Source organism: Zootoca vivipara, chromosome 4, assembly GCF_963506605.1.
Source record: "Zootoca vivipara chromosome 4, rZooViv1.1, whole genome shotgun sequence".
Lineage (NCBI taxonomy): Eukaryota > Metazoa > Chordata > Lepidosauria > Squamata > Lacertidae > Zootoca > Zootoca vivipara.
Window position 1 is genome coordinate 5,293,586 of NC_083279.1, and position 72,089 is coordinate 5,365,674.

Consider the following 72,089-nt stretch of genomic DNA (forward strand, 5'->3'; position numbering starts at 1 on the left):
AATGTTAATTAGCACAAGCAAGTCAGAGGATTGTCGTTTTCAACAATAGCATCTGCATGGAATGAATTCAGGAAGTGCCACACATAAAAGAAGAACCAGTAAATGTTATAGCTCAATAATTAATGCTTTCGGTTTCTGTATCTTTTTTTCTGGGGTGCTTTATCTGCATTTATTCTAATTAAAGTTTTTCTGAGTGCTGCAAATAATTGGGTGTTGTTATTTTTAAAAGAAAGAAAGAAAGAAAGAAAGAAAGAAAGAAAGCTCTACCTAGTATAATTATAACAAAGCCTTTCTTCAGGAAGTTCTTCATTGTAAAGGTGATCTTCAAAGCTTTGGAGATGAAAAATATCTAATGCTCAGATCACAGATCAGCCAAGCAGGGATCAGGACCAACCTTAACATGAAACAATGTGAATCACATTGAGCTGGGGATGTTGGGCAGTCTCACATTTCACGTATGAAACAGGCAATAATAGAGGGTACCATTAACAACAGCAACAAGAACAGTACGGTCCTATCAAGAAGCATATTGATTCACAAAGCACAAGACAGAAGACAGAGGGAAAGGGGAGGGAAATGGAGGAAAGGGTGAAAGCAGGGCAAACATGTGGTTATTATTGTTAAACACAGTTTGGCTTTGTTACCATAGGCTGAGGGGACAAAGGGTTTGAGCCAAAGGTTTCAGTAAAGCATATACCCAAGTTACCCAGGTGGTGGTCTTCCTTTCAACTTGCATCCAAGTCTTGTGTGGTCAGAGAGAAGAGGAGAATGCAAATATCTATACCCTCCAGCTTTTCAACACTGTAAAATGTGATATACGCAGTGCTTTTTCGCTAGAAAAATAGGTGCCGGTACTCAGCGTTAAGTTGTTACAGTAAGCGCCACACTTTTTAACAGCAACAAAAAGAGGTGCCAGAACTGCATACCCTGGGGTACCCCCTGGGGGGGGGAGAGAAGCACTAATATGTACTTTTAATGTTCTCTCTCTCAGGGTCACGGCCTGAGTCCCATTACATATTGCTGAAGGATCATAGCCACTTGCTGGGTATAAGGTATTAATTTACCCTATAACAGCTGTTCTACAGTGCAGAGTGCTTTAGTAAACACATCATAACCCACCTTTCCCTGATAAGTGATCCAGTTTGTGTTGATGTATTAATTTGATCTACTGATTTGTGATCTGTGTTTCTTTGTTACGTGTATGCCATTTTATTGTTGATTTAATAATGTTCACCAACATGATATTTTTCATAATCTTGGTGATACAGATTTATTTTATTTTTATTTTTTGGCAAATGAATAAAGAAACACATTTCCCCCCTTTTTAAATGGTATAATTGCTTACTCTCACAATTGAGCTGGTTGTTCTTATTGTAGAATGAGCTGCAACTATGTTTAGCGACAATTACTGTCTGGATATAATTTAGGGGGAAGAATGGATGGGAGAAAAAATAAAGGAAAACACAATCCTGTCATTTTGTGTCTATGTATCATAGAATCGTAGAGTTAGGAGGGACCCTGAGGGTCATGTAGTCCAACCCCCTGCAATCCAGGAATCTCAGCTAAAGCCTCAATCACAGGCGGCCATCCAACCTGTTTAAAAATCTCCAAGGAAGGAGAGTCCATGACCTCTCATGGGAGTCCATTACACTGTTGAGCAGCTCTTACTGTCAGAAAGCTCTCCCTAATGTTTAGTCAGAATGTCCTTCCTTGCAACTTGAAGCCATTGGTTTGGGTCTCCAGGGCAGGAGAAAACAAGCTTGGTCCATCCTCCATGTGACAGCCCTTAAGAAAGGCATCCCCAAACTTGGCCCTCCAGCTGTTTTGGGACTACAATTCCCATCATCCCTGACCACTAGTCCTGTTAGCTAGGGATGGTGGGAGTTGTAGTCCCAAAACAGGTTTGGGGATGATGCCTGCCTTAAGATATTTGAAGATGGCTATCATATCTTCTCTCAGTCTCCTCCAGGCTAAACATACCCAACTGTATGGCCCTCAATTGTTTCTCATGAGGCTTGTTTTACAGACCCAATATATCGGATACACAGTAATCTCACACATTGCCCTGAAAGCCAGTATTCATGTATGTTTTGCTCATGCACTTAGTGAGTGCACTCAAATCACTGCCTCCAACATCAATGCCTAGCCTGCCTCACCCAGTGTGCATAGACCGTTATCAGGATAGGAAAACAATTTTGTAAACTCGCCAGGGAACATGTGTTTGATGGACAGCAATTATCAATCTAATAAAAGAAGCCAGGGGAAGATAAATACCCAGGACTAGACAATGTGTGGTAAATGCCATGGAGCATTAATTTTTTGCCCCTTCTTTTATTTTTCCCAGGGAACTCTCTGGTAATTGTAGCTCTGTGAAGGAAAGTGGGGTCTCCAACAACTCTCAAATGCTTAAACTACAGTTCTCAAGATTTTTTGGGGGGAAGGCATAACTGATTAATGTGGTATGATACTGCCTTAAATATATGATGTAGACACCACTCATTCCAATAAATGACTGTCACCTCACAGATCTTCAGATAGAGGACTGTCCTCTGTGGGCCATCCTAAAAAGGCCCTTCCAGCGTAAAAGATGATGAGTGTCAATAACTTTTAACTGAAAATGTAAGACTGATACAATGCAATGCAAGGACCATCTGTCCTGGAACAAAGCTGTTATATTGTTGGGTGTTTCCATAATTGAAGGAGACTACTGAACTCTGGCTGACCTGGTATCAACCCATAGCTATTGTCAGTATAAAAAGCCCTATAACGTTCTCATGAATCTGTGTGTAAATGGCACTGTAGCACGCCACTTTGAAATAGGAACACATACTTTGCAGCATCTGGGCAACTTGATCCTCAGCTTTTCTGACCAATGTGAAGCTCAAGTGAAGATCAGTGGTGGAGAAGAAGTTAAAAGGCATTTTTGAGCACCAAACACTTCATCCTCACAGTAGCTTTTGATTGAATTAAAACATTTCTTTCATATTTAATTAGGGGAGGCTAGATAGTTTTGAGGTTCAAGTCAAATGCTCGTCTCAGTTACTTGTCTATTTTCATCTGCTGGTTAAATGTACAATAATTCATCAAGTTCTGCTAATGTGTGATAAGGGAGAGATATGTGGGGATTGGGATGTGTTGAATATCTTGGTAATTAGGTGAGGGGAATTAACTGCTGAAAAATTATCCAAGAAAATGGGAATGGGAAGGTAGTCCTGCTCATTCTCTCCCATCTACCTGTTGAAATGTCTCCAGAGTGTATTTTTGTTGGTGAGGCGGGGGTGGTGGCAATATCTCAAAAACACTTAACATTTCAATTCCAATAAAATAAGAACAGTTATGAAAATAAATCATAACCCCATGAGTGCACTCGTATGATGCTTGCGCTTGCAGACACAACTTTGTCATAGTTACACTTAAAGTTTTATTTTGTGTGTTAAAATATATTTTGTGCGCGCCTAAAAATGTAACTGTGAAGTGGACCATACAATAATAAAGATGTCTCTTTTAAAAAGCTGGGGAGTGGTTTCTGGGATATATGGGAATGGTTTTTGGGGGAGGGGGGGACATGTTTTTAGGAGTTGTTTTTAAAGAGAGGCACAAGTCCTACTTCCCGCTGTGTGCTTTGCATGCCCAAGTCCAAAATGAAAAGTGAAAACTAGGCCTCACTTGGCTGTTCCCAAGGTTAATCCTAACAGACCTCTGTACAAGCCAATCAAAATAAAGTGTGATGGCGAACAGCCCACTCGGAACCTTAGCAGATCAGCTGGTAAAGTGGCTGGGCAGAAGCACCAGCGGCCACAGTGTGGCAATTGAGGACTTGAGACAGACATTAGTAGACATGCTGCATGCCTACACTCCAAAGCAGACAATCAGCACCCTCTTTTTCTTATTGGGGTAATACCAAGGGGTGCTGAGTGGGACTCCTTCAGTGCCTGCATTTCTCCGTGGGGACTCTGATGGTTGTGCCTGACAAACATCCGGTGTAGTAACAAGCAGCCCATTTGATTTCCAAAGATTATGGTGGGCTATGAGCCTAGCAAATGAAGTCCAGCCCTTCCTTACTGTTAAGACAGGCTATCAATGAACACGGTTCTCAGTCAACGCAAATTGGTATCATGCATTTTGAAGTCATTCATTTACAAACTGGCAATTTAGTTATCTGCTGATAGCAAATGTTGGCTTCTTTGTCTGGTGTCAACTTTTGCATCTATTTGCATATGTTCCAATGTGCGGTGTCATCTCATCTGACAATTGTTCTGCCACCACTGACATTTCAATGCAAAGGTTTCAGATAGCACTCTTTGCGATACAAGCTGAAGTCCACAGAGTTCAGCAACCTGCACACAATCTCCTGCCCTTTCTGTTCAGCCTCTTCTAAGCTCTGACGTTTCCCCTTTTGAAACAATCTATCTGATATTTTTCTTCTTCCTTAGTTTACCAGGATTGCGATAACCGACAAGATATAGCAAATGTGGAACATATCGCTTCTTGTGTAGTACCAAATCTGAATGAGATCTGGGGAAGTAGTATGCACTGGAGTAATATATGAATTAATTAAAGATGTGAAATCATAAAAGGTTATGGCACCTCCAATTCATGTTGTGAAACAATGTTGCTGTCTTTGACATGAATTTCATCTCTCTCCCTCTCTCTTTCTCTCTCCCCTTCGCTTCTGCCCCCATCTCACGATCTGCTCCATAAAAATACCACCTGCCAGGTTCTAGAGTATTTACAGATCTACAATAAATACAGCCTCTTTCTTTAAATTTGCTAGCAGATGCTGAACTATTCCAAAATTAACTGATTCTTTGTGCTTACTTTAAGCAATTATAAGTGTGGCAGTTTTCTGAAGTGTTGAAAGATCTAATTTTTCATTTGCATAATTGTTTCTTCTAGTTAGACAGCAGTTTAAAATCAAATGCAGCAACAACAAAAATGTGCAGCAAATGGGAGTGCAATAAATAAATAAGAAGCTATCTAGTTGAAGTGTGACTAGTTAGAGCTATTTACAGACAACCTTGACTCAAAAGAAGTTCAAAAAGAACTGCAAAAAGGGGGGAACCAATATTTAATTTTCTCAGTTTTCACTTGGCTGCAGGTTTCAGCAAGCACCAGATGTGTGGAGAAAGTGCTATAGCAAAAAATAACCCTGCAGAATTATATATCCCCTTGTACTTAGAAACGATTCCACACTCAAACCAGCCTTTCCAGACCTCCAGATGGTTCAGACTATAAGTCCCATCCAGTCCAGCTGTTGGTCAGGGATGATGGGAGCAGTACTTGGAGGGCATCAAGTTGCAGAAGGTTGTGTTAAACAACAAGCTTTTGAAATGTCTGAATTATAGCAATTCAAACACTGGTGGACCCATAGCCATAAATAGGTTAAAACACAGATAACCTACTTTTTCAGAGCAATTGTCATATTTCAGATTTTGAGAGAGTGCTGGGAGTGCCAGTCACAAAAAGCCTGCCATGGGAGTGTGGCATAACACAATATAAAAGGGTAAAGAAGCCCCTGACCATCAGGTCCAGTCGTGTCCGACTCTGGGGTTGCGGCGCTCATCTCGCTCTATAGGCCGAGGGAGCCAGCATTTGTCCGCAGACAGCTTCTGGGTCATGTGGCCAGCATGACAAAGCTGCTTCTGGCGAACCAGAGCAGCACACAGAAACGCCGTTTACCTTCCCGCCAGAGCGGTTCCTATTTATCTACTTGCACTTTGATGTGCTTTCGAACTGCTAGGTGGGCAGAAGCTGAGACAGAGCAACGGGAGCTCACCCCATTGCAGGGATTCGAACCGCCAACCTTCTGATCAACAAGCCCTAGACTCTGTTGTTTAACCCACAGCGCCACCTGGGTCCCAACACAATATTAGAGTACTGTTATTGCTGCTTCTCCTGCTCCCAATCCCCAGACCACCTCATGTTTCCCAAGTGAAATCAGCTATGCCCTGCTGGTGCTGATTGTGGAGATACAGCTTTCAAAGGCACAAGAACCCTATTCCCCCCCAATGTCACCCCTAACCAGAAGCCTAAGTTGCCATCCTGTACCCAACTACCTGGAATAAAGCACCATGTTAAAAAAGTAAGTCTCTAGTTCTCCTGGAAAGAAAGCTATGCAGCGAAATTATGAAAGCAGTTTCTGTGAAATGAACCAATCTGAGATCAAGTACTCTCTAAGAGTCATTTTCTGCTAGTACTACACTGGGAGGATGTCAAATTATGTGTCCTTGTCTACACTGGGTTAAGCAGGTTGCCTAGATGATGGTGGTAAGCATGATGGAAAACATACTTGCCCTAAACAACAGCTGCATTGTATAGCTCTCTTCTTCCCTGTTATGATACCTTGATACCTCATACCTAATGTGCCACATTTGGCTGTGCCAAATCTTTGCTCATGGCCGCAGAAGCGTAGCAAGCCCAGGTGGTACCCGGTGCAGAATTTTCTTTGTCACCCCTCCCCCACGGCTCTGGCTCTGGCAAAAGGTGAAATACATGAATTGCAAAACAAAAAAAACTAGAGCTTACAGAACAAAACTGACTTCAGATATGAAATCAGCATTGAAAGAACATATAAGAACAATTGAAAAATCTCATGCAACAGAAAATTTAAAAAAAGTTCCCCAGTGGGGGGCACCGAGTGTCACCCCCCTCCAGGGTGGAACCCGGGGTGACCCGCCCCCATCACAGGGCTGGCCCTATCATTAGGCAGTGTGAGGTGGCTGCCTCAGGCATCAGAATTTGCATGTCTTGAAGGGGCAGCAAACAGTGAGCTATTTAATTTATTAGCACTGCATTTTTCGTGTCTCTAAGGAGGAGACCCACTTGCTGGACTTTCTGCCTCAAGTTCCAAATAATTTGGCTGGCTTTGGGTACTATGCAATTTAACGTGGGTGGTGGAGGGAGGTGAGATTGAGTGCCATTGTTCCACTTTAGGAAGTTAAAGCACAAACACTTATGACTTGTTTAAGTTCAAATGCTGCAGTTTTAAAGGTTGTTTTAAAGGTTGTTTGTTTTTAAAGAAAAACAACAAGTACGAGCAAGATTGACCACATCTTAATTAATTTAAGGCAAAAAGAGACAAGCCCCCATTTGCTCCCCTAACAGATGATGGAAGGAAGGTCACTGGACCTATTTGCCTGCAGTTTGTCAGACTTCATCCACTCTTGAGGGACTGCTGTGCCTGTGTATTTCATACACTTTGGCCAAAAATGGGAAATGTTATAACCATTTTGGGGGTTCCCACTATAATGAATAGGGCAACACAAAGCTTCATTTTCTAGTGACTTGGGAGCTGAATTACTGATTGGCGAGATCACAGAGCTACTTGGAAATAGATCATATGTATTTAAACACACACAGAGAGAGATATATAGATACAATGCAAATCTAGGGAGGGTATACACTCCTATTATATATCTGGATTATAGATTCATCACCACATTAATTCTCATAAGCTCTTTTGTCATGCCTCTATCTTTCAAAGTTTCAAGGATGCACTTTCCCAAAGTTCTCTTCAGTCTTTTGTGTCATCCTTCTTACCTATCCAAGGTCTTCTTTAACTCTGGGGACTTTTTTGCTATCTTTTCTCAGCTATCATTCCCAGGGACTGTGAGAGCCTTGATTCTCAGTCAGCAGCAGCAATTTCTGCTTACAATGAAATATAACATTCTTCTGCTCTTTTTATTAAGTGCCTGCCTGGGGCACAACTGCAGATGGCTGTTCCCCTTTGCGGTACGGCCCTAATGACTTTACAGAGTCCAGCTGCTAAAAGTGCACAGGCTGGGAAATTAACCTTTTCCCATCCTCTTGACAAGGAACATGCAGGTTGCTGAATTAAAAATGTGTTGTGGTCTGTAGAAGGCAGAGGCAGAGGAATGCTGCCTATAGTCCATTGCTCAATTTCCACTGGACAGTCCAAAGAGGTGTTGTTCTCACTAGCACCTTAGCTTTACCTGAAGGGAGAGTAGAAAGAGCAGCATCACCTCCCAGCTGGCTTGGGTGGGGGTGAGAGTCACTGCTTAATCTTGGACAGGAGACAAGGCAAACAAGCAGAATCACATGGGGCAACTCCTGGCCTAAGCATCCTTCATTGGTTTGAGACCAAGAAATGTGAATTGAGCTTATGACTGCCCCTAACATAAAGGAATAACTGTCAAATAAATAGAATATTAATTTTAAAAATGATAATACACAATATTAAAAAATATTCCCAGCAATGAAAATATGGAAGATAGATTTGATAATTTCTTATCAAATCACATTAAATCATATTCTCCCTCACCTATAATGCTAATGACTCTATTAGCCATATATAAATTAATCTATATCTCTTTTGTGTCCCTTTTACCTGTGTTCTCTCATACATCTGTTCTGTCATGAGTGTGGGTTTTTTTATTTAAAAAAATCAAATATCAATGCTGAAACAACTGCACTAAAATTGCATTTAAATGTATATTTAAATACAAAGTTATAAATGTATTGCCCCCCCCCAAAAAAAACCCTACATATTATAAAATGTGTTTTACATGGTTTTCAATATCAAAACTATGTTGGACAATTTGGGAAGAGCAAAAGCAGGTGGATAACTTAAGTTTCAATTTGCACATTAGTCTGGGAGGAACAAAGGACAGTTTCTATCATATATACAGTGTGTGTGTGTGTGTGTGTGTGTGTGTGTGTGTGTGTGCTTCTTAAGCCTCCCTTGTCTCCATACTCCCCCTTGCTAAACCACACTTCCCTGCTGCATTCTAGTTTCCAAGCCATTCTAATGCCATCCCACCATCACATTATTAGACTGACCATTCCAGGGGTGGTAGCAGTGGCAAGTGGTGGTAGCGGCAGCAGAGGGTGGTGGCAGTGTGGGGCGAGAGTATTGGGGCAACATGCGGCAGCAGGGTGTGTGGCACAGCAGTAGCAGGGGCTGCAGTGGGGGTATCCGTGGCAGTAGCGGCGGCAGGGTTGGTGCGGCGGTTGCAGCGGTGCACAAGAATGGAGGGGTGGCAAGGTGGGGGGGCTGGGCACCTGCAACAAAAATGTTGTGGGTGCCTGGGCCCTCTGGAGTTGGTGCCACTGGACCATTCTAGTATATTTGCTCTGCATTTTAAAGGCAACTTGTGAAAACAGAAATCAGCTCAAAGCATTCTCCTGAGATGCTATTTCAACTTTTCCAGATTGTATCACCTCCTTCATTTAAATCTTCTCTACATATTTTTTTCACTGTATTCTGCCAGAGCTTTGACATTTTAAACCAACCGCCTTTATGTGCTAGCATATTTTAATACTTCCCCAGAAGCAATTCTTAGCATTCCCACTAGACTCAATTGGCTGGGATATATTCAGTCACTTAAGGCAGGCTTGCAAATGCTATGTGAAGCTTTAAATAGTGTGTGGCTTTCTTAGCACCGATGTGCTCCAAGTCCCTCTGACACACTCATTGCTGTGGCCTTTGGCCTTTGTGGCCCATCCTTTCAGAATGGATGGTGTTGCTAATAGTTTGAGCCATGAAGCCTGCAGCTCAAATCTCCTATCGGTCAAGAAGTCACTAGATAGCCTTAAGCAAACCACTGCCTTGCAACCTCAGTCCCCTCCACCTGCGACAGGGGGACAATTGTATAGAACCACCTCACATTCCTGATGACTGGTCAGGCTGATTGGAGCTGATGAAAGTTGGTGTCCAGAACCATGTGGAAGACCAGAAGATCTTCATCACTCTTTTAAACCATTTCCCTCTTCATGCGGTCAGCAGGTTTTTGCTCAGACATCCATATTTAATGAATGAGAGGGAACTTAACACTTTCACCATTTCCTTGCTTCAAATGTGTGTATGAATTCTCCTTTGAGTAAGATTTGAAGTAAGGAAATCAGAAGATCATAGAGCTAGAAGGGAGTCGAGGGACCCTGAGGATCATCTAGTAGTCCAATCCCCTGCCATGCAGGAATATGCAGCTGTCCCATATGGGGATCGAACATGCAGCCTTGCCATTATCAGCTCCACACTCTAACCTAGCCTCAAGAGTGCGGATTCCATTAATCTTTGTTACATAGCTTCTGAACCAAAATCAGTCTATGAACTCTGGTAATCAAACTATTTTTTTTCCAGCATAGGAACATTAATTATACTTGTTTTATTTTTATGTGACCTTACCAGCCAATCACTGCCATTCATCAAAAGTACAGCATCTTGAAGTGTTTTGATGCTTTATCAGTTATTTACAGGTTACAGTTAAATTTTTGATACCTACAGGTCTGCCAAGTGCCACACAGTGTTTCTAATATTCACACCGTTTGACAAAAGCAAGAAAGGCATACCCTACTTATTTGATGTAAATTAACCTGGAAAAGATGACAAAGAGCTGATCTGATTCTGTCTTATAATCTGTATACCACTGACTATATACTGGTGACTATATATATATTTTAAAGCTTTTAAGAGATTATTCCTGGGTACATTGCTGAGGCTTTAAAAATGTGATTTCACACACGCTCTCTCTCTCACACACAGAGAGAAATTTAGCTTGCATTCTGCAAATGTAGATAAACATTATTGGCTGCTACTGCAAATCTTTCCAAAGCTAGTTAAAGTTTGTGGAAGGGCAACAGAACTGCAGTAAATTGTTTTGTTTGCTCTGCTCAGCTGTGTGGCCTGAACAGGTTGGTGAAGGGAGAACTGTGGGCACAAGCCTGGGTTTTCTTTTACCTTCTAGGTTGAGCTGTAGCTTAGAATATTCGGGGCTCTGGCTTACAAGGAAGAATCGTAACATACTGCAAGGCTTAATAATAGAAAATAGATAGTTTGGCAGTGGAATTTGCTGCCAAGGAGTGTGGTGGAGTCTCCTTCTTTGGAGGTCTTTAAGCAGAGGCTTGACAGGCATATGTCAAGAATGCTTTGATGGTGTTTCCTGCTTGGCAGGGGGTTGGACTGGATGGCCCTTGTGGTCTCTTCCAACTCTATGATTCTACATCAACTAAGAATGTGTTATCCCTTTGGTTGATATAGATCAGGCATCCCCAAACTGCGGCCCTCCAGATGTTTTGGCCTACAACTCCCATGATCCCTAGCTAGCAGGACCAGTGGTCAGGGAAGATGGGAATTGTAGTCCAAAACATCTGGAGGGCCGAAGTTTGGGGATGCCTGATTAGATAGATAGATAGACAGATAAGAAATTGCATTTGGGAGAGCAAGCAGGAAAAGAGACATTTTCTTTGCTACCTTACAGTTTCACATTAAGATCAAAACATACAGGTATAAATTGAATTAATGCCCTAAATTAAAAGGACGATGCTGAATTTAAAATTAAGGGTAAGTGTACTACACGGGAGGGGAAAATATTCAGGTTTTATTGATCATTTCTCAACTTTATGGTTTCATGTTATTCTTTTAATTATACAATCCAATGCATATGATAATCAAAACTTTCTAAAAAGATCTCTGCTTTATTCCTAATTGCTTTTTTTAATCTTGCGCTATAAAAATACACATTAGCTTTCATACTCAATGAGTCAGAATGAAAGATTAATGGCTCTTCTGTTCTCATGAAATATCTTTTAAAACATAATGCTTCTATTAAATATTGTATAACATTGTTAATTACCCAGTCTCAATGCACATTATGCTGAAAGAGGATTATGGACTGGTTAGGAATATTTTACACTGTTGCAGTACAGATCAGGCCTGCTGACTCAATTTTTTCATAAATGTTTCATCTTTCATTAATGCACTGCAATGATGCCACCCTTGTCTTACTATAAACAAAATAGAAGTGATATGAAGAAAGGTGATCTTAAGATGGTGCTCATTATGATCATTCATTGTATTCTTTTAATCACCCACCATCAATCAAAATACATACAATAGATGCACACTTTCTTTTTCTAGGGAAAAAAGATTTTGTAGTCTGTAGTCATGGGTCTTGGCCATAAACAGCTTATGACTCAGGAACCATGATTGTCTGTAAATCTCCCTGTTTCTGCAGTCCAGGCAAATAAGTAAGCAGCAAAGGCAGAATGTTGACAACTCCCTGATGGGCTTCCGTCCTGACTACAGGGGCTGGTACAGTTTCCTAGGTCACAATTGTGTGGATCTGAACTGTAGCATAGTGAGAAATTCTCTGAAAGCATTATTTTGGGGCAGTGCAAACTGTTATTCTCACCGGGGAACATTAGTGCAATGCCCTCTTCTGTTTTTGCTGGCCCATTTCCATGTTGCAAATATGGGAGAGTGTGGAACATCTTCAGTTTGCTTATTTCAGAAGTGGGGAAAAACATTGTACAGTATTTTTAGGTCCCCAGAAAAATAAAGGAACTTAGTCTGCCAGTAAAATGTAAAATATAAAGATTTGTGGATAATATCCAAGTTATGAATTATGTCCAGCCTAAACACAAAAGTACAGTATTCTTTGTGTTCTCTTATCTTGAGTTGTCCACACTCTTACACATATCCTTAACAACAACTCCTTGTTCATACCAGTATGAGAAAGAATATTGGGATAGTAACAGGGAGAAGTGGATGGTGACGGGTGGGAGAGAGGGAAACAATGTTTGTTGAATGAACATAGATGTGAGTCATGCTAAAGCTAAACTTGTGCTATTAGCAAACCTGAGTACTTGGGGACACGTGCTGAGAACATATCTTGCCACGTGTTAATGGGATTCAAACACAGGGCTATGGAAAGTACAAAGGTCATCTAACGCAAATTTCTCCCCATTTACCGTTGGTGTCCCACTTCCACATAATCCAGGGAACAGAAATGGAGACATGAGTGTATTACGAAGATGTGGTCAGAACATGGTCTGCTCATAGCTGCCAAGTCTCCCGTTTCCCCTGGGAAATCCCTGTTTTTCCAGCTGTTCCTAGATGAAAAAACGGATTTTTTTGTTTTCCCCCAGTTTATTCTGGCGCGGCGGCCATTTTGGAACTGGGTGGAGCATGCTCAGAAGCGACTTTTGATGCTGCTCTGCCCAGTTCCAAAATGGCGGCAGCGCTACTTCCGGCCTGCTATTTCCAGCCCGGTCCCTTATTTCTCTGACAGCAACTTGGCATGTATGGGTCTGCTTCATAAAGATTGCTTGTGTTGCTGTTTGATATTTTCTCCAAATGATGTTCCTAAGATCTTCTCTCTGGGACATGAGCTACATTTCTGGCAGGTAAGGAGGATTGTCACATCCTGTTGAGCATTCATCCAGCTCTCCCTTACTTGCGTGCCAAGCGCCTTCTAGCCACAGCACAGAGAGCACCCTCTTTGGTTGCATTAGTCACGGTTAGAAGCCAGAGAGGTTACTGAGTAGCCAGAGTGGATTTCCTTTCCATCTCTGAAACTATTAATACAGTACGACATTCTCATTTGGCATCTCAGCCAGTACTAATCTCTTCTCTCTTTAAAACAAACAAAATCCTCATTTGAAAGCAATCCAGAACTGATGGCCTGTCTTCCTATATGATTTTTAAAAAACAAAACAAAAGAAAACTGTGTGCTGAGTTAGTTAAATGACTTCCTTTTAATATTCTGCCAGCAGGGGAAATAAATTATTTGAAATGGATATGTGAAATATTTATCTATTCTGTGGTAGTCCAATCAAGATTCCAGAAACACAAAGTTTCACATTGTTGTGTATACAACACACATGTTGCCTAGTATCTAGAGATGCTCGAGGAACTAGTTTTTTCGAAATGTTGATGTGAACATGACAACATCCCAACTAGAATATAATTATCTGTTAGATTTTGTATTTCTCTAATTTTTGTGATGCTATTCTCAGCATAAAGAATGTGCTTATAACTTCATATTTGGAATATACATTGTATATTCTGTGAGAAAATGCCTTCAAAAACATGGGTGAGATTCATCTAGCTGCATGTTCCAACAGCGGAAGCCCTATGCATGGACTTCTGCTTGCACAATGAAGCTTCGAACCCCCTTCCAACCCTGCACACTCCCACATCCCTGATATTGGCTTGGGGGGGGGGGCGCTGTCAGGAGAACCCTGAGAATGGCACATGGAGGGAGAGAATGGAGGTCATTAAATCTGGCACGCTGCAAGGATCCAGCCCCCTTGCCTCTCTAGGCAGCGAACTCTGCTGCTTTCCTGCTCCCTCTCCTCCTCCTCCTCCTCCTCCTCCTCCTCCTCCTCCTCCTCCTCCTCCTCCCCTTCCTTTAGATCTGCTGCAAGCACCCAGGTAGGCAAAAGGGGAGGATCTCTCTCTTTGCCCCCTCCCCAACTGTGATCAGGTGGGGGGACGTAAGCCTAAACACAGGCCCTTGGTGCTGCTGCTGCAAACAGAGAAGCTGGAGGGAAGGTCCATATATACATACGTACTTATGTAGGGACCAAGCCCCGCCCCCTCCTCAGGAATGCACCATTTGGTGTCCAGGATTTCCCCGCTCTGCCTCTCTTGCCCAATGGCCCAGCCGTATCGGCACCACAACTTTCTAAAAAGCATATTCCTTGAATAATGGCTCACATGCTTTTGGCCTTAAAATGGACCCAGGTTGTTCTTTTCTCTCTCTTTTTTCAATTCAGATTGAAGCTGATACATCAAATATGTATCATCAAAATGTAGTGCTTCATTAAAACAAACAGACAGACAAAGAGCTGATATAGGATAGCTTGTGTTTAGTATTGCAAACAAGTAGCAAGAGCACAGTGGATGCAGAGTAAATGTACACAACCAGAGAGCGGGGGTCGGGGATGGATGAATGAATGAGTTGTGAGTGTGTGGATTAGGGGTGTGGGGTTTGTGCGTGGGTGATAAAGAGAATGGATGGGTCGGAAGTTGGTGAATGGTAGGAAAAGGAGGAAGAGAAGGGAGAAAGAAGGGAGTGGAACCTGTTGCCATCTCTGTTCTATGAGATTTTCAGCAATGGCTGACATAAACCAGGAGGTGAACCTGAATCACAAAGGTTGTTTATGGTAGTGAGAATTGTGAGTCGAGGCCCCGCTCCCGCTTGGAGATAAAATAATACACACGGACACGAGTATTTAGGTTAATGGGATAAAAAAGGCCACAACTTTATTGGTTACATAATGTGAGTGGTATTGGCTTAGGCATTGGATCGGACAGACTATAGGTTGACTCCTGCCCACTCTGCTGGGAGTCACACAAGGGTTAACAACCAGTAGGGGGAGCCTGTTGATGCAAATCAACTGGAAGCTTTCCCCTAGAGTCACTGGGGGTCATGCCATGGCCCTAGCCACCACCAGGGCATCGGACAGGAACCACGACCACCGGATTCCTTTAACGGAATACCCTTCAAGGGGAGGGGTAGGTAGGTAGGTAGGTGATGGCCACAACCTCCCCTCCATCACACAATATGTTTTCCAATGTCTAACCACTACCCAAACCAAAAGGCTCGCCGCCAAATACTTTCACAGCTGCAACCAATTCCTAATGCCCTCAACGATATTGGCTAACCACACATCATTTCCACTCTCGTTCAACTACAGCTAAGCCACACCCCCACCCAGCCGTATAGGCTAACTGGTGGGCGGGACATGGGCACAGGACTCAGTGACGCAGGGGGCTGTGTTATGCCCCCTGCGAGCACGGGAAGCAGTTCCCACTCACAACACTTCTCCTCTGTGAAGAGGAGAGGCCTAGTCATACACCCTATCATCCAAAAGCAAACACATGGAAATGTAACCACTCAGAGACTAAGCTTTTCACCATTTGTTACAACACAACTTGTCACCTGGAGTTTTAGCTCAGCAGTCAAATCTCAGCAGAGCCTTTCCTACACTTAGAAGGTCCGTTTATACCTGGGGGATGTGAAAGACTTGCTCTGCTGAAGGGGGCAAGTGCTCTGTCTGCATAAATAAACACACCTGCAGTACCAAAAGCCAACTTATTTCAGAGAATCCTTATCACTTCAGAGCAAGGTAATACTCCGTGGTCAAAACTGTGCACCTGGAGACCTTTTCATCAGTAGCTTTGCTAATCCATTCTGAAAAGTGGAAGTACTTCCCAAAATGTTATTCTTGTTTCAAACAATACCTATTATAAAGGGGACAAGACAATTCAAGGAATGGCAAAAAGATTTACAAAGATTTGTCTGGCAGGGGAAGAAACCAAGAATAAAATATAAAATATTGGTAGACAAGACCGAAAGAGGCGGATTCTCCATGCCAGACTTGAAATTATACTTTGAAGCGTCATGTCTTTGTTGGATAAAAGAATGGATAACATTGGAAAATACGGACTTGTTGGACTTGGAGGGATTTGACAACAGAGCAGGTTGGCATTCATATCTATGGTATGATAAGAAAAAAACCCATAAAGGATTTACGAACCATGTTATAAGAAGATCGTTATTTGAAGTATGGGAAAGAAATAAAGCCTTGTTAGAGACCAAGACGCCATGGTGGATCTCACCAATGGAAGTGATTATAGTGAAAAAAGTGAATATGGAAGGTGAGAGACCAACATATGAAAATTTTCTAAGACAATCGGAACAAGGTTGGAAACTGAAACCGTATGAAGAGGTGAAAGTATATTTGACGAGTTGGTTGCAATATCATCAAATTAATGATGTATTTGTGCAAGATAAAAAAATTGGTTTTGAGGAGAGAAGGTCCAAATTTCAAACAGAGTTGCTAGGGGGCAGAGTGAAATTGTTGTCCAAAATGTATAACTTGCTGGTAGAGTGGTATACTAAAGATGAGTTGACGAAAGAGGTAATGATAAAATGGGCTAAGGATTTTGGGCATAATATTGAATATGATGCGTGGTTGAAATTATGGAACCAAACAATAAAATTTACAGCATGTACTGCTTTGAAAGAGAATGTTTGGAAGATGATGTATAGATGGCACTTAACTCCAGTGAAATTAGCGAAAATGTATAGAATGAGTAACAGAATGTGCTGGAAATGTAATGAAAAGGAAGGGGACTTTTATCATATGTGGTGGAAATGTGAAAAGGTTAAAGGATATTGGGAAATGATATATAACGAACTGAAAAAGATATTTAAATATACTTTTCCCAAAAGACCAGAGGCCTTTCTGTTAGGACTGATAGGCCAAGAGATAACTAGGGAGGATAGTACCCTTTTCTTATATGCGACAACCGCGGCGAGGACATTATTAGCCCAAAAATGGAAAACTCAGGACTTACCGACAATTGGAGACTGGCAGACAAAGATGATTGAATATGCAGAATTAGCGAGACTGACTAGCAGGATTCGAAACCAGAGGGAGACAAGGTTTCTAAGGGATTGGAGTAAATTTGTGGACTATATGGAAATGAACTGTAAAGGTTTAAAGACACTTGCAGGCGTGAAATAAATCCTACGAATTGACCCTAAAGATTAGATACAAAGGAACTGCGAGATAAGAACTGATTAGAAAACCTTTTGAGGGGAGGGAGGGAAGTCAAGCTCGGCGGAGCATGTTTTTTTTGGGATGTTTGTATTTTTGAATGTTTGTTTATGTGTTTGTTTGTCTTGTATAATGTTTTAAATGTGTTTATTTTGGAAAATTTAATAAATAATTATAAAAAAAAGAAAAGAAAAGTGGAAGTACTTGATTGTTTGCTGGAATGCTGAAGGGAGCTTGAGAATAATTGGGTCCAACATCCATAGAATGATTCATACAGTCATTCAATTTAAATCATTAGCCAAAATAGGCTTTTACCCAAGGAAGGTCATGCCTCAATAAAGTTTGAATGCCACAAGACTATCTTGTTATTGTCACTGCAATGATCTAACACAGCTATTCTTGTAGATTCTTCCACCTAACTGGTCAATTCCCCCCCCCCCAAAAAAAACTTTTCACCACAGCTCTAGTGAAGCATCTTTTCTCGGAAGCCTGAAGTGTAGACAGCATGGGGTCATGATAGCAGTACAGTGGTAGCTCTGGTTAAGAACTTAATTCGTCCCGGAGGTCCGTTCTTAACCTGAAACTGTTCTTAACCTGAAGCACCACTTTAGCTTATGGGGCCTCCTGCTGCTGCTGCGCCGTGGCTGCACAATTTCTGTTCTCATCTTGAAGCAAAGTTCTTAACCTGAGGTCTATTTCCGGGTTAGCGGAGTCTGTAACCTGAAGCGTTTGTAACCTGAAGCGTTTGTAACCCAAGATACCGCTGTAGATCATCATCATCAATAAATAATAATAATAATAATAATAATAATAATAATAATAATAATAATAATAGATTATGATGATGTTGTTGTTGTTATATCCTGCCCATCTGCGTGGCTTACAGCATATATAAAAACATAATAAAACATCAACCATTTTTAAAATATGATAAAGATAATACATATTTGCTGTGCATGTCACGCTCCCGTGTTTGCTTTTTTTCAGGCATCCAGGATGTCTTCTAGAACATAGGAAAAAGAGAGAGAAATTGCACAGTATTTCATGGCAGAAATCTCTATCCCTTTAGCTCCCATTGGACAACTGTTCTGGGCTATTAACTAGCAACCTGCCTAACAAATGGTGGTTGGCGCACATAGGAACTGGCTGGGTGGAAGGCAAGGAGTCCCCAGTAGGTGGATCCAGAGCCACTGAGAGGACAGAGCCAGCTACTGTAATTCTAGCTTTTTGACCCCATCCTTCTGAGGGGAGAATAAAGACGAAGAAGCTGGATTCATTATAAGTTAGAAGGCAGTCTGGTTGGAGGCAGAGTGAGATTGGTAGGACAATGTTCCACTTGCCCTTATTCATTTCATTTTCAATCTGCATGCTGCCTTTCTATATCACTATACACAAGGCGGTTTGCAGCAACGAGATGTACAACAAAGAACACATACCGTACCATATCTGATCCAGTACAAAAAGCTATAATAAAATATAACTTTAAAATAGAATGAATTATATAAAACAAAGTAATATTCAGTAATCTATTAGAATATAATAGTACACAATAAATAAACACCAGAAAATTCAGCAAATTAAATTAAATTTGCTCAAAACATCAGCAAATTCAGCAAATTAAACAGAAATTCACTCTTAACAATTGCAATAAATAAAAATAGCTACAAGTCACAATGCATAAAATACCACAATACAGTATGTACAAAACTATGTAACCTTATTCACTATGCTCCACTGCAAATGAATGGTCAGTGGCTGGCCAGAAGCCCAACAATACATTGGGGTGGGGTGGGGAGAACGGACGAGGCATAGTGGCAACAGTGGGAGAATAAGCAATGACAAATGGGGAAATGAAGGTAAGGCCCCACCAATGCTAAGAGCTGCCTTGGCTGAGGCTCACTAAATTATAGTGTGTGTGTGTGTGTGTGTGTGTGTGTGTGTGTGTGTGTGTGTGTGTGTGTTTATGTATGTATGTATTTATGCATGTATGTATCTGCTCCAAAGGAATCAACACTAAAATTAGGTTCAGTTTGACTGCCCTCTAATGAATATTGGAATTCAGATTTAGTGTCTCTGAAGTTATTCCCACTACCAGATAATTGTTTAATTTGCACCACTTAATTGGAATTTACTTGTTGAACATTACAGAAAAAGGCTTTAATATGGCCAACTTTGACTTAATTTGCTTCACTAACTTCAGATTGTTCTTAGGGGGAAATGAATGAAAGTGGCACAAGCTAACTTTACAGCGCTGGGGACTCTTTTAAGTGCCTCACACTGCCCTTCAGAGATCTTTCATTAGCTGTGTGGGTGATTTGTCAGTCAATTAAAAGTGGGTTGTGTAGCAGTGAAGTAATAAGCCCAACGTTTGTTGGCATTTCATTGTGTGATGCCTGTATTATCCTCTCAACTTTTTCAGGATTGTGTCGCCTCAATAAAATAACTTCTAATTAATAGTCCCATGCCTTCGGTTTCACTCTTAATGGCTGCTCAGGAAAACACCACAGTCTCAAAGCAGCTATACTATGCCTAGTTTTCACCTAACCCTCAAGCAACCCTTTCCTTATAAAAATAGTATTCCATTATGTGTAGGGCCTTAATTGTTGAGGAAATAATAACTCATGATTATGTTTTGTAGGGAAGGGGAGATTTACTGTAAGGTTTTAAAAACAGCTTTTGGATGTGTCATAAGAATATAGAATATAGAGTAATGCAGCAAGAATCTCCTGGGCTTCTATAACAGTAGTAGCAGCATCCCCCTTCATAGCTGCATAATATGTCCAGTATCTCTGCAGCAGCATTACACGTTGGGGCTACGATCTGTTATAGGAAAATCCTTGGGCTCACTTGGATTGCCAAACAAAGACACCAGCCAATAATGTAGGAGCAAAACAGCAGGCAGTAGGCCTCATCTTTAGTCAAATGACTGTTGCAACAGACTTCCACCCACCACATGGAAGAAGCAGGAAGAAGCCTTGAACAAAGGATCACTCCAACCTTTATAAGTTTTCCCTTATACCCATAACACCCTTAGTGAAGCATCATGCATACATCACAAATACATAATGGTTATGTCACATTATGGAAGGGGAGTTCTGGCAGAAACCTAATACAGTGGTACCTCGGTTTACAAACACAATTGGTTCCAGAAGTCTGTACTTGACCTGAAGCATAATTAACCTAAGGCGAACTTTCCCATTGAAAGTAATGGAAAGTGCATTAATCCGTTCCAGACAGTCCATGGAGTACTTAAACTGAAGCGTACTTAACCTGGAGCGAACTTTCCCATTGAAAGTAATGGAAAGTGGATTAATCCGTTCCAGACGGTCCATGGAGTACTTAAACTGAAGCGTACTTAACCTGAAGCGAACTTTCCCATTGAAAGTAATGGAAAGTGGATTAATCCGTTCCAGACGGTCCACGGAGTACTTAAACTGAAACGTACTTACCCTGAAGCGAACTTTCCCATTGAAAGTAATGGAAAGTGGATTAATCTGTTCCAGACAGGTCCGCAGAGTACTCAACCTGAAGCGTACTTAACCCGAGGTATGAGTGTAATTGGTTCCGGAAGTCCGTACTTAACCTGAAGCGTACTTAACCTGAAGCGAACTTTCCCATTGAAAGTAATGGAAAGTGGATTAATCCGTTCCAGACAGGTCCGCGGAGTACTTAAACTGAAAATACTCAAACCGAGACGTACTTAAACCGAGGTATGACTGTAATTGGGTTTCCCCCAATCTCTCCCTTGCCGTCCACCTCACACCCATCAAGTGATACAAAGGAAATATTTACAAGTTCCTGGGTTTCCCAGTCAGGTAATCACACTTCTTTGCCCTAATCCGTTCCTAATCCAATCTACCTAATCCATCCCTGGATGGTCTGCTATTGTCCATGGGATGACAACCTCTCTGCCAATGATTATCTCTTGTGCAAGAGGCTGCCGAGTACGGTGATCCCAGGTTTCATGAATTATGGCTGTCTTCACCTATTTCCCAAGTCTCCCTTCAGTAGCCATCTTTTCCCTGAGAAAAATGAAGTTGGAATGGTGTCGATCCGACGTAGGGCTGATTTTATAAGAATATTTGAAGGTTTCGCTACGTGAGGGAAGGTGAATACTATGTAACCTTGAACAATATACAGTGTAGCAAAACTGGAGAGTTTCATGGGGATATTTACAAAATTGAATGGTGTCAGTTTGGGGGATGGAAACAACTCTCCCCCCCAACACCTTTATAAAAAATACCTTCCCCATCCCATGAACCATTTCTTATCACCTGCCTCTCATTCTTTCCTCCACCTCACCTAGAAAGTTACTCAACACACATTTGTCCCTAGATCCCCCACTCATTTCCTTCACTCCTGTTATACAGTATATGCATTTTCAGTTCACTATCTGACACATTGTCCCTTTAAGAGAAACAACTACCTGTATGACCCAGGAGGCTAGCTCCAAGGTGTGGCATGGCTGGAGAACCTGGTTACTAGTCTATGCAGGCTCCAGTGCCTCAGCAAGAATAAAGTTTTCTATGCCATTAACTCAGGGCTCATCCACGCTTCTGTTTGCCCTGCCACTTTCCCAAGGAAAAGCTGCTCTTTCCTGCTGAATTGGAGCAAAGGTCAGTCAGGCTTTCTGTTGATTAATGTTTGATCTGTTTCAGCGGTTTTCCTGGGGAAAGCGGCGGGACAAATGGAACATTGCTCGGAGCTGTACAAGCAGGAAACCTCTCCATTCTGTGCTTAAGTGTGGACGAGCTCTCAGGTTTGTAGTGGGTTTCTTTGTAATCAGCAGAGGGGAAAACATCCTCAGCCTTTCACTAACACTCAGTCATTCACAGACCTACACTCTAGGCTTTTGGGCAAAGGAGAATTCAGACCCACCCACCCAATGAATAATTATGTGGGATCTAAGACCCAGGGCCCAGGTAACATCCTGTCCTTGTGTAATTTTTCTGCTGCCAGAACTAAGAACCGTTCAGCACCCGCTATGTACTTCGAGGGGAGAACTTGCTCCCTCTGGTCTGCTCCTGGGCTCCACATTGAGAGGCCTGGTCCTGTGGCTTTGATTGGGCTGTCATTAACTTCCCTGCCCAGCCTCCCTTTATTTAGCAGTTGTTCTGGTTGCTCAGGTCAGAGTTAGCTGCCAGGTGTGGGGGCTAGGAAGGAATTGCGCCCACATCTGCAACTGGGGTTAGTGCTGTGGGGTGGTTTGCCCTGCTCATAGCAACATTTTGTTATGGAAATGACAGGGTGGGCACATCTTTAAAGTTGTTAAATGTTACAAATATTATGCCTGAATGGGTCCTTTCAACTTGACAGCTCAGGGAAGATACCGAGCTTTACAAATCATATAAAATCAACCCCTTTGCCAAGTTCCTCCATTTCAATGCTATTTTGCCCTTGGAAAAAAGACACTTTCCCCTGCCACCTCCCCAAAGGTGAAGACATGTATACACACCTCCGACCTTTGGGACGCGGGTGGCGCTGTGGGTTAAACCACAGAGCCTAGGGCTTGCTGATCAGAAGGTCGGTGGTTCGAATCCCCACAACGGGGTGAGCTCCCGTTACTCGGTCCCAGCTCGTGCCCACCTAGCAGTTCGAAAGCACGTCAAACTGCAAATAGATAAATAGGTACTGCTCCGGCGGGAAGGTGTGGGATGCGGGTGGCGCTGTGAGTTAAACCACAGAGCCTAGGGCTTGCCGATCAGAAGGTCGGCGGTTCAAATCCCTGTGACGGGGTGAGCTCCCATTACTCAGTCCCAGCTCCTGCCAACCTAGCAGTTCGAAAGCACGTCAAAATGCAAGTAGATAAATAGGTACTGCTACAGTGGGAAGGTAAACGGCATTTCCATGTGCTGCTCTGGTTCGCCAGAAGCGGCTTTGTCATGCTGGCCACATGGCCTGGAAGCTGTACGCCGGCTCCCTCGGCCAATAAAGCGAGGTGAGCGCCGCAACCCCAGAGTCGGTCACGGCTGGACCTAATGGTCAGGGGTCCCTTTACCTTTACTGGCGGGAAGGTAAACAGTGTTTCCGTGCACTGCTCTGGTTTGCCAGAAGCGGCTTTGTCATGCTGGCCACATGACCCAGAAGCTGTCTGCAGACAAACGCCGGCTCCCTCGGCCTATAGAGCGAGATGAGTGCGCAACCCCAGAGTCGTCCGCAACTGGACCTAATGTTCAGGGGTACCTTTACCTTTAATGTACACTTAGGGCTCATCCACACTGCTTTCCCCTGGGAAAATCTGCTCGTTACCACTGAATCCGAGCAAACATCAAACAGGCAGATTGACATTTGCTTTGATTCAGTGGGAAATAGCAGGTTTTCCTGGAGAAAGTGGCGGCGCAAATGGAAAACCCCTTGGACCCATGCCTCTCCGCCCTCTGCTTTCTAGGTGTGGGACAAGCAGAAGTGCAGACGAGCCCTTAGACTTTTTACAGCTTTTCGGGGAAAGTGCTGGAGGCAATGGACTGGGAACCATACAGGAAAGTGGGTGGGCGGGCACCCCACTTTCTACAGGGGGCTGAGGCACTGAAGCAACACCCCCAAGGGAATCCCTCCCTGTGGGAAGTGGGGTGCCCACCCACCAGCCCACCCATTAACTTTATTCCAGAATGTAGGTTGGAATGGGGCATCAGCCAACCAGCAAGTGGGCCCTTTGATGACCAAATCCCTGCCCTATGCCATGCCAGACCCTGTAGGCTGTAACCAATAAAGTTGTAGCCATTTCAAAACCACTTTGATCCTATCTGTAGTTATTTGCTCCCACACACCATGCCTTGTAATGCACTGGGAAGGCTATCAGTGAGCCAGCAATAAATATTCTGTATGTAACGTATGTGCATAAGAAGTACAAAAAAAAGCTTTTAGCATTTTAAGGCTTTCACAAGGGACTAGGCATGCCAATTGTCTGATGCAGAAACCTCCTGTGGTTTTACAAAGGTTTGGAGTATGAAAATATATACTGGTGTGTGTGTGCGTGTGTGTGCGAATCTTCCCACCCTCCTTCATCACTTAGTGACTTCAGCATTTCAGAGCACTAATGTCTAATTGACAGAGATATAGCAGGCACTAAATCCAAGCGGCTGAAAATGAATACAAAATGTCTGCCGATGTTTTCCCTGGCAATAGGCAAACTACCATTTTGTTTAATAATACTTTAATGACAATGTGCAACCTGCATCCAAATGTTGAGCAAATATTGCTCCATTTGCTGCTGAGATTGATGTAATTAGATTACAGAGATCATCATGGAATTAGACGTAGTAGCCTGACCTTTCCAGAAATTCTCTCATTATTCAGGCAAATTAGGCTGCATGGTAATCTTTGTTCTTGATATCTAAACCAAAAGATTATTAAGTAGTTTCAACTAAATTACATCTTTATAGTGTTTGGCACTAAATCAAGTTTACCTTGAATGTCTGCTTTTCTTTCCCCCCATTTATTTAATGGAAGACATAAGCAGATACTGCTAATCTTTTTGCATTTATCTACTCCTAGCCAATTAAATACAAGCATTTCAGTTACGGGTAGTTTATTGTCACTGACCATCATATGTCTTCTTCACTAGAATCTTTATCACGTTGCACTCTTATTCAGAATTTAGCTATCCTAAAAATGCCACCCCTGAGCTCTATCTAGTAGCTGTGTGCATGGAAGGCACCTTGTGGAACTGATCCCCTCCAGAGGCAGTTTTAGGGTGCTGTGACTGGCCCCACAGAGCACTGTACTGCAGGGGGCGCCACAACAATGCTATAGAACAGAACACAAGAAGCAGGAGGCATTAAACTTTTGCATAGCATAGGGCACCACTGCCCTGCCTCCCAGTACTTCCTAAAATCCCTCCTCAGAGGGTTACCACTCCTGAACAGGTAGGTAGCCGTGTTGGTCTGAGTCGAAGCAAAATTAAAAAAATTCCTCCAGTAGCACCTTAAAGACCAACTAAGTTTTTATTTTGGTATGAACTTTCGTGTGCATGCACACTTCTTCAGATACACTTGAAACAGAAGTAACCAGACCCTTATGTATATACAGAGGGTGGGGTGGGGGTGGGTTCCAATTCAGCAACTTCTCTTTCCAGTCTGTTTCTGAAATTTTTCTGTAATAAAACAGCTGCCAACAGTGCCCTTCAGCTCTCTATATTGCACAAACAGGCCAAACCCTACGCCAAAGGATAAATGGACATAAATCTGACATCAGGAACCACAAAACAGAGAAACCAGTAGGAGAACACTTCAATCTCCCAGGACATTATATACAAGATCTCAAAGCATCTGTTTTATTACAGAAAATTTTCAGAAACAAACTGGAAAAAGAAGTTGCTGAATTGGAACTCATTACCAAGCTTAAAACCATGGAGCTACCTGGGATGAACAAAGACATAGGATTCTTATCTTATTATGCATAATCAAGCTTTCTTTAGCGCCTCAGCCCTTGCTTTTTCCCCGCAGGACCAATTGCAGTCATCAGCAGTCCTTAACAGCCATCAACAGGTTTAGCACTCCTATCAGCCCATCACCCATTCCCACCCACCCCCACCACCCTCTGTATATACATAAGGGTCTTGGTCTTTAAGGTGCTAATGAAGGAATTTTTTTTTATTTCACTCCTGAACAGTTTGGTCTGCATAGCCCTACTATTCAAGGGGTTGATTTATGGAGGGGTGTGCAAGAAGAGGAAGAGGAGAGAAAGAGTGATTCTGACACCTGTCTTCTATTTGCACAACTTTTGGATGCAATCTCTTATTTTAATCTTTACTAAAACCACACAAAATTGGTTCATGGCCAGAATGAAACACAATCTGCCACTGAATGTGAAAGTCAATGAAATGATGTAAATGAGGGGGAACTTGCAAAGCACTGATGCCCATACCACAAATGGGCAATCATGTAAAAGGGTATTGGGAAATGGATGGATAAAAATGTTTAGAAGTATTCCCCCCCAAAAAACAAACAAACCCAGAGTTCTCTCTGTTGGGGATAATTCAGACTGAAATTCCCAGGTGTCAGAAAAGGTTATTTATGTATGCAACAACAGCAGCTCATATTTTGTTAGCCCAAAAATGGGAAACAAGCAAGGTCCCAACCAAAGAAGAATAGCAACTTAAGTTGACAGAATATGCACAACTCACAGACTTAACATATAGAATAGAATAAGAGCACAATACGTTTAAAGAAGACTGGAAAATGTTTCTTGAATATATGGGAAATAATTGTACACAGCTGAAAACACTGGCAGCATTAAGATAAATTCAACAGCGTAAATAGGTTTTGATGGATGCAATAATGGAAAACTGATTGGTATAGTTACAGGTAGGTAGCCGTGTTGGTCTGAGTCAAAGCAAAATAAAAAATTCCTTCAGTAGCACCTTAAAGACCAACTAAGTTTTTATTTTGGTATGAGCTTTCGTGTGCATGCACACTTCTTCAGATACACTTCAGATATACATTCTTCAGATACACTTCTTCGTGTATCACAATGGAAACAGAATCCTGAGTTCAGCATAGTGTAGTATCCAAACTAATATTAGCTACTTAAGTTCCTTAATCCAGGGGTGGCCAACTCCCAAAAGACTGTGATCTACTCGCAGAGTTAAAAACTGGCAGTGCTCTACCCCCTTTTGGGGGGTTCAGGTCAAAGTTGTTGAGCTTTTTGTTTTTTAGGAAGGAGGTAAAATGTTGAGCCACAGTTGTTCAGCTTCTTTGGGGAGAGCCAACGATCTACCAGTGATCTACTGTAGACGTCCAGTGATATACCAGTAGATCATGATCTACCTGTTGGACATGTCTGCATACAAACTGTAACATAAGGAACCATATCAAGCAACTTTACGGTTCTAACAAATCTCTGAATAAGAACAATTTACAATAGTTCCCAAATACCCACATTTTATGGCTAGTCAAGTGAAGGAGGCATTTTGCAAACATTTCACAGCCCCCACTGTGAAATGTGTGCACGCACACACACACACACACCCATGACAATGTTTTGTAAGGAGCTTTTTTGGCACTTTGATGGGTATAATGGCAGAGAGAAGATGCAACCAACACACTTTCAGGGAGATGACGCCAGTTCGTTACCAGGCATTAGATGGCAGTGACAATGCTCCATTGTGAGACTCTGTCAACAACCCTTCTTCATTCTAGGATCCATGACATTATGATTCAACCAAGCAATTTCAGCAACATAACTACATCCTGAAGCTAGTTAAAAGGGCAATACTATATGGAACAAGCTACATTTGCCCTCAAATATATAGTCATATAGCCAAATCTGACTGGCTGCATGATGATATCATGGCTACCATAAAAAAGAAACCATATTTTTCAAAGAAACCATAGCAGTGAAGCTGCAAACTAGCCTAAAAGGTACACATTGGAGATCTTTTGGGAAACAATTCAGGAGTCTCTTTACCCTTCCCCACCAATTATTTCCAAGACAATATTTGGCTCAGTCTTGTGAAAGAGATGCATCACTTTCGGAAGAGTCCTAGACAACATGGGCCAGGACTGCCTCCTCCTTGCCACCTCCCATACACTACACATTTTGCAAGCTGTTGTATTAATGTGTTGCATCAAATGACTGCAGTTGCAATTCAGTTCACAGTTTAGTATGCGAGTGCCAGCCAAATTCCACAAATAATGGGGCATAAGTACAAGCCACTGTGAGCTGGCTGGCTGGCTGGAAGCCCATGTCTTTTATTTTCTCAGTTTCTTCAACTGCCTTCTGCCCAGTAAACATCTCCAACATACCGTTCTCACTGTGCTCGTATCAGTGGGAGCCAAATCAAGCTTATTGCTCTGTAATGCTGGATGTGGTGCCGATTCTCCACTTCTGTGAAGCAACTCGACTTCATCCCAGAAATCAAATAATGTCAGATTGAAGTAACTCCTTGACCGTGTAATTTAGGTGAGCTAATTTATACATTTTTGTGGTGTATGTGTGTCCTTACACATGTGCACCATCTTCCAAAATGTAATTGTCAGAGGTTGTTATGGCTACTCTTGAGTAATGACTTTCCACAAACTTGTCTTTAAAAGAGTCTTTATTGGTGCACGTTATTTACAGTGTGGTGAGCTGTCGCTTTCATGTCCGCTTATTCCGTCTCAGAATCCGGCACTGCCCCTTTTCGGGACCTGGACCAACATAAGAGTCGTGGGACAGCGAATCTCCTCCCCTTTCTCCTCCTCCTTAATTCCATTGCCGGGTGAAAGGGTCTGCGCTCCATCTTTTCCCTCTCCCCCCTTTCCATCTCTCTCTCTTCCCGCCTGTGGAGCAGGGGCTCTCCCATGTTGCCGGAGACTTGGCTCCTTTTCTCCGCCTCCTGACTAGCCCCTTCAGACCCCACGCTTTCCTGGCTGCTTGGGGACGAACTGCTCCTGATGAGAGGGGGAGGTTCTCTGTAATCTCTCCCCCTTACAGTAATATATATGAAAAATATATGTGAATTGCTAACTGTGAGAGAAGGCAACAATGTATTCAGTGCAAGTAGAGTTCTCCACTGGCACATGGGCTAATCTCTACAAGAGCAGGTCAGCTTGGCAACCAAACAAGCCTCATTTGCACGGTGCTGTTCTTATCAAAGAGGGGGTGGAGATGTCTTCCTCTGGTGTGCATGTCCTTTTCTGTTCCCCTTCCCTTGCAATCCCCCTAGAGCTCCTGGAGATGACATCTGCACATGGAGACTTTTCTATGCATGCACAACAGCTGCCTCAAATGAACAAAACATTCTGAAGTACAATGTGAATGTAGCTTATGTTGTCCAGTCAGTTTGAAGCTGCAATATTTGTAAACACACACACACACACACACACACACACACACACCCCTACAAGACTGCTATGGATTGTGGCTAACATTTGATTTCTGTAAAACCAATCATTTAATTCATCTTCCTTTTTGTTAAGCGGTCACTTCTATGCTACTAGGCTGTTTAATTTAGCACAATGGTGAGACTTCTCTGTTTTTCTCTCCTGAGATTTGCTGTGCCATCCACCCTAGTCCCTCAAAAAGAGACCTTTTTTTCTCCTGTTTCCCATATATCCCCACAGCAACATTAAAGGCTATTCTTAAACAGCTGAGATTGTGAGCCTCAATCTTTACCTTCCAAGGCAATATGGAGGCGCCAGAGAGGCCACCTAATAAAACCTTACAAGGCAAGACACAAAATATCAATAACATCTTACAAGTGCACCTTAAATTCATTTTAAAACATAAATTGGCTACAAAAAAAATTATTGAGGGTATTTTTATCTCCTATAAAGTCTACATTAGGCACAAGAGACAAATAGTTCCTAAAGTGTTATTACTTAGAAACGGCTGCTTTCTCCTCATTTTGACACATCTGGGGCATGCAATTATTCACAAAGGTCATTTTCCACAGAAGGAAAGGACAGTGACCAAAAGGCAGCACTTAGGCTACAAATACACTATGACAATTTAATCAATGAGAAAGCCCCAATGTCAAGAACCATCTCACTCCTGGGTTGACGAAGACTGACACCTCATCAGACCTTTGGAAAATTGTCTATGGACACAAGAGGCCTGCTGAATCCCAGTGCAGCTGTTAAAGCACGAAGAGATTCAAACGCATTACAGATATAAATGTTGAACTAGAGTCTCCTCTTGATGTTAGACTTGTAATTAGCTTGGGGAACAAAAGAGGATCATTTGTGGATGGCAGTGGCTGCTCGGCTGTGGCTCATGTCAGAAAGAGTTTCCCATGCTCAAAGGCACAGTGACCTCTACCTGCTCCTTGCAAGCAACATATTTCAGGATCTTTTATTTCATTGCAAAAACCATACTCCTGTTTATCATATATACAGCAATTCCATGGCACACTACAGAGTTTCATAAAGAAAAAAGAGGCAGGGAATTGACCCAAAGGACTTGCAAGCCTAGGTCAAGGGGAAGTCTTGAACAAGTGAGTAACTCTCATCTTCAGTTCACCACCTGCCTTACAGAGTGGATGTGAAAAATGAATGAGATAAAGACATGGTTGCTCTTAGAAGCAGTGCACTCAGATAAACGGGGAACACCTCTCTTTAGCTGCCTGGAAATTCAGGGAAGTGAAGAAGTTCTAACAAGAGTCTCAACTCAAACAGTTTCCTCCTCACGTGGTTATACATAGGTATGTGGCTCTCCATCAGGGCTGGCACAAGCCACCTTGGCACTTCAACTAGCGCATGTGAATGGTTTTGTTGTTTAGTCATTTAGTCGTGTCCGACTCTTCATGACCCCATGGACCAGAGCATGCCAGGCACTCCTATCTTCCACTGCCTCCCACAGTTTGGTCAGACTCACGTTAGTAGCTTCGAGAACACTGTTGAGCCATCTCGTCCTCTGTCGTCCCCTTCTCCTTGTGCCCTCAATCTTTTGAGGGCACAAGGGTCTTTTCCAGGGAGTCTTCTCTTCTCATGAGGTGGCCAAAGTATTGGAGCCTCAGCTTCAGGATCTGTCTTTCCAGTGAGCACTCAGGGCTAATTTCCTTCAGAATGGATAGGTTTGATCTTCTTGCAGTCCATGGGACTCTCAAGAGTCTCCTCACCATAATTCAAAAGCATCAATTCTTCAATGATCAGCCTTCTTTATGGTCCAGCTCTCACTTCCATACATCACTACTGGGAAATCTTTGACTATATGGACCTTTGTCGGCAAGGTGATGTCTCTGCTTTTTAAGATGCTGTCTAGGTTTGTCATCGCTTTTCTCCCAAGAAAGTAAAATCTCTCACTGCCTCCATTTCTTCCCCTTCTATTTGCCAGGAGGTGATGGGACCAGTAGCTAGGATCTTAGTTTTTTTTTATGTTGAGCTTCACTCAACACTCTCCTCTTTCACCCTCATTAAGAGGTTCTTTAATTCCTCCTCACTTTCTGGCATCAAAGTTGTGTCATCTGCATATCTGAGGTTGTTGATATTTCTTCTGGCAATCTTAATTCCGGCTTGTGATTCACCCAGTCCAGCCTTTCACATGATGAAGTCTGCATATAAGTTAAGTTAAATAAGCAGGGAGACAATATACAGCCTTGTTGTACTCCTTTTCCCATTTTGAATCAATCAGTTGTTCCATATCCAGTTCTAACTGTAGCTACTTGTTCCACATAGAGATTTCTCAGGAGACAGATGAGGTGATCAGGCACTCCCATTTCTTTAAGAACTTGCCATAGTTTGCTGTGGCTGACACAGTCAAAAGCTTTTGCATAGTCAATGTACATTTCCCAAATAATTAACATGGGAATATAAGCCTGTGCAAGGCACATTGCAACAAGAGCTATGAAGCTGACCTTGGGCTGATTTCCATTTCTCAACCTAGCTGAGCTCACAGGGTTGTTGTGATGATGCAATATGGGAAACTTACACACATTGTAGTCTGACTACTTTGGAGGAATGCTCAAAATACTTCTAATAATAGTCATACTCTTGCAGGACAGCTGCAGAGTGGGCATTCAGTAGACCAAATCTACAAGTTTCTGTTTCTGCCACCTTTAATGGCATTCATAATCGTCCCCCTGAGGTGCTGCTTCATATAGTCTTATGACAGGGTTGCCTCTGCTCCTGGTTATATAATCAAAACATCTAAAATTTGTGGAGAACATGATCTTGGAATTCACAAGCAGAATGAATTGGTGAACCTGACACTTGAGTGTTTAGGCTTAATGGGACCAGACTTTCAGCCCATACTCAGGAATGATGAAACACACACACACACACCATTTTTTCTTTCGAAAGTAACATGAGAAATTCTTCTAAGAGCATAAAATCTGCTATACAGTGCCTAACAAGGCAGTCGATCTAGCTCCCTATCCTGTCTATTCTTGAATTGTGCTGTGTGCTGTGTGCTGTGTGTGTGTGTGTGTGTGTGTGTGTGAGAGAGAGAGAGAGAGAGAGAGAGAGAGAGAGAGAGAGAGAAATGCTACCTTTACAACTATAGTTTGCTATCAGTAAATCTAGACCCATAGGAATTAGGCAGTATGGATAGAAATGAAAATGGTCTTTCCCATCCTGACATATATTTGTAAACTAAGCGATAAAAAATTAATGTAAAGCTTAATAATTTATGTAAGATTGCTTATGAAATAGAAATCCCCAGTGATGCAGTATCTCTTTATTCACTTTACTAACAACCCTAACAAAATAGTTTACAAGGTTTGTAGCCTTTAATCAACAAGATCTGAAACTAATGTTCCAATAAAAGCCACACAACGTAATTTCCCTTTAGTCCTCCTTTTTAAGAGAATCATGAATTTTAATCTGCCTGATTCATCTCTTCTTAATTTGCTAGACTAGTAGTGTCTATATTTTGATAATAGAAAACAGTATCTAGCTATTGAAGTTGCATGAAATCATCATCATCAACAACAACATCATCCATGGGCTTTTGTTATGATGGTATTTTTTGTGTTTTTACATTGTAAACTGCCCTTTGATACTCGGATGAAAAGCATGATAGAAATTTAATAAATAAAAAAACAATAATAATATTTTTTTTTCAGTTAGAGGTATTCCTGGGTATAGACATATAAAAAAAGTAAAATGTGGTTTTATCTCTTAATAGAAAGCGGCAGATTTTAGATATACATTAGCTAATAAGAGCTCACAAAACATGTGATGTGATAACTGCAGGCCACATTATAACTTAAGCATGTGAAGCAGCTGTTGATAATTGTACAAAAAAGAAAAGGCCTATTCATTTGCAACTCTCAAACCTCAGAAGTTCAAGACTGAGATGGTGCTCTGTCTGAATTTACAGAAGGATTTGATGGTGTCCCACTGCTTGCTCAGGACACATTCTCCTATTCTGAAAGCTGCTTTTCAATATTCCATGAATAAGCCCTTCTGGAACAGGATGGCAAGGAACCATTCTACATATCCACCTAACAGTTACCTCGTTCAGCCCACATTCTTTTACCAGTTTCTCCACAAGAATATCATGGGAGACTTTGTCGAAAGCCTTACTGAAATCAAGATTCACTATGTCCACAGCATTCTCCTGATCCACCAAGCTTGTAACTTTATAAAGGAAAAGGAAAAAAAGAATTGAGATTCATCTAGCATGATTTGTTTTTGAAAAACCCATGCTGTTCTTAGAAATCACAGCATCCTTTTCTACATGCTCATAGACTGACTGTTAAATTGTCTGTTCTAGGACCTTTCCTCGTATTGATGTCAAGCTAGTTATCTGGGTCTTCTCTCTCCCCCCCCCCTTTGAAGATGGGGACAACATTTGCTCACCGCCAGACCACAGAGACCTCACCAGTTCTCCAAGAATTCTCAAAGATTATAGACAGAGACATTGAAATTACACTCACAAATTCCTTTATTATCCTTGGATGCAGCTCATCAGGCCCTGGAGATTTGAATTCATTTAAAGTAGCCAGGTGTTCCCTTGCCACCTCTTTTCCTATCTTGGGCTGCAGCTCCCTCCTTACATCATTTATTCTGTTATCACCAGGTTGGGCATCAGTTTCCTTTTGGGTGAAGAAAGAGGCAAAGTAGGTGTTGGGCAGTTCTGTCTTCTCTCTGTCACCCAATCACATTTATCTGTTTTCTCCATGCAGAGGACCTACTAGTTGCCTGCTCTTCCTCTTGCTTCAAGCATAGCCAAAGAAACCTTTATTATTATTATTATTGTTGTTATTATTATTATTAGCCTTTCTTGCAACCCTAAGTTCATTCTGAACTTTCGCCCACCAGACCTTCTCCCTGCAATTGTTGGCTACTCGTGTATACTCTTCCTTTGCGATGCCCCTTTTCTTCCATTTCTTATACATGCCCTTCTTAAATCTCAGATAATCTGTAAGCTACTTATGCAGCCACAGCCATTTCTTTTGATGCCTCCTTCTTTTCCTTCTTGTTGGAATTGCCTGCATTTGTGCCTTCAATATTTCACCTCTAAGAAACTCCCCTCCATCCTGGACTCCATTCTCTTTGATCTTTGATCTCACCCAGTAATTCTTTAAGCTTTTTGAAATCAACCTTCTTAAGGTCCAGAATGCATGTCTGACTACACTTGGCTTTCCCTTGCCTCTGTATCATGAAACCCAAGAGGACATGATCACTTCCTCCCAAGGTTATTATATATTTAATATTAAGGTACCATGGCACTACCTCTCCCTTTGTACTGTTATCTGTGGGTTACCAAAGAAGAAGCCCCAAACTTTCTTTTAGAAAGGAAGGAAGGAAGGAAGAAAGCTCCAGCGCTCCTAGAAAAAATGTTATGAAGCAAAATATACAGGTACCTTTCTAAACAATTTCTGTGAAATGAATCAGTTTTGCTACTCACAACTGTCACTGTTTTTAGGCAAAGGCTAAAGTTCTTGGACTCATTGATAGTATAAGGCAGACTCCAAGGACTTCCCAGCAGTGAAAATGCTGACTGCTGTTGGTGTGCCTGTCTGGTGTGTGAGAGTGCGTAGGTTTGCTGCAGGCATGTATACATGTGACGACACTCTGCTGTGTGCCTGGTGTCTGATACATCTGCGTTTATGACAATGGAGGCATAGGTGTATATTTGTTCTATGGAAGTTTGGACAAGTTCCAATCTGTCCCTCGGACTGAAATAGGTTCTCCATCCCTGCCACAGACAATCTTTGTTAAACGCATGGAGCTTCGTGGCTGCTTGGAAATTTCAAACAATTCAAATTCCTCACTCTGTACACCACAATGGCCATACGGAAGTTCTGTCTGCAATGTGTGATCTGGAATAACCATTTGCCCTGGTACAGTCAAGCAATGAACATCCATTTTTAAACCAAGCATGTATTTCCTATTTTTGGCAGGTTTGCCGAGGAATCTCCCCTAACATGCTTCAAATAAGGGCTTCAGAACCTATCACAGGAATGTATCCTAAATCTCAAACTCAGATCGCAAATCTCATTTGGCATCAAGGAGATATATTTTATTATTGCTGCTAACAGGCAGAAATCAGTAACTATAGCAACAAGTGGGTTAAAGAAGGAAGTTGTGAAACTGGACCTGTAGGTCTAATTTAGCCAAATTCTTGTGCTTTCAGTAGTTGCTGTTCATATTTACAGGGTCAAGCTAGTTCAGTCCAGGAATAACAATTAAGGAAATTAAAATATATTAGCCTATATGTAGAATTTCAGGGTAGTTAAGTTAGAAATATACCTCAAAGCAACCAATTCATTTTCTTTCTCCACAATTCATGCCAATTTCCCTTAAGAACAAGGGTATTTTTTTTAATAAAAATAAAAAAACCAGAGTGGCACTTTTTCCAGTTGCATTTGGGGATATCTGTTCTCTCTCTCTGCTAGTCCAACACATTTCATGGGGTTTCCCCCCTTTTCTCATTGATCTGTCAATCCATCATTTGGCATTACACCTAGAGCTTTGAGTTACGATTCTATCTTTGCAAGCTACTGAGGAAGCCAACCGGGGCGAAACAAGGGAGATAACCCGGGAACCTTGTTTATGGACATTGGTTTGCCACGCCTGTTTGCCAATTGGATATACTGTTGCCACCTCTACACCTGATATACACCTCTTCTTGTGGAATTCAAATATTATTTCTACTTCGAAAGTACTTTTGAATTGACTTTTCTCCACATGGATACCCCATGAACACTTCATTTATTTTGGACTGAATCCTTGTTGATATTTTGAACATGTGGGTGTGCCATTTATGTTGACTTATGTTGATCTTGTTAATCTGATAAATTTTTGAACAAAGTTTTGAATAAGATTTTGCACATTGTGTTACAACAGCCAGTTATGCATGTTTACATATCTACCAATTGATTGGTCAGACAGCATTTGGGCAGCTTACCAATACAGTCATACCTTGGGTTGAGTATGCTGCAGGATGTGTACTTTCAGGATAAGAACGCGGTGGACCCGGAAGTGTTTACTTCCATGTTCCGCCACGCATGCATGCGCAGAAGCACTCTGTCGGTGCTTCGCGCATGCGTGGAAGCGCCGCTCGGGCGGTGTACTTTTCGGGGTGCGAATGGCACCCCAAAACAGATTAAGTACGCAACCCGAGGTACCACTGTATGGTGTCTGAAAAACTAGTGGACTCCAAAATCTGGCCTTTCAATTTTCTAACAGATCTGCTTTCAATCACTCTCTGGTGCTTTTATTGTCTTCTTGTATATGGTGCCCGGAATCATGTCATCGTTGAGATCTGGACTTCATCAGCCAATTCTCCATAACAAATGACTTGCTGCTACCCTGCAGCCTTCAGGTGATGTTGGTATAAAGCAGAACAGAAAAATATACCACTCCTTTGCTTGTTCTGATTCTGCAGCCATTTGTCTTCTATATTCTTTGGTTTGAGCATAGTAAACACTACAATGAACACTAAAACTCTCTTTAGTCTTTAAATTATGGTTATTTTTCAGTGTGGAACAGGAACACATCCATTTTCTCAACAAAAGATGCAATACACTACCAGCTAGAGCCACAGACTCATTATTTGAATCTACAGAGAAAAGCTCTTTATTTTATTGAGCGTATTCCAATATTTCAGTGCTTCTTGCAGCCCTTCCAGTTTATGCTTAATCCAGTCTTCTGCAGAAAAGAGATCTGATTATTTTGTGGACTGAACATATGGATTCAGAATGCAGTGTGTACACATTAAAAGGGAAAGACAGGGTTTGTCATTAAATCTGTGTGGGTGTAATGGTTTTTTTCTGTTTATTTCTGTTTCGACATTTTTCTTAACAGTGTTTAGTAGCATGCTAATATATTTGCTGTACATAAACACCTTCATACATTGACAGATCCTGCTGTCCAATGTGTTTTCCTTCAGATGTCCCTTTAAAATGTTGAATAGTTAGTGAGTATAACCACACTGGGGAATACAAATCTCTGAAAATTTCCCCACAAACCCTTGCACCTCAACAAAAAGTAATATGACCATTGACCATTATTTAAATAGCTGATGGACTGGCTCCTTTACTAAGCTAGAAGCTCTTCACTCAGAAGAGCCCACATTAAAATAGCTGGCTAGTTTGCAATTTCACATAGTGCCAGGCTGTCTAACATTGCAATTCCCTATTAATTATGGTCAGCTTGCTACTGAACAAGGTCCTGTGCTATTGTGCATTTATCCTCAGAAGGAGCTAACAGGCTGCCTTCTCCAATATGTACCTTCCTGTTCCTTAAGCTCTTCCTCAGAGTCCCTGTTCCATCTTCCCATGCCATGTTAAGTATGGTAGAGGATTACAGCTTCTTCTGTAGCAACATCAGCATTCAGAAAGGCCATTATGGAGATTTGTTCTTTACTATTGGTCTTCTGGCAAGAAGTGAAGGCCATATTATTTCTGAAAGCATTTGACGATCCTTGAATATGATAGTAAAGGTAAAGCTAAAGGGACCTGTTATAAAATAATATTGGGGGGGTTGCAGGGCACCATTACTAATGAACAGAGAGGGGTGACCGAACCTGACAGCTGCAGTTACCCAGAATCCCTCGCAACACCACCTTCTTCGCCTCTGCTCCACTCCAGAGACCCGCACCCCTCCCGCTTGGACTCAACCCTGCCTTAAGGAAGGCTTAAGGATCAGCATATGCACACATTTCCACATGACTAGCAACTTGGGAGCCATAATTCACTGTCAGTGGTATCTCATTCACAATGGAAGACTCCTCTGAACAAAAGACAGTGATCAACTCTTATAAAAATGTTAATTTCTCTTTGTGTTTAGGAATTCACACCTGGGAGGGGTGATAGGAGGACTAGGAGAGGTGTCAAAAGTGCTCAGATTTCTACCTTGAACCCTCCTTTTTTGTGAGGTATTGATTACATAGCTGTGATGTAGGAATGATGTATTGGGGGGTGTTTCTTGGTGATGGGGAAACTGATAAAAGTGGAGGTTCTCTTTTGTTCTGGGTTCCTTCCTTGTTCTCCTGCGTGAGGGGAAGGACCCTGTTGCAACAGCAAATAAAGGCTTTGCTTCTCAAACTTCTCTGGTTGGCCTCTGTTATATATTCTCCGACCGATGGAGAACCCAATAAGGCTCTTGTGTACCCCATAAGGGAATAAGAGCAGATTTTGCTTAGAACAGACCCCTGACCATTAGGTCCAGTTGTGACCGACTCTGGGGTTGCAGCGCTCATCTCACATTATTGGCCGAGGGAGCCAGCGTACAGCTTCCAGGTCATGTGGCCAGCATGACAAAGCCACTTCTGCTGAACCAGAGCAGCGCACGGAAATGTTTACCTTCCCGCTTGAAGGTACCTATTTATCTACTTGCACTTTGACGTGCTTTTAAACTGCTAGGTTGGCAGGTTGATAGTACTTTGCTGCTTATTTGGTTGTTATAGTTCACAGCTCTTAATAATTTTATAATAAATTAATTTAACTCATTTTGATGTGGTTAGGTCACAATCTTACACCCATTTACCTGGGAGTAAGCCTGATGAAACTCAATAGGACTTCTTTCTGAGTATACATGTGTAAGATTGTTCTGTTAGGCACTTTGAAGTACCTTTGCTGCAAAATGTAACCTACACAAAGAGCTGGTTTACACATCACTAAGCCAAACGCTTGGCTTAGTGACACTGCATGAATGTGTGGGTTCCTGGAGAGGAGCTTGCAGATATTTTGTCCCTCTCCAGTCCTTTTTGCTGCCTCATTGTGATAAGATGAGACTTGGCTTAGCATGCCTTTCAAATTGAGACTCGTGGTTAATCTCTCTTCTCACAAACTACAAGCTGTGACACAGGTTTGTTCTTGGCTAATGTTTATGGTTAGAGCTTAACAATGACTCCCATTTCAGATGACACATTAAGCCAAACCTTGGCTGAATTTAGTGAGGCACAGTGGCAAAAAGGGGCCAGAGAGGAGAAAAGTGGTTGTAAGGTCCTCTCCATATTTGCATAGTTTTGCTAAGCCAAAATTCAGCTTAGTTTGTCATGCAAACCAGGCCATAGCTTTGTAACTGACATTATAGAAAACACATAGCAATTGGCTAAATACATTCAACAAGTTGCTGCTTTCAGATCCTTGATAACTTGTTTGCTCCCCAAAACATAAAGCACATATATTCAATGCACTCCTATAAGCACAGCACTTTAGCCACTGGTCTTCTTGAGAGCAGTAATCTCACAGAATAGTCTTTCCTGGGAGGGCAATTTGTATAAGACTCACTTTTAATTTACTCACTCACCCTCAGGGACTTCACAGTGTGTTATGACTTCCGTATGGTGGATTTTAGATTTTGGCACCAAGAAACACTGAAGGCCAAAGCTCTCATGAGCTTGGCAAAATAAAGAAGAGTCAACAGATGGACACCTCAGGTAACATACTGAAATCAACATGGTTGATTAATACACAAGTGTTCAGCTATGCTAGGGATGAATGTCAGACCTTCAACATCAGCACCATGATAACTTGACAGATTTTCATTTTCACTAGGGAAAAATGCTAATCGATGGAGTTAATTCACAGATCCTGCTAGAAGACCTATTTCAAAGAACCTGTGCAAAGATTTGTTTGCCATGTGCTGCTCAGTTCCTTTGTCATTTCAGCCAAAGAAGCAGAGTCCAGGCTATCCATTTAAAAGAGCCCAGGCTGAATAATTATATACTCCAATTGTTCTCCATCTGCTGCTAGCTTGATCTACAAATGTCGTTTCTTGTACCAGAAAAGTCAATAGCAGATATTCAGCTGTTCAGTCTTTCCATCTGGTTAACTGAAACTTGCTGAGGTCTGATAGTGGAGCTTATAACAGTGTTGTATATAATGCAGACAGAAAGGCTGGTTTATATTCAGCTAAGGGTTTACCCAGACAGTAATTTCTAAGGGTGTCCATATCCAGGCCAGTGTCAGACAATGGCAACGTCAGAAGTGGGCTCACTGCTGATCCCTACAGCTCTTTGTCCTCATTCTCCTTGCTGTTGCTGCCTGTTCACCTGCTCTCTCCAATTGTGCAAGTCATGAGCAGAGCAGAGCAGAGCACACACAGACCGCCTTTCTCTCTCCTTCTGCTTCTGGGGTTATCTGATGGGAGAGGGCTCAAGCCCAACACTAGACTGGGGAGGGCTAGAAATGCTGATTGAGTGCATCTGCATCTGGGTGAGTGCTCGTGAGAGTCGATGTGTGTAACAGCATGTATGTTTATCTGAGCGTTGTATACCTGTAAGTCTGATGAGTGTGTGCTGAATTGTGTGTGTACATATGCATATATACATATCCATTGGCCATATTAACTGCTGATATATGACCCTCAGAGGGGGTCCTCAGTGAGACCGCCAAGCCAGAAAAGGGTGGGTGACACTTGTTCTAAGAAAAAACACTGAATCAAATAGTGCCACTGCAAAAAAACAGCCTATTTGCTACTCTAGGACACTGGTACCATATTGGAGACTCTTCCCTGGCCAACAGAAGAAAAGAATGAATGAAAAGTGAGGTGTCCATGACAGCTGATGATGAGGTATGTATGTGGTGGTGACTAGAGTGGCTGGGGAAACCCAGCCAGATGGGCGGGGTATAAATAATAATGTTGTTGTTGTTGATAATGATGATGATGTTGTTGTTGATGATGGTATTATTGGAAGATGTGGCCTTACTGTGGAAAACTAGCCATGTTATCAATATGGCTCTGTCACTGCAACTCATGAAGAAAAAAAGGAACACTTTGCTTGTGAATAGTTCTAGGATTCACAAGCTATTGTGGCATAGCTGCCAAGTTTTCCCTTTTCTCGCGAGGAAGCCTATTCAGCATAAGGGAAAATCCCTTTAAAAAAGGGATTACTTGGCAGCTATGTATTGTGGGTTAGCTATTTTCCAATCATTTCCAGTTGGGTTTCATCATTGTTAGCTGTCTTCAGATGAATCGGCTTTCATTCAGTGAGTTTCATGAGCAACTGAGCTGAGTAGGGATTTGAACCCCTGCCTCCCCAGTCCAAGTTCTACATGCTAACTGTTGTACAGTTGTTCCCCATCCCAGAGATTGTTGAGAAGCCATAATGAATTCTTGAAGACTTTGTTGTTATTATTACTACATGTTAAATTTGTATACCACCCTATACCCAAAGGTCTCAGTGGGGTTGTTTTGTCATGTTCACCATAAATGCCTCTTGAATGCAACCTTGCCTTATGTGGTGCTGATCAAAATGTTTAGGTGTTGCTGCTTGCGTAAATGAAAACACTCCCCTTTCCTCTTGAATTTGCATGTAGAGCTCTCTAAGAACTGCAAATTTGTCTCAAGTGAAAACAAGAAAAATCAGGTTTGATTAAGATGTGACATGTGAGGTGTTGACACACGATGAAAATATACTAAAGACGGTAATTAAAGTGTTCTTATTAAACTGCCTACTATGGCTGTGCTTAGCTGCGGAAATGATTGCTACAGGTGCTCTGAATACAAGAAAGCAAGAGAAGCAGTAAAGAATTAAAAGATGAAAATCCTCATGGGACACCATTTCTTTACTTACTCTTTGGTTTGTGCTATTATGGAAATTTCTAGGGTAATATTTACACATCTCACTTTATCCTCCTTTCTCATCAAACAGTAAAATTTCAAGATATATATTACCACTACCACCTCTAGTTGTAAAAAGCTCCATTCACTATTTCCGGAAAAATGATGAGCTTAGAGCTGAGCAGAAAATTATCAGAAAACCTTTCCCTGAGAGAACTTATTTTTCCCATACCACCCCCTAGGAAAAACAGCAGTTTTTGCAGAATATTCTCTTTATATTTCCCATCATTTGTGTATATCTGTGGGGCAGTTGCCACAATGCCCTGGTAGGATGCTAGATGTGGGGCATAATGAAGGATACAAAATGGTGTCACATCCATACATCTCCAGTTTTCATTAGCAGTAAAGGAATGGCATTCTGAACCTATACAGTTACATTCTGCTCTTTATTTTGTCTTTTACCCAAGCTTCTGGGATGAGGTTCAGCACTGAAAAGAGTCTAACTTCAGTTAATACCTCACTAGCCAAACAACATAGCTGTGCAGGGGTTTTCAGTCACCTACTTCCTATTACAGCTAATGTGACAGAATCATAGAATCATAGAGTTGGAAGAGACCACAAGGGCCATCCAGTCCAACCCCCTGCCAAGCAGGAAACACCATCAAAGCATTCCTGACATATGGCCGTCAAGCCTCTGCTTAAAGACCTCCAAAGAGGGAGACTCCATCACACTCCTTGGCAACAAATTCCACTGCCAAACAGCTCTTACTGTCAGGAAGTTCTTCCTAATGTTTAGGTGGAATCTTCTTTCTTGTAGTTTGGATCCATTGCTCCGTGTCCGCTTCTCTGGAGCAGCAGAAAACAACCTTTCTCCCTCCTCTATATGACATCCTTTTATTTATTTGAACATGGCTATCATATCACCCCTTAACCTTCTCTTCTCCAGGCTAAACATACCCAGCTCCCTAAGCTGTTCCTCATAAGGCATTGTTTCCAGGCCTTTGACCATTTTGGTTGCCCTCCTCTGGACACGTTCCAGCTTGTCAGTATCCTTCTTGAACTGTGGTGCCCAGAACTGGACACAGTACTCCAGGTGAGGTCTGACCAGAGAGGAATACAGTGATACTATTACGTCCCTTGATCTAGATGCTATACTCCTATTGATGCAGCCCAGAATTGCATTGGCTTTTTTAGCTGCTGCATCACACTGTTGACTCATGTCAAGTTTGTGGTCTACCAAGACTCCTGGATCCTTTTCACATGTACTGCTCTCAAGCCAGGTGTCACCCATCCTGTATTTGTGACAGAGGTATTTGGTATGATTCAAAGTTGTTTATTTAATTAATTTATAGAGTGCCCTTCATCAAAGGTTCACAGGGTACTTTGCAGTGCACAATAAAACTGAAAAATGTTTGCCACTGCACAATGGGCAATGTAAGTTGGAAAGACCATGAGAAGTGTCCTCCCCACTCAGATAGGGAGATGTGCTCTTTAAATTATTTTGAATATTTATAATTGACTCTCCCCCATACCAGAGGCTTTCATACCTGCAATGTGAGGTCCAGATTCCCTTCTTAATCCTGCACAACTCATCTATGTTCTGGTAAAATGGGATTCCACTTAGATTGATGTAGTACCTTAAAGAAACTCAAAAAACAATTCAAACATTGATTTGTTATAGATTTTGTCTGGCACAGAAAGACCACCTTTTTTGCATTCACAATGTAAAGGAGACCACGTAAATATTTGCATTCTCTTAGCACAGCAACAAGTGGTGCACAGTTTATCCTAAATCATGCACATTAAAATAATAATATTTTTGCTGTATATTCAATTAAAATTAATTATAATTTATCTGGTATAGATTCCTTATATAATCTAACTTATGTTGACCTAAACCTAGTTTGTTCATGCCATAGAAAAGCAGATGTCTAGTGCTTAAACAATTCTCCTTATACCTGCCGTTATATTTGCTTTCCTGCTAATTAAATTCACTTTCTCAGGATGCTTTTATATAATACATGAATAGCAGGTAAAGTCAATTTGTGAACCCATTGTCCTTGATGCTGTGCAGAAGAGTTCCCAGCTGGAACTGATTACGCTCAATCTTCTTTGTGTTATCCAGGTAAAAATAATTCAAAGGCAATTGTAAATAATTGCTGCTCTCCTTTTATTTAAATCCCAACTGGCTGTGATATCAAACAAATGCAGATAAATAGCAGAAGATTGGTCACATTGTCCGAAATGAAGTTTTTCACTCGTAAGAATAGTCATATCTATGATCCAGAGTTGTCTCAATGGATGAGTGGCGTACTGTTGAAAAGCATCTCCGTGGAATGGATGACTTATTTCAGAATAGTATGTACTAGGTGTACTAGGATAGATAGATAGATAGATAGATAGATAGATGGATAGATAGATATAGATTCTTACATTTTTATACCACCCTATACCCACCCATACGTCTCAGGGCAGAGCACAACACAAAGTTACAATATTCAAAGGACAAAATGCATAAAAAATAATCAAAGCACAAAATACATAATAAAAATAAAAATAATAAAAAACATAATGAAAATACTGGAAAATCCCTGTTTTGAGTTTACCCATGTGGACCTTTTAAATTCCTGTCATGCTCATTGATCACAGTGAAAAGCAAGTTATTTTTCACCACACAAGCAATTCTCACATATTTTATATGTTGTTTTAAAGTACTGTTATATGCATGAATTTATTTAAAAATATTATATGTGTATTACATGTACAGTGGTACCTCGGTTTATGAACTTAATCCATTCTGGAAGTCCGTTCTTAAACTGAAACCATTCTTAAACCAAGGCACGCTTTCCCTAATGAGGCCTCCCGCCGCCAGTGCCCTCCCACCGTTCGGATTCCGTTCTCAGACCAAGGTAAGGTTCACAAACTGGGACACTACTTGTAAACCGTATCGTTCTTAAACCGGACTGTTTTTAAACCGAGGTACCACTGTATATACATATCCAGCACCTAAAGATACATATCCAGCACCTAAAGTATTCAGCACCTAAAGATACATACATAAGACATATGATCTGCATTAAAATAGCTAAAGATATTCATAAAATTGTGGCAAAAAAGATGTAACACTGCATGGGGAATGACACTTTCTCTCTCCTGTGCAGATTTGGGAGGACATCTCATGGAAATCCCATTCATTTATGAAACAGCCATGGTAAGCCCCAATTCTCTGAAGGACTCTGTAGCTCCCAGCAGTGCAACATGGTGGCACCCATATTATTGTATAGTAGCTGGCCCTGCCACGGGTTGCTGTGGGTTATTTGTGTGATTTCCCCTACCCTGTGCCGATCCATGATGTATCCCTGTGATTCCCCCACTCCTCCCCTCACCCCTATGGCTTATCCCCGTGATTTCCCCCCTCATCCCCCATCCCTGTGAATCCCCCAACTCTGTCCTGATCCATGACCTATTATGCCCCCCTCTTCCACCCACCCCGGCTTATCCCTGTGATTTCCCCCCTCTCCTCCGTCCAACCCCCCCCCCGGCTTATCCCTTTGACCCGTTCATTTTGCATACAATCTTTCCCCCAATGCGTGTGTTCTGTAAAATTTTGCCCTGTCCCAACCCTGACTCCCCTACCCACGTGTGTTATGCAAAATAACATTTATTCTACCCAAAGGCATGGCCCTGTAAAAGGCCCGTATTCAGTTGATTCTATGCTGCGGCCTATGCGCCCCACCCATCCCCCACCCAGGCAGGACCCTAAATCCACTCAGCCTAGTCTGCAAAGCTGAGGGGAAATACTGTGGAGAGGGCAGGTTTCATCCCTGTGTCTCCCCCCACCCTGTTCTGACCCATTACCTATCCCTGCCCCCCATCCCCCCAGGCAGGCCCCTACCTCCACTTGGTAATGTTGGGCCTTGTTGCTGCAAAAGGCCTGTTTTCAGTTGATTGCTGTGGAATTTTGTGGTGTCATCTGGTGGTGCGGCTTCCAAGGCAGCAGTGGGCAGTCTCCCTTTCTATTGGATGCTGCTGGAGTCTTCAGAGCTTCTGCTGGTGACGTCTAATTTGGGCACCACTTTTTTGTGTTTAATCATTATTTTAGGTATGAAAGGTTTGTTTTTTTTGGGGGGGGGGAATGTATGCCAGATCCCTCACTGATGGGCATGGAACGCTGTGGCCAAATTTGTTACATTACGATTCAGCGATTACGGAGAAAGGCTGTTACATCTGCGCGTGCAATGCCTACATTTTTATATACAGTATATAGATATAGTCTTCTGTGCATAGAATTACATTGAAAGTGATATACAGTCACTACCTGCACCATTTCAAAAGTGTTCTGCCCCAGCATGGCACCGGTACCATGGTTTGAATCTGCTGTCAGCTATACCCTATTAAAAGCAAGAAATAACGGAGGTGCTATTCAATTCAAGGGGTTTAGGGTTTTTGTTTGGGTCTTTGCCTCTGTGTCTGGTGTGTGTGTGTGTGTGTGTGTGTGTGTGTGAGAGAGAGAGAGAGAGAGAGAGAGAGAGAGAGAGAGAGAGTTTAAGGATTTCCTTAGACAGAAGTAGGAAGTGATGTTACTACCATGGATTCACTTGCTCTGGCTGGCTTTGTGAGTCAGAGTGATCTGCATTGCATGGTTTGCATGTTAATGCATCTGATTTTGAGATGACAATGCATTTACTAATTGTCCTATCTTTAATTATTAGCTGTAGGATGTGAATTTCACTGTTCAGTGATCCCAAAATATGCCCTACTTCTGTGTCTGTGATGAACTCCTGGAAGAAAGCTCACTCTGGTGTGTTCATTTTGGAAGAGACAGGGCCCTGTTGTTGGAAGATCTCTACGACCTTCGACTCTCTTGATTCAGCCTTGCACATAACCAAAAAGGAAATTCAGTATGAATTAGGTGGTTTCATTTCAGGCAAAACATCTGAGGAACATCAAGGAAAGCTGAAAGGGTTTTGATAAAGAGCAGAATTTATCAAGGAGATTCTTCACATCCTTAGGCTACGCCCCAGGTTTTGATAAAACAAAATTCAAAGCGGGTGATTTCCCTTCTGGCAAAACACGTGATGAAGTCAAAAGAACTTTGTTATTTCAATGTAGAAAGCTGCTTCATAGAAGCCGTCCCAGGGGTTGGCTGTTCTCCAAAATTAAACGGGGAATAATAAAAACTAAGGGAGTGATCCTATGCACAAGAAACTGACATAAAGCAAGCCAGTTAAGCCAGATCGAAACTCTATTCAGCAGTGGAGCTGCTACTTCTCCACCTAAGCCTGGGAAACAGGGACAAAGCTTTTAAAATAGTGTTCTACACTGGGTTGCCAGGTCATGTGACTGAGCTCAATGTGCTTAGCATCTAGCCTAAGTCCTTGTCTCTGGTCCCGTTTTGCCACACCCTTGTGACATCCCTTGGGGGGGGGGGACTTTACTGGGATTGATTCAGTCACCTGAGGTTGGAAGATCAAGTTTTATTGGCATTTCTTTGGCTGAGTTGGGGGTTGGGGACTTTACACCAGTTGAGCCAGGAATCATATGGCTGAGCCTGAGATCCGCTGCATCCTAAGCTACTCATCCCATAGGACTGGCCCTTAAATCTTTTCTTATATTGCTCATGGGTCATATAGTGTATATAAATGAAAGCAAACCTTAAGATCAGTGCCGTTTTTCTAGGGAAAAAAGTGCCGGAACTCACCATAAATGCCTCCCTTGCTCTTTTATAATGGCAAGGGCGCCCACCTGAGAGGTGCTGGAACTGAGTTCCAGCTTAAAAAAAAAAAGGCTCTGATTAAGACAAATAACATTTAACATTTTAAAAATGTTAAAATTGTTTCAGAAAGAAAAGAGAAACCCTATTTTGAACATCTTTTTTGATTTAAGAAGGTGTATCATTGTAATGTATGCATTTGCAATAAAACATGTGGCATGTAAGAGAAACAGCTGTGACACAGAGGCATGGTATAGGGTTAGTTTCTGCTCTGTATGGGCTTCAAAGCCTCACCCAAAATAAACTTAATTTACCATTAACTCAGCTTTTCATGAGTCTCCCCACAACGATCTGAAGACAAAACAACTGGTGTGTCAAAAGTTCACTTTCCTCATCACCGAGCTATAGCTCCCCACCACTTCCTTTCACATATCTGGGAATGAGAGAAAGCGTTCAGTCAGAATATGTGAGCTCCAAACACTTTTGAACCAAGAACCCACCTTTCTAGAAAATAAGCAATGGTCAAGGAGGAGTAAACAGCCAAAGTTCCTCTTTCTTACTCCCAAGAATAAAAAATATGTCACACAAATCGTTTGCCTCTGGCTTTTAGCATGGTGAAGCTGCCCCAATAAGAGCTCTCACTCTTAGCTGTCCTTCAGATTTTGGAGCTGTGGAGGGCAAGAGTAAATGTACACAAGGACGTCCCTACTTCTTACAAAAGGTGACTGTATCAAGAAATTGGTATCAAAAGCATGACAGTCCTTGAGGACTGTCAAGGGATCATAATAACAGAAATAGAACTGTTCCTGATAAAAAATATTCCGTTGCCCTGGGCTGAATAATTTTCTTACTCTGTGAAGGAGACAAGAAGCTTTTCCAGAATTTTCATTTCTTGCCAGTTCATACCTGTTTGTGGTACACAGATATGTAAGCATATCACACCATTTGCAGAGGCCTGTTCCCCTCAAATATTTTATTGTGGGGGCTGAAGTCCCCAGAGCCCCTAGGAGTTGGCTTCTATGCCTGAGCAAGAACAAGTTAAGAAAAAAAATATTTTTTGATAGAATTTGGAACTAGTGCATCTTACCCAATACAAGGTGTGTTACAAGTAATTGACCTAGTTTAAAAAAATTCCTTCAGTAGCACCTTAAAGACCAACTAAGTTTTTATTTTGGTATGAGCTTACGTGTGCATACACACTTCTTCAGATACACTTTAAACAGAGGTAGCCATGTTGGTCTTAAATAATTCCTTCAGTAGCACCTTAAAGACCAACTAAGTTTTTACACGGCTACCTACCTGTAACTTGACCTAGTTTAGTTTCCCCTTAATAATAAATTTCATATAATAAGACTACTTCTGAAGTTGACACAAAATAGGATTTTAGTATCCTAAAAAGAAATAATTCAAGAAATGACCAGTGATATAAATTTTCATCAATTTATTCCCCTTTAGTCAATTTGTTATCCAGAAAGCCATGTTAATCTCTAATGTTTCCACAGTGGTTAAGTAGCTTGTGAAGTTCTCACTTACGGTAAGTCACTGATTTCTCCACTGCATATTTGTTTTATGTACATTAACTTTCAGGGAAATCATCTGAGCAAACATCAGCAGCAGAAAACAAGAGGAAGCTCAGGAGGGTGGAGACATGGAAGTTCATAGTAAAGTTTGTGCTTTGCTTGCAGAATGTCCCGGGTTCAGTCCTCAGGCATCTCCCATCAAAGGATATCAGGTAGCAGGACCAGGAACTACATCTGCTTGAGAATATAGAAGTGGGCTGTTTACTGCAGACCATGAAGGCCTTCACTGGGGCCCTTGCGCAGGAGCCCTAGACAGAGCTTTATATTCTTATTTTTTAAAAGCCATTCTATAGACCTGCTAGGAAAAAGTTATGAAGCAGCATATGCAGGTACCCTTTAGGAGGCTCCACATTGGTTTGCACTGCAGAGCAGTTCTGAGAACTGCAATGGCCCACCTGCTTCCACTGCAATTGATTGGGCAGTCAACTCCTCCCCTCCTGGGGCAGGGATGGCTGCCCGCTCACCTTGTTTTTCCTGCTTTTTCCAGCACCTGAATTCATTTTGGGGGGTTTTTTTGGGGGTGGTGGTGGCAATCTGTTTATTCTTTGTTATATAGCAGGGACATCCATCTCCCAACAGACTGCGATCTTCTCACAGTATAAAAAAACTGGCAGTGATCTACCCATTGTCGTTGGATGGACCAAAGTTGTTCAGCTTCTTTTAGGAAGCCAAAGTTGTCCAGCTTTATACCAAAATATTCCCAATTTTGTGTCAAGCCACACCCTCATAGTAGCCATTTTGTGACAAGCCTTGTCCCCCTGGCAGCCATTTTGGGACTGGTGCCCACAATACCCTCTCAAGATTCCCCTGGGCCCAGAGATGCTGGAGTAGATAGCATTGAACTAGAAGAACCAAACAATAGTGCCATCTTATATGTGTTTATAAGAAATGGAGGCAGTGAGAGATTTTACTTTCTTGGGCTCCTTGATCACTGCAGATGGTGACAGCAGTCACGAAATTAAAAGACGCCTGCTTCTTGGGAGAAAAGCAATGACAAACCTAGACAGCATCTTAAAAAGCAGAGACATCACCTTGCCGACAAAGGTCCATATAGTTAAAGCTATGGTTTTCCCAGTAGTGATGTATGGAAGTGAGAGCTGGACCATGAAGAAGGCTGATCGCCGAAGAATTGATGCTTTTGAATTATGGTGCTGGAGGAGACTCTTGAGAGTCCCATGGACTGCAAGAAGATCAAACCTATCCATTCTTAAGGAAATCAGCCCTGAGTGCTCCCTGGAAGGACAGATCGTGAAGCTGAGGCTCCAATACTTTGGCCACCTCATGAGAAGAGAAGAATCCTTGGAAAAGACCTTGATGTTGGGAAAGATGGAGGGCACTAGGAGAAGAGGACGACAGAGGACGAGATGGTTGGACAGTGTTCTCGAAGCTACGAACATGAGTTTGACCAAACTGCGGGAGGCAGTGCAAGACAGGAGTGCCTGGCGTGCTATGGTCCATGGGGTCACGAGGAGTCGGACACGACTAAACGACTAAACAACAACATATGTGTTTATAGAAATACAATATAAACAGTGTTTCAGGCAGGTTGCCTGTATGGGTGAATCATAATAAATGTTCAATGACAGAGTGAAGTTGTGGAGGTTTGGTTTATGGAAACCATGACAAGTTACCCAGAGTTTATTTTATAGCATCTGTGATTCTATTCTTTTGAAATGGCAAAAGGCAGCATGTGGAGGCTTAATTCCACCTTTCATTTTGCATATATCAGCGTCAGAAATGAATGTTTCCTGCAGCCATAAAGACTAGAACCTTTCACCACCACCCTTCTTAAATAAAATATATGTTGGAATACTAAAGTAATCATGGTCTGAACCACAGTGTGTGCTACATATAAAAGATACAAAATATGAACAACTCTGCCAATAGTATGGTATTGATTTTCTTTTACTTATAGTTTTCCTAACATCTATTCTCACCTCAAAAAGAAGAAATATATATTTCACTGTCTGTTTTTAACATTCAATCTGCCACAGTAAACTACCCTCTCTCAATCTCATTTTCATCACCCTAGTACCCTTCTTGCTCCTGGACAAGTCACTGTGCATGACAGGTCATTAACACACCCAGCTTAATCTACACAAGGCCATGGCTGGCCTTATCTACACGGAGAAATTGATTAGTTGCAGATGATGGCTGATGGCAATCAGTCAAACTAAATTAGAGCTGGAAAACAGCTTAACACCTGCTGGGGATGTGATGGCAAAAAGCTGATTTCAGCATCAGTGCAGTAGAAAGTGTTTCTCAAAGAAGTCCATGCTCTTTGTGTATCTTCGGAAAATTACCTTTGCTGAAAATAGCTCTGAAAAAGGAACCCCTTGAACAGGTGCCAGAACAGGACAAAAGGCCCTATGTGCAACATTAATGAAAGTTCTCTTGAAATAAGCTCCCATCACATCTCAAAGACGCTTCCAGGTCTCTAGGGGACAATATGTTTAAATCCTGTGAGGTTTGCTCGCTTTGAGTGCCTATCACAGACACCTTCGGAATATTACAGCACATTTCATTTAAAAAGTAGTTTTGTAAACATGGTTCAAATCATACCCTTGCCTGAAACTTCTGGAAGCCCAGTCCAACCCTGGCAACTGGAGTTGCCACCGGGTTCCGCTTAACTCAGGCCTGCACAACTTATGACCAAGCAAGGTGAGCTCAGCCTTCTAGCACTGTAGTCTATAAAATAAGGCTCCTGTCCAAAACAGTAGCAGATCAGGGAAATAGCACAATGCATGTACAGTGATATGCAGTGTTGGGAGAATGGGGGTTCAAGAATTTCTTCACAGCCCTGGGCATTAACAGTGTCATCCTATACATGTCTATTCAGAAGTAAGTATCTCCGAGGATTGTGTTCAGGATTGTAGCCTGGCAGACACTGGGCTTCCTGACAGGATCCAGACATCACTTAGCAGTGAACTAGACTTTTGTGCACAACCAGTGACTGTGGAATCCATCCTATATTGAAGCCTAGCGTTATTTATTCATATTGTCTTATTGTTACCTGGTCATACCTAGTTTTGCCATGTAGAGAATGGAGGTGGGCCGGCCTTTCCCCCCCTCATGGTCTGCTACCAAAATTCTGCTGCTGCAGATGTCACCCAACCATATCCTTCCCATGTCTATGGACTGGCAAACAATGGAAAATGTTCATTGTTTGTTTGTTTAGGGGCCACCAGCTGGTTTATCTTCCTATATGCATAAAAACGTAAGGTGTGGTCATGCTTTGCAGTTCACGCGGGCACCTGCTGCTTGAACAATGTTATTTGCCTCACTGTTCACTGTGGCTGTACATGGCATGCATAATTTATATGATCAATTGCCTAAATTGCATAATTATGTTATCATTATGTTTAAAAAGTTGTTGCAGTGCAAAGGAAACACAATTCAAATGGGCGGGCGGGAACCTAATCAATGGTTTAATGCTTGCAGACTAAAGACCACTAACACAGCAAAGACTGGTCGCATTCACTGGATTGATTTCTGTTTTGGATGTGGGACAAATAAGCTAGCATCAGCAATTTCCACTCAGTTTCCATTTTTGTTGGAATTCTCTACTTCCCTAGTTGTGACCCATGAAGAGCCTGGCAGCTATATGTTGCAGTTACCAAATGCCTACCCACCCCTCCTCCCCCATCCCAGATTTTGCAGTTCTGAATAGACAGCAAAGCAGGTGGCTTATGGAGCCCCTACTGGGCCATCAGACAGGACTGTTGGGTTTTCTTGGCTCAGTAGTTTACAACTTGTGGAAGCTAACACTACAAATTGTCTTCATAAACACTTCTTTTTTTCTTATTCTTTTTAACAACTTTTCAGTGCGAGTTGGGGGGGGGGTTGTACTTTAACGTATAGCAGTAATATGATTCATCTTTCATGGGTATGTTCCGTTCAGCTTTTTCACCTTATTATTGATTTCTCCCCCCAAGGGAAAAGCACATTGAGATGTTTCTTCTTTCATATCTTTTTTTTTTTTGAAAATAGAATTAGCTTTCTTGTTTTAGGATTCTCTTTGTCCACCCATTAAATATTTGATTTCCTCTCTTTCCTACTGGCTGGCAAAATGCAGACATGATGGCGAAAGCAAATGGAAGATGGATAAATTCAGCAAATGCAAGCATGTCAAAAAAGGCAAGTTTGCTTCTTGTACTGAAAGAATAGCTTGGCGAGGGTGAACATTGTTCAGATTTCCTGTAATAACATTAAGAAAATAATTATGGTTTAACATGGGAAACTGTGAGGAATAAAAAGATGTATACACAGTTTTAACTAGAGATACTACTGAAGTTCAGAAACAATGGGTTCAGAAATTTCTAGCCCATAATGCCCAGATATATTCTGAGAGAGCTTCCTTACCCTAAAATGCATAGTGTGCTCAGAATTCTAATCAAGGCTGTTATGAGTTTGTTTTGATTTAGGGCCTGCATTGCCTACATTCAACAGACTAGGCCAGGGGTAGGCAGCCTAAGGCCCGTGGGCCGGATGCGGCCCAATCACCTTCTCAATCCGGCCCGCGGATGGTCCGCTAATCAGCGTATTTTTAGATGAGTAGAATGTGTCCTTTTATTTAAAATGCATTTCTGGGTTATTTGTGGGGCCTGCCTGGTGTTTTTACATGAGTAGAATGTGTGCTTTTATTTAAAATGCATCTCTGGGTTATTTGCGGTGCATAGGAATTCGTTCATATGTTTTTTTTTTTCAAAATAGAGCCGGCCCACCACATGGTCTGAGGGACGGTGGACCGGCCCACGGCTGAAAAAGGTTGCTGACCCCTGGACTAGGCATTCAAATGTGTCAGTTGCTGTTGTTGCGTGACCACTTTAACCTCTGAAACTAGTGATGGGCAAGAGCACCCACACCAACTGTTCGCATCAAATTAGCCAGGAATAAGCCAAGCTCCCCATCTACCCCCATAGAAAACCGTGGAAACAGCACAGCATATTTCAAGCCAAGTCCATTCTTATTCCTGACTCATTGGTTCGGCTTGGATAATATATTGAGCTTTAAGAAAGGTCCTTCCACCAGCTGAGAGTTCACAAGACTGCTAATATGAAGTAGGAACTCCATCAAAGTAAAGAAATACCCACTCTCAGTTTGTGTGTCGAGGCTTACCAGAAATTTACCTTAAATAACTCACAACTGACACCAGAATTATGGTTTGGTTTTTGGCAAATAATTTAGGGCCACAACTTTATTTAATACACCAATTTTAATCCGAGTGTTGGCTTAGGCTTTTGGTTATGCACTCATCCTTCCTTAAGAAGGACTATCCCCATCTGTCCATTTAGGACAGGACTCAATCAGCTGTCCCCTTTGGACAGGACTCACCTCATCTGCCCAGTTGGGGCAGGACTCACATCAGCTGTCACCATAGGACAGGACTCACCACTGTCCGCTTGGACAGTTCCTGCTCCGACTTCCTGAAGGGAAGTCAAGTAAACATACCTGGGAGAGAGGAGGTGGCTGAGCCCAGTCATTCCCTCCTCTCTTTACCCAAGAATGTTCCCCAAGGCTCTTACTCTTATAATTGGGCCCACCATCCCCGCCAATGGCGGGATGGTAAGGACAAGAGCGTAAGCCACGAGCTTCCTTTAACGGAATATTTCTATATGGAGCAAACGGAGGTGAGGGTAGGCATCTGTGTGCCACACCCCTCTACCAACCGATTAACCAACCAAAAGCCTAACCGCCAACCTAACAAGTTGTGACAATTTGCTAGCGCAGTAGGCGAAAACCAAGAGGCAAAGCCAATCAGCCAATTGGAAAAATTCCTACCGGCCCCTGAATACAGGCGACCCCGAAGGCAATAGCAATGTCGTGCTAACCTGCAAGAAAAAAGAGCGGGTGGGAGGGGATTCAAACACCAAGGCAAAATGTGACTGTAAAATGGAGGGCAAGACTTTAAAAGGGGCCCCCACCAACCAATTAAAACCCTGGGATTTGCATACGCACGCCCCCATTACTCAGCATGACCTGTGGCCTGTACACTACCAAACCCTGAACTAAATTTCCTAGCAGCCCTACCACAATCCGCTTTATATTGTATGATATAAAGCGCTTTGTTATTTTGCTCATTTTGTCACTCCCTCTATGCTACTCTGTCACAACCAGCAGCAAAACCTGACAGCTTCTTGGTCACCTGATTCGTTTGCCAGAACAAGGAATGCCGGTCAATTATCTTGGCATTCTGGTGGATGACAACATCACTCATACCCTGAAGAAAGTAAAGTCATAGGGCTGAACTGATCTCCCTTCATTCCTACTCTACCAAACCACTGCACTAAAAGCAAATACCATGATGTTGAGGGAGATGCACACCGGCATATTCCCTTCCAGATTCCTGGAAGCTTCTGAGATATAGTGGGAGACTCACAACATGAAAGTCCTGTTCTGCATAGCATCTGTTGCAAGGACAATAGGATTCCCCATGCGGCAGCCATTTTCAGTAGCATCCCCACAAAAACCACAAACAAATGCTCCACCTGTTGGTTGAGTTCAGATGGGCCACTTGCAGAATTTTTCTCTTTCCTTGTCTTGCAAAGTGACTGGAAGCGAGTTCCCATATTTGGCAATGGTGTATTTGCAACCCCAGTCACAGCAGTCTCTTTGTGCTATGAGCACATTCCTTTTAGCAAGAGGATCTAATTGCTTTTTATTTCCCAATCACCAAAAAACATGTGCAGATTTTGTTGATGGTTTCATTGCTCTTTTTTAAAAAAGAAAAAGAAAAAGAGAACCGACTGTAGAATACACCAGAGTAATGCTGTCCTTCAGATTTAGAAAAAAAAAACCTTAAAAAAATTAAATACTCCTGTTTTCCATCAAATACATGTATAAGTGTATGTATAACATGGTCCACATGGCTGACAAGTACCCCAGAGGTTGGTAATTTTTATTCAGTAGCTATTGCTTCAGTGATACATCCATATTAATTTCAACATGCTGTTGTGGCGTTTAGAAATTAAGTGTAAATTGCCAACTAGAAAATGAATGCTGGAACTCAGATTTATGGGGAAATTAGATGAATACAGCTTTGAAAATTAGTGGGGGAAATATGTTATTAATGTGTGCCCCTCACCCCCTTCACCCTAGTTATTATTGCTCGTGGCAGACAGCAGCAATGTTTGTGGATGGTACTTGAGTATAACTTGCCCACAGTGAGCGGCAGGGGGCAGTCGTCTTGTATCTGTCAGAATACAATGGCCAACATTGACATCAGGCATTGCATTTTGGGAGATATAGCTCGGCAGCTGACCTAGTACGTCAGGGGAAGCTGCTGCCCCCCTCGCCACCTGAACCACAGTGTGTGGTATCCCAAAGCAGGGCTTCAACAGTGGTGGTAGCTAAATTTGGGAGTTCCCAAAGAGTCTCATTTCATCTTAATTTATGTGGTTTAGGGGTGTATACACTCTGACCTGGGAGTAAGCTTCATTGAAGAGCTTACTTTTGAGTAGATGTGCATGGGATTGCACTGATAGATGGCAAGTTAATACTCTATTTCAGAGATAATTTGTCTTATTCCCATCAGCTTTTAATTGCACTGTGTAAACTGCTGATTTGGGGGTTTTCTTTACCAATATCATTGGTGTTATTTACCTTTTTTTTTTTTTTTGCTCCATCTGTGGCAGTGGCGGAGGAAGCCGATTGGGCGCCTGAGGAGTCTGCCTGCCTGCCTGCCTGCCTACAGCTGAGGGGGTGGGAGGACCATTTGGGCAGCGTGGAGCCTGTGGGCGCTCAAGCCACTGCGTCACTCCCAGGAGAGATGTGTGGCTTGGGCGTGCTGCAGGCCCCACTTTGAGTGCCGCTCAGTATTTTGTCACACACACCCAGTGGTGACACCCAGGCAGCCCGCCCCCACCGCATCCCCCTTCCTGCGCCCCTGATCATACCTGCCAAGTTGCTGTCAGAGAAATAAGGGACCGGGCCGGAAATAGCAGACCAGAAGTAGCGCTGCCGCCATTTTGGAACTGGGCGGAGCAGCATCAAAAGTCGCTTCTGAGCATGCTCCTCCCAGTTCCAAAATGGCCACCGCACCAGAATAAACCGGGGGAAAACAAAAAAACCCGTTTTTTCTAGCTAGGAACAGCTGGAAAAATGGGGATTTCCTGGGGAAAACGGGAGACTTGGCAGCTATGCCCCTGATCTGTGGATTCCCATGGATGGAAAGGCAGGTAATAGTTTAGCTAACTCAGGCTGCAATCCTATGTACATTTGCCCAGGAATAAGCCTATTGACTTCTGAAAACTGTGAAAAAATCTTTTGACACACCTCCAATAAAACTCTTTTTTAAAAAAATAAATCTTTATTTTAATATCAGAGAATAAAACATTATTTCACACATTAAAAGACAATAAATTGATTTAAAAATAATCTATACAGGAAAAAAAAGGAAAAAAGAAAATCAAGTAAGATCAAGAGTAAATATATTACCGCATAACTATAACAGAACGAGAAAACAAAAAAGAAACAACAATAAAAGATTCTTTATATGCTTCCACCATCTTCTACACAGAAGTATTGTGTTTCATTATTCTACTGGTCTGTCCTTTGATAATAAATTGTCATTTTTCCTTTATATACAATAATTTTTCACCTTTAATTTTTCCACCTATTTTCATATCCTGCTGGGTTAGTCTAGGCATAACCATGTGTTATTTCCCATACCTGATTTCCTTAAATACTCGTTTAAACACTCCATTGCATCCTAGTCTTATCTTTCGGATTTCGTCTTATCAAATCTGTTAGTTTGGCTAATTGCAGGTATTCACATAATTTGTCAATCCTATGTACATTTGCCCAGGAATAAGCCTATTCCCTTCTGAAAACTGTGAACAAATCTTTTGACACACCTCCAATAAAACTTGATAAGGACATGTGGGGCCGGGTAAAATTGCTCCAGATGTAAGATTCATGGAATCATAGAATCACCAATTAACAAAAAGAAGTTGACTAATAGAGAATTTGTGAAGGCCTTGCAAGTTTCCAGGTTGCACAAAAAACTTCCAGGTTGCACACAAAAAAAGTCAAGTGGTCTGAAATATAGATCAAAGTTAATGACTGACAGAACCAGAAATGTCATATCCATAGACAGCGTAATGTCACCTGAAGTAAATGTCAAACTGCTTCACCCTTCACTTAAACACTGCAATAACTTCATACCAGAAATATTACTAACCTGAAAGAACAGAAATAATGCCTACACAGAGCAGAGTCCAGGGGATTCAATATGAAACATCATCTAGATATGCAGGAGACCTGCTTATTTTGAAGGTCTCCAATTTTCACTCGTAAATTACTGTAATGTTCAGCTATTATTTCTCAGTCAGATACCATTTCATGTAGCACCTGCCCTTGCAGAATACTTTGCATCATTTCAAATCAAATATACAGTGGTACCTCTAGTTACAAACTTAATTCATTCCGGAGGTCCGTTCTTAACCTGAAGCTGTTCTTATCTAGAGGCGTGCTTTTGCTAATGGAGCCTCTTGCTGCTGCTGCGCCGCCAGTGCACGAGTTCCGTTCTCATCCTGGGGCAAAGTTCTCAACTCGAGGTAACTCTTCCAGGTTAGCGGAGTATGTAACCTGAAGCGTTTGTAACCTGAGGCATTTGTAACTTGAAGTACCATCGTAGTCTGGACAATTACAATGTCATTGAGTTAGTCATATTGAAATGTTTAAATGCAAATAAGGCTAAATATTAACCAATACATTTAGAAATTAATTGGCTGCATGTGCCTGGTGGCAAATCTCTGTATGACTTCACCCGGTGATTTTATAAAGAAGCTAAAAAGTATGAATGGCAAACAGCCTGTATCACAAACAGCCAAATGACTGCAGTAGTTCATCAACACCACTTTCTGGGGATGATGGTGGCTGCCAGCTGGTGGCCACTAAGAGGAGCTCTGCTTCTGTCACCTGTAGTGGTAGAGCTAAAAAGAACCTTGAAAAAATGATTGCCATTGGCAATAACCACCCCATGAACAGTGTTTCCCCTTCAAAATTGATCCCCCATTTCAGTGTTTTTTGAATTTTTGCACTCCCAATTTCAAGCTAGAAATTAGCAAGCGAGAACATTGGTTGCAGCTAGGGGTGGACTAATCTGTCAATTCTGGTTCTCCAGGTTGCTCATTTCCCATTCTTAAATACAGTTATTCTGCAACACTTTGCAATAATAATAATAATAATAATAATAATAATAATAATAATAATAATAATAATCTTTATGAAAATTCACCAGCATTTTCGCACTAATTTCTCCTAAGAAACATATTTCTTTATGTTGCTTTGACTACCAATTTTCCCTAATAAACATAAAAGGTAAAATGTAAAGGACCCCGGACAGTTAAGTCCAGTCAATGGCAACTATGGGGTGCGGCACTCATCTCGCTTGTCAGGCCAAGGGAGCTGACGTTTGTCCACAAACAGCTTTTTGGGTCATGTGGCCAGCATGACTAAACAGCTACTGGTGCACGGAGGACTGTGAAAGATGCCAGAGCGCATGGAAATGCCATTTACCTTCCCACCGCAGCCGTACCTATTTACCTACTAGCACTGGTGCGCTTTCAAACTGCTAGGTTGGCAGAAGCTGGGACAGAGCAACAGGTGCTCACCCCGTCCTACAGATTTGAATCGCTGACCTTCTGAACAGCAAACCCAAGAGGCTCAGTGGTTTAGACCACAGCGCCACCCATTCCCTAGTATATGCATTCTTGTACACATTGCCTGGCTGGACAAGGTGAATTTCAAAGGATGACTGTGTGTTGGTTTGTAAATAAGTTTGCCTTCAACTGCAAACTGAGCCAGATTTCCACGCCATGTCTAGAACTTGCAGCTAATAGCCATTGTTTAGAAGTGATCGCTTTGCAACTCCTGCTGCTGTTTTCTGTTCCTTTGACAAAGAAACAGTTTGACCTCTGGGAAAGCATTTCCAGCATTCTTTCTTATCTATGCCAGACTTCCTTTCTGCCAAGATCACTCACAGATTTTAATTGAATGGAAACCAGAGTTCTCATCCTATGTGTCATGCTGTGGGATTTCGTATCACTGAATTTCAACTCTGGTTTCACTGGGACCTGCCAAGTATCACTGGCCTGCCAAGAATTATCACCTTCCCACTTTTCTACCTGCATCAGCATTGTTTGCTCTTTTTCTGGAGGCATCTTCTCTGATTAAATTGACATCATTCTACCTTTTGTGATTCCTGTGTCATTTTCTGTTGACGGCATCAGGTAGCGGCAATGTACCAGTGTCCTTGTGGAGGGGGCAGCTGCCATTGATTGGCTAGCTGTATTAATGCAGGCTCTTTAAATGTCATGCAAGTTTGGCTTTGTGCTAAGTGCCGGCTGAATAGGTGCCAGCAAGATAAGTTATAAATCACAGACAACAGGCAGCACCCTTTCTCTGCTGCCAATGTCACTTTGCGCCATCTGAGGAGCACTGGGGGAGAAGAATCCATTGAAGCAATTAGTTTTCACTCTGCCAGAGAGATTGTTTAACGCGCAGCAATTGAAGTCTCAGGTTTAGTACATCACTGATGCACAGGGAGCCATGCGGCTTCAAGGAAGCTGAAAGCCTTTTCTTTACTGCTGCACAATGCAGCTGAAGTCTCCGTGGGACTATCAGATTTCTTGGTGACATGCATGGTTAAATTATATTTATCATCCACATGGGCTTTACATTTCCCCCCTTCCAAAGGAAACAGATGATTAAAAATGGTCATAACAAGGGCTGGGATTTACGGCTCCAATATCTGTCACTTGGGGTAGAGGAGGCATATATTAAGTCTACAACAGAACAAAGTGGACTGGCAAATGCTGACGCATCCCACAGGGAAATTATTTAAGGTCACAGCACTTCCTGATGACAGATGTCACAGGTAAGTTGTGAATTAAGCTTAGTAGGCCTGACAACCAGTCTTTATTGATCAACAGAGGCATCAATGTTTTCTCAACAAAAATAGATACAGTGATCGTGATGTAAAACCTCATTTTAGAACACCCATAGGAATGAAAGAGGTCCACTGGATGAAACCAGTACAGTGGTACCTTGACTTACGAATGACTCAACTTACAAATGTTTCAACTTACGAACGGAGCTCCGTCCGCCATCTTGGATGCGGTTTAGATAGGATTTTTTCAACTTACGATTTTTTAGATAGGGTTGCTTCGACTTACGAATTTTTTCTCCCAATGCATTCCTATGGGATTCGACTTACAGATTTTTTCGACTTACAAATGTGCGTTCAGAACGCATTAAGATATGAAACATTCTTAGGTATGGCCCTAAGAACAGTAGAGCATGGCTCTTGTGCCTAGCAGCCCTGATCACCTTATCCTCCATGAATTTATCTAGTCCTCTTTTAAAGGCATCCATGCTGGGGGGCCACCACTCCCTCTTGTCTGTCTATGCACGACACACACACAAAAATGCTTTTTTTGTCTGTGCTGACTCTTGGAACAGTTAAAAAGGTAAAGGATCCCTGAAAGTTAAGTCCAGTTGCAGATGACTCTGGGGTTGTGGCACTCATCTCGCTTTACAGGCCGAGGGAGCCGGCGTTTGTCCACAGACAGTTTTTCCGAGTCATGTGGCCAGCATGACTAAGCTGCTTCTGGAGAAACCAGAGCAGTGCAAGGAAATGCTGTTTACCTTCCCACCAGAGCAGTACCTATTTATCTACTTGCGCTTTGACATGCTTTCAAACTGCTAGGTTGGCAGGAGCAGGGACCGAACAACAGGAGCTCACCCCGTCGCAGGGATTTAAACCACTGACCTTCTGATCGGCAAGCCCAAGAGGCTCAGTGGTTTAGACCACAGTGCCACCCGCGTCCCATCCTTGCAACAGTTAGCTTCATTGTATTCTGAGTATTATGAGAGGAGAGAAAATGTTGTAGCCTTCCCTCATGCAATGTTGGAAGTTAATGGCAAACTTTTCACGACTTTAGTGGGACATGTGTAACTAATTTGGTTTGGATAAAAGACTATGCATTTTTTTCTCAGATGTACCTTTTATTCAGTTTCTCATCTTGAGATCATGGTCTGTGATGTTGGTTGGAAAATGGGTTATATTTGACTGCTATGTTTAGCAGGACCGATCCACCTTTATGCTGAACACAGATAAGAAGTGTGCTCATTGCCCTCTTGGTGCATATTTGTGTATACAATTAGAACTGTACAATTTTAGGGGCACTTATAATATATTCCACAAACAAAGAGTAGGTAGATAACTAAAGAAAACAATTGACTATGAAATAAGAGCAGATTTACTATTATTTTTAGATCTAACATTTATATATTTTATTATTAATATTTTCACTGTAGAGTTGCTCCTTATGAGGTATATTTTTATTGCAGCCTTCCCAGTTGTTGAAAGAACAATTCTCTCTGTGGTGCATTTTGATGCTGTATTTTAATTTGCAAGCCACCTGTGTACTGAATTTCAGGGTTTTTGTACAATAGTATAGTATTTGTGTCATTTAATTTTGCCTTTTAAATAAATGAAAATTTTTGAAACTGGCAAGTCGAAAGTCATGCAAAAATTATTTACTAGATCTTAAAACATGGATGTAACTTTTAATGCTGAACGTCACATTCTTTGGCCACCTGCTGTTAAATGTGAACAAAAGGCTGATTTCACTCAAATAGCTTTCATTATTGGGGCTGCCAAATGCCTATGGTTGGCCTGTAATCTGGACAGTATAAGAATACACTCCAATATCCAGTAACCATAGTAACCATCATACAAGATGTATAAGGTCCTGCCTTTTAGTTATAAACATCAGGGGGTCCTGCTCATAGTCTGGAGGGTTAAGAGAATTCTCTCACCTTTCCTCACTGACTTTCCTTCTTTTCTTTTTCTTATTTATTTATTTATGGAATTTTATTTACAACATAACACAAACCCCCAACCCCCTCAATACACAAATCCACCCTCATTAAACGTGAACATAACATAAAATCAATTGGTGTCGCCATCATCATCATCTAAAGTCCCTCCCAACAGACTCACAATGATATCCAAGCACAGGAGACGTTTCCTTGTGGAAATGGCAACACATTAGAGATGAAAGACTAATGTCCCCCTCAAATACATAGAAATAACATCATTTCCCTGCAAAGTAACAAGAGGAGGCTCCGGCAGAGCTAAATTCAGACTCCAAGCCAGAAGTGGGAGCTGGAAAGGGGTGGGGCCAGGAGACAGAGAGGCAGGTTGCTGAAGAAGCCAAGGAGCCGCCTCCTGCTGCAACCAGCTCCCCTCCCCCTGGTCTCCTAGAACACACCAAGAAATGGAACGGGCAGAGCAAAGGGTGGTTGTGCATGAACACAGCCTGAGACTGCATGGGAGGGACCCTGGAGAGGAGGAATCCTAGTGGGCACTGGGAAAGCAGTCTTTGAAGGTGCTTCATCGGGGCAAGACCTCTTAGAAAGAGTTGCTGAGGCCACTAGGCCAGATCTGTGGTTTGTTTCCTTGAATTAATTCCACTGTCCTCGGTTGATTTATTGTTTGGTTGCTGGCCTGCTCTTGACTCCAGCCCTGACACATGTCCACAATATACACTTGGTATTTTTGTTGTTGTTGAAGAAGAAGCAAGAAGGTGCCCGCAGATATGGCAGGGGAGAACAGCCCAGCCAGGTGTCATCCTAACCAATAATGCACATTTCTGCCTTTCAACGTATGTGGGAATCAAGAGCTCAGTGTACACTCTAGAGACAGAGCAACTGCCTAGGCATACCGGTAGAAGCTGTGAGGTTACAGCAATTCCCTGCATGTAGAAACTACTTGCAGGCTAGGGAGTAATTTTTCGGCTTGTGCAAATAAACCCCCAATGGTGCTTCTCCTGGAATCTCAGCTTCTCCCTTATTCCCTCACCACAGGAATAAAGAAAGAACCCTCTATGACAGCTGAGTACTTTAAAAAATCTTTAACAAGTTCTAGCTACCTTTGCACTGAAATTTTGCATTATATTGGAGATGACAATTAGCTACAGAGTCACTCGCCCATATCAAACCTGTCAAGGACCTATTGTGACTCTTTAAGTAAATGCAAGCATGATACCAGGTGTTCTTTTGAAGATCAGAATTTGGAACATAGTTTGCACACATCTCCTTAATTTTGCAATGTCATTTTCAGCAAAGTAACCTGTACAAAATTGCATAGGCTGGAACAAAGTGTCAATGACAATGCTAATGTGAGTGAAAACAGTATATAAAATGCACCCAATTGCTTTGCAAAAATGTGTAAATTAAGCATAATAATAATAATAATAATAATAATAATAATAATAATAATAATAATAATATATTTATACCCCGCCCATCTGGCTGGGTTTCCCCAGCCACTCTGGGCGGCTTCCAACAGAAATATTAAAATACACTAATTTCTTAAAGATTAAAAGCTTCCCTAAACTGTATGCATGCAAAACTGTATATATTAGTAAAAATAATGAGCTAAAAAGTTGGCGTACCCACCAACTGGTGTGGAGGTGTGGAGAACTGACCTTAAGAATAGAGAACTGAGAAGCAGAGAAACTTAAACTGGCAGATTTTTATCACCCCTGTAGGGTGTCTTCCTGATTAGAGGTTTCCACTCCAACATGCAGTGCCAATGCGACAGAGGGGGTGGGCCAGTAAGTGTAACCCTTCCCTTCCCCCCACCCCATTAGCATCAGCAGTAAATGCCAGGGCGCACAGGTGTGAATTTTGGCATTGCACATACATCCTTCTTTATTGGTTCAGCTTTCCAGTGTCTGAGCTGGTCGACGTGAATTGACCATCACTATAGCCAAGATTTCCACTCTAAATTATTTCCCTGCCTGGCTCCTCACTTCTTAGTGCTATCATCTCTGATGCAGTCTCACACTTGGCTGCAGCAATGTATCACCCTGGGACCTTCACCTCATCCCTTGCCTGAACATCTATATATCATGCTCTTTTCCTCATCTATATTTCATGCAGCAATTTCTGTAAGTGTGCCCTTCACATGCATGCCCTCGCTCGGTATAAATTAACTTATTTTTCCTTGGAATGACTGAAATCTGCATCTAACTTCAGTGACCCTTGATAAATATACAACATGCAGATTTCTGCCTGTCCATGAGAGGTAGGCACTAAACTAAACTTTATGCTAAACACTTCCATTGTGGCTTCAGTGTGATTTTTCAGCTTGCCCTCTTATTGCTCCACAGAATGTGATGTGGCTCAGTGAATCCCAAAGTGCAGACATTTGATGGCTGCCTTCGCTACTATACATTCCTTCCAGTTCATCTCCTTAAAAATACCAACTTACTACAGGAAAACTATATCAGAATGAGTCTTGATCCTTACTTACGGAATATAGTTATGCTGTCAGATACAATAAAATGCAACTAGTGAGAAGGGAGGGGCAAGTAAAATAGAAGAAACAAAATATTATTTGGTGAACATAAAGGAAGGATTCCATCATGCATGTGAAATATTTTCTTTCATTGTTCTGCATAAGTGGTCTGTTTAATGCTCCTGGTCACTTAGAATCATATAGACATCTCTCTGCTACCAAGATGCTGGACAATCTTGCTTTCATAATAGAGACTCTGTGCAGCTAGCATGTTGGATTTGGGGCAGAGGGATCTGGAGGTAAAACTCCGGCTCAGCGATCAAGTTCATTGGGGAGTCATGAGCTACTATCTCCAAGCTAATTCACCAGGCTGCAGCATACAGCCTGTGCAACTTTCCTACACAAGTTTTAAGTAGGCACCACCACATGACTGCAGAAGAGATTGCATGCAGTATGGCAGTGTTTGGCTGTAATATCCAAAGCAGCTCTAAGACTCTGATCTATTATTGATGCCACTTTTTCTTTCTAAGCATGCTGAAGACATGTTGCCTACAGAGCCCTTTCAGGCCAAGGCCAAGGCTCCAGCAGAGCAAGGAGGAATAAGAAAAGAACGAAAGTCATAGCTAAAATATATAAGACAAAAACAAATCTGTGCTGGAGGTGTGGTAAAACAGAGGGGACACTTATACATGTTTGGTGGACCTGTGAAAAAATCAAAAGCTTCTGGAACACAATGTATGATGAGCTTAAAAAAATGTTTAAGTATAACTTTTTGAAAAATACAGAAGCTTTTCTACTAGGGATATAACGGACACAGGTATAGCAAGAGAAGATCAGAAATTTTTTAGCACTCCTCTACTAAAAATGGCCTCACAGAAAAAGGGTTCCCTTCTCATTTATTTCTGCATGACTCCAGGTCGCTCATTTGTGTGTAGCTTTCCTTCTTTCTTTCTTTCTTTCTTTCTTTCTTTCTTTCTTTCTTTCTTTCTTTCTTTCTTTCTTTCTTTCTTTCTTTCTTTCTACTGCTCTCTCCTGGGATTCTTTACTTAGTCACCATCTTTCCACTTTCCTTCACTCATAAATCCATATGATCACAGAGATCATCTGGGTGCGTCGGGAAGTCTGATAGCGCATAAATTGGTTTAGTCTGTTTTACCTAGGGTGTTATAAAATTGATGTGAGGCCTGCTGAAGTCTATCATGAGATAATCCCGGGCTGTTTCAATATCCTTAGCTTGCAATGTTAGCCAGTTTAAGGGCTGTTGTTAAAAAGATTCCTAGAATTCATTCTCTCTCTCTCTCTCTCTCTCTCTCTCTCTCTCTCTCTCTCTCTCTCTCTCTCTCTCTCTCTCTCACACACACACACACACACACACACACACACACACACTGATAGCTTCATTCATATGTGTTCACATTTCAGGATTGTCAGTAGATTCTGGTGAAATATGGTGGTTTGCAACGGCTAGCCTGCGGCCAACTATCAAATTATTACTCTCCAACCGAAAGCGCAAAATGGCATTTTCGTAGATAAGGGAGACTGGGCCAATATCCAGGCTTTAGTTTGGCATCATACGATGATTAAAATGTGTGCTAAGAGGGACAGAGTGCTGCCCATCACATTACCGCTGCAGCATTCATGCTGTCACTTTAGGATAGAGAATCCCAAATCTCTGTACTGTACTGAACAACCTCTGTACTCTGCCAACCTTCAGAGCTTGCAGGGACAACAACCAGCTTTCAACATCCCAAATGCTAGGGTCTGTAAAAGAACAAGGGCAATCTGCCCTTCTATTTGTCCTTCTGTGAGTGTCAAGAAAACGTAACAAACTACACCTCCCAGGATTCTTTGGGGGAAGCTGCCACTGTTTAAAATTATATGATACAACTTTAAATGTATAGTGCCAATGTATAATGCGGAAACTCTTAATGCCATTAACACAAATCAATACCAAAGACTCCTTTTTAAAATAAAACAAAAAAGGTAAAAAATATCAAAGGTTGGTTCCATTAAAATCTTAAGGTTTTAATTCTTTTCATTAGGTAAGCCATGATATCGGGCAGGAAGTGGGGAGTTTGGGGGCAGTGAAGGGCCAGTAAGAGAACATGAGCAAAGTTGTTGGAGAGAGCAGGGCATCTTTTAACAGCTGGTGGGTGGCACTCTGTAGCCTGTTCACATGGGCATGCAGTCCCAGCCCCAGACATTGTCCTGCTCCTGATATCCAGGCATTGAGTGCGGACACCTGGGAAGGATCTCCTATCTGCTTGCAGTAGGGATTCCTTTGTAGGACTCAAAGTGTACATTTCAGGGAGTTGGTCTAGCTTGGGCATGGGTAAGCAAACTAAGGCCCGGGGCCCGGATCCGGCCCAATCACCTTCTCAATCCAGCCCGCGGACAGTCCAGGAATCAGCGTGTTTTTACATGAGTAGAATGGGTCCTTTTACTTAAAATGCACCACTGGGGCATAGGAATTCATTCATTTTTATTTTTCCCTCAAAATATAGTCTGGCCCCCCACAAGGTCTGAGGGATAGTGGACCAGCCCCTTACTGAAAAAGTTTGCTGACCCCTCATTTTCTATTTCAACTTTCTCTTCCATCCTAATCGTATTTGTGTATTATGTAACTGCTGTATACATATTTTTTTTTCTTATAAGAGGGAGTTTTTCATTCCTCCTCTTCTCTGTGTCTCTATTTAAAACTACTTCAGGTTCAAATTTTTTCTTGAATACATGTAAATATGTGTCTATCTTAATATTACAAAACTTTTAATCTTAAAACTCCAGGGGAATGTTCCTTCCTGTTGCAGTTGTACAAGACAAAATACAGTGGTGCCTCGCACGACGAATTTAATTCGTTCCGTGAGTCAATTCATTTTGCGAAAAATTCGTCTTGCGAATCGCGGTTTCCCATAGGAATGCATTGAAATTTCTTTTTTTGCCCATAGGAACGCATTAATTAAATTTCAATGCATTCCTATGGGAAACCTTGATCCGCAAGATGAATTTTTCGCAAAACGTATTCGTTTTGCGAGTCACCATTAGATCACAAGATGCATTCGCCTTGCGAAAAATTCGTCTTGCAGGGCATTCGTCTTGCGAGGTACCACTGCATTCCTATAAGGCAAAATAAAGCCTCATTTCCCAGCTCCTCTCCTAAAGCAAGTAGTACTCCAGGCCTTTGGAGCTAATGGGAGGTCTGTTCTTATTCTTATTCTCTGTTTGTGACCGGTGCAAATTATTTGTTGTCTAGGGTGGGGGAGAATAAGTACTCCCTTGAGCGCTATGGGGAGCACTATGAAGGATCATACCCTAAGTTTGCTTTGGCACCAAAACCTATTTATTTTCATGTTGACACAGAAAATGTAAAATCTATAATACCCTTTTTCCAGTGTTCTGATTATGAAAAATGCTTATATATTGTCAAAAAATAATCTCCTTTCCCCAGGCAGCAGTGGTAACGGCACATGCCCTGCTAATAAAATAGCTTACTTCTACAACTACTGCAGTCCACCTCTGCAACTCAAATAATGGGACCTTTCAGTGTGCACTAAAAATCACCAGATAAACTCACGCAGGTTCATTGTGCCTCTTTTGAAATACCCTTGACAGCAAGAAACATTAAACTCTGTAGTTTAAAATTAAAGTTACAAGAAAGTTAGAAGAAAGGAGATTCCGACTAAACATGCGGAAAAACATTCTGACAGTAAGAACGGTCTCCCATGAGAAGTGATGGACTTTCCTTCCTTGGAGGTATTAAACAGAGGTTGGATGGTCATCTCTCATGGATGCTTTAGCTGACATTCCAGCACTGAAGGGGGTTGGACTAGATGACCCTTCGGATCCCTCCCAACTCTACAATTCTATGATTCTAACACATTATTTTGTGTTCCATTTAACCTTTTTTTTTAAAAAAAACAACACAAACCAAAACCATTTTTAATGAATTTTAACAGGTAGCAAACATGAAACATGATCTTCTGAGATATTGTAATGTCAAGTACCATAAACTTCATAACGCCAAGATAGTCATAAAGATTATAGTACAAATTAGTGTCTCCACAAGGTTTGCTGTGACTGGGCAGGGCAGGGAGGGGGAAGCAATACATCTGTATTGTTATTAATCAACAAAGCTTTTATTTAACAAATAGCAGATGCTGGTGACTGTGTTCAAAATTACAAAATTACTTGTCCTTGTATGGTTTTTCTTCTCTTTTGGGGAAAAAAGATATAGTGAGGCTTGCAACTTCCCTCTTCGGCAGGAGGAGACCCTCAGCGGGGGAACGGTCAGCAGGCATTTAACCCTTTGAGCAAGGTTGCTGGGGGTCTGGCAAATTAGTTTTGGTAGGCACATCTTGTCTGCAGAATACCAGATGACAATCAATTAGGTGCCCTCTCCCCACCAGACAATGTGCAAGTATTGACAGAATGGATATATGTTATTAGGAAGAAAAGAAAGCTCCTATATTAGTTTAACTTTTTAACAATTCCTTCCAAGGAAGACTGGACAGTCAAGGCACCAGGAAAGAGACAGCAGAACATTATCACCTCCAAATGAACATTAGGCTCCCCATAGCATACTGTTACACTGAATGAAGAATTAGAACATCAAGTTGCTTGTGAAGTGAAAAGGTGCTTTAGAATAATAGCACACAGTCCAGTCCCAGTGCATTTCAAATTTATGCCATTTCTTTTGAAGAACAAAAAGGAAACAGATAAAAAATGTAAGCACCTCTGTCATTGTATTTTATATTCTATTTTCCAAAGTTTCGTTTTTCCTGTGTGTGGTTTTTTGATCAAAAATGCACTTATGAAAGAATGATCAGACAATGGAGTTAGATGAATTTTATATTCAAGGCCACACTTACAACAATAGTACAAAATGTCTTTGGCTGCTCAGTTACATTGGAAGGGGTGTGGGGTGGGCGGGGGGGGGGTCATGTACACATACAAGCTTGATGCAGGAAACACAGTGGTAGATTTGGGTAGGATTGATACAATGCAAGATTGTTTTAATGAGACTGCAAATAGAGACAAGCAATCTCAGGACTTTGCGCTTTTTCTACCCTGTTCTGTAGCGATCCTCCCAACCCACAAAAATGGAAATTTCCCAAAACTATTCAAGGTGTGAAGACTGCTTCTTACCTTAACATTAACAGAGGTTTGCTAGTAGCTGATTCTTCTTCACACCCAGCAGTGTGAAGACCTCTCTGTCAGGACTCAGCCCTGACCAGACTACAAATATGACAACTTCTCAGAGGAGAAATAAGGGGGAAGAGGGGCAGGATCCTCCAGTAGATCTCTACAGTGGCAGTGATCCAGAAGAATCAATGGATCAAGAAGACTTTTCTTGGCTTGGCGTGCCTAAACGCTTCAGCCAGGGGTGGAAAATGAGGCTCCTTTGCCGTTGTGCCAAACTGAACCTCCCCCCCCCCCCAAATTATTTTAGCCTGCTTTGGGTAACTTTATGGCACTGACTGTTTGTTTGTTTGTTTGTTTGTTTTTAAGAAAAAGCAGTTCTGCTGCATTCCTTTTTTATTTTTGGAATGTGTTATACAGTATGTTATTTTGATAGAATTATATTATAAAAGCATCTTGTGTTGATATCTATGAAATAAATAAATATCTACAAAACATATCCGAGAACACTCTCATATATATATATATATATATATGTGTGTGTGTGTGTGTGTGTGTGTGTGTGTGTGTGTACACATGCACATGCATTTTCAGGTTTGCATGCTGAGATAAGGGTTAAAATAAGTTAGTATCAATACTCAGCTGTAGTCCAAGATTAACATCCATTAACTTGAGGAATTGCCCATCCCTGCACTGTGGACCCCGTTGCTCTTAATAGTAGGTATTACTTGGTGCAGAGTTTCAAGAATGCACTTCAAATTTCTTGCAAATTGACTTTTTAAAGTCATGTATAGGTTATAATTCTTTTCATGGGCTGCTAGTTGCAGAATTTCCCCCTTTCTAGAATATGTTTGCCTGAGTCTAAGGGGGATCTTGTCTTTTATTAAAAAACAAATTAAGATAGCGAAAGGGGGAAGAAATGGTCTGAGTCAAGAGAATGTTAAAGAGGTGTAATTGCAGGCTGCTTTGAACGATATATTAGATGCACATTTTATGTTTGCAGATAATCATTTGTAATGAATCCAGTGTCAGCTCCTTTCACAAATAAGCAGCTGTCATGGTTGGGGGGCCGGGGGGGGGGTGGCAGCCACATGAGTGAATAGCAAACACTGAAGGAAGATAGAGATGCTTCCTTCTAAATAAGGTCCCAGATAGCAATAATCCTGGGGCTCAAACAGACAGGATCAAATTCTTTCCTCCACCTCTGCCTTTAGCTTCAGACACAGACTAATGCAGCCATAGGCAAACTCGGCCCTCCAGATGTTTTGGGACTACAACTCCCATCATCCCTGACCACTGGTCCTGTTAGCTAGGGATGATGGGAGTTGTAGTCTCCAAACATCTGGAGGGCCGAGTTTGCCTATGCCTGTGCTAAAGGCTCAACATTATTCCTACCCTGGTAACTCTAGCTATTAGGAATCAAGCCTGTGGCTGTCTTCTTCATAGACCTCCTCTTTCATAGCCCCATCATTATAGCCCGTTTGCTTCTTGGTCACGTAACAGTGTGAAGGCATGTTGGGAAACTGGCCTTTTTAATACAGATACAATATCACAACTCAGTGGGCTTTCAGCGTTGCTTCTTGTTATGTAAATTTGTCCCAACGAAAACACAGCCTGCTTATTATAGGCAAAATTTTCAACCAATTTTTGCCATT